The 72,089-nt window shown below is 35.7% G+C and overlaps 2 protein-coding genes across 11 annotated transcripts; one reads left to right on the forward strand and one right to left on the reverse strand.

Annotated features, from left to right (window-relative positions):
- Window positions 1–1,283: 1,283 nt before the first annotated feature.
- Window positions 1,284–42,025, forward strand: LOC127812692 (uncharacterized). Of its 10 annotated transcripts, none has more exons than XM_052353204.1 (13): window positions 1,284–1,428; window positions 1,626–1,749; window positions 2,857–2,928; window positions 25,471–26,094; window positions 26,192–26,449; window positions 27,477–27,562; window positions 27,749–28,275; window positions 28,416–28,892; window positions 29,000–29,486; window positions 29,592–29,822; window positions 29,910–30,034; window positions 30,164–30,585; window positions 41,369–42,025. In XM_052353204.1, the coding sequence occupies exons 4-13, from the start codon at window positions 25,621–25,623 to the stop codon at window positions 41,792–41,794; spliced, it is 3,513 nt and encodes a 1,170-aa protein (XP_052209164.1). In that variant the 5' UTR covers window positions 1,284–1,428; window positions 1,626–1,749; window positions 2,857–2,928; window positions 25,471–25,620; the 3' UTR covers window positions 41,795–42,025. The 10 variants fall into 10 exon arrangements, with proteins under 10 accessions (XP_052209164.1, XP_052209168.1, XP_052209166.1 ...); XM_052353210.1 differs by lacking the exon at window positions 1,284–1,428 and having other exon boundaries at window positions 1,467–1,749; window positions 25,471–25,648; window positions 25,745–26,094; XM_052353211.1 differs by lacking the exon at window positions 1,284–1,428 and having other exon boundaries at window positions 1,467–1,749; window positions 25,471–25,648; window positions 25,757–26,094.
- An 8,191-nt stretch (window positions 42,026–50,216) lies between these two features.
- Window positions 50,217–51,438, reverse strand: LOC127812485 (abscisic acid receptor PYR1). The gene has a single exon (XM_052352883.1). The coding sequence runs from the start codon at window positions 51,348–51,350 to the stop codon at window positions 50,700–50,702; it is 651 nt and encodes a 216-aa protein (XP_052208843.1). The 5' UTR covers window positions 51,351–51,438; the 3' UTR covers window positions 50,217–50,699.
- Window positions 51,439–72,089: the final 20,651 nt, after the last annotated feature.

The following is a 72,089-nucleotide window of genomic DNA, read 5'->3' on the forward strand; positions in this document are numbered from 1 at the left end:
TCGCTGGTTGCATGGAAGGATATTTGCCTACTTAAATTAGAGGGTGGCCTTGGTTTGAAAGATTTAAAGAGTTGGAATTCGGTCATTCTTATCAAAGTCTTATGGAACATCCACCAAAAAAAGGATTCGCTTTGGATCAGGTGGGTTAATCATGTTTATCTCAAAGAAGGCTCGATTTGGGGAAGGTCACCAAGGAATGAGGACTCTCTGGTATTTAAACGAATTTTCTTTCTACGAGATTTTCTTTACCTTAATGAAAGGGTTTGTGTTGATAGTAATCCAACTACTATCAAGTTGGGATCAATGAGATACTCTTTACATTTCTAAAGTTTTTGACTATTTTCATTCAAAAGGAGGGAAGAAAGTATGGACTAATGTTGTGTGAAACTTATCAATTATTTCCAAGCATACGTTTATTTTGTGGCTAGCAGTGAAGGTAAAGCTTCTCATCAGAGATAAACTACACTTTCTAGACACAAATAAAAAATGTGGTCTTATAGGGCTTTTGATTGATCGATCTAGCATATATTCTTTAATTGTTCGGTCAATTCAAAGATATGGGGGAGTATCAAATCTTGGATTGACACCCGAAAATTCATGTCTTATCTGGCTAGTGGATTGAAATGGTTTAAAAAGGATTCTCTGGCTAGTGGATTGAAATGATTTAAAAAGATAGCATTTGCTTGTATTGTTTATCTCATATAGACAGCGAGAAAAAGATATATTTTTGAAGGTCAGCCGTCAATCGTGGATTCTATTATTTATAGGGTCAAAACACACATATATATATAAAGTTAATTTTTCTTTGTATCCTTATGTTTTATCTCATTTTCAGGGCTTAGCTGTAGATTATTAGTTTGTTTCATCTTTTATTTTGCCTGGATATGCCCAATATTCTTGTACAATTCATTTGATTAATTATACACATTTACGTGTTGATAAAAAAGAAAAGAAAATGTGGCGTTATTTTGATGGTCGTATACTTCATCCATGAGGTGTTCCGCGCAGCATCGTATTATTTGACCTCCTTGTTTGGTATAGCCATGATTTTCAAAGCACGTTCCACGTGCCACTCTCGCAATGCACCGCATTAAGAAAGAATCTTCTGTGTCCACATCACCTGTATCATTTCCCTAATCCCCGCCGTTGATACGCTTGTTAGAGACTGTCGATGGTTGAAAACCGCGTTAAGATTGCGCGACGCAGAACCGGCTAAGGTATGCCTGTCTTTACATCTCGACTTCGACCGCACCAGATTGACGCTGTATAGTTTTTATCGAAAGATCTTTGGGCCACTCTGCTTCTGCTGGCAGAAGTCGAAATACACCGTTTTGGTGCTGGATATGTAGTACCCTAATCTGGAAAAGGCCACTATTCCCCTGCTAATAGGAAAATCTACAAATAAATTAGAGATTTCTATTTATTAAGGTAGAGAGACTGCACAGAGAGAGAGTAAACAAACGAAGAATACGTTTTCTTTCTCTTTCTGTTCTCTCCTTATTTTATTTATTTATAAAGACCCCCCCCCCCCCCCCCCCCCCTCTCTCTCTCTCTCTCTCTCTCGGTGCGGCAGAGGCAGACTGGTTGTTCTGGCTTTTCATTTTCTTCTTGGCTTTCTTCGGCAGGACGCGAAATCTTGAAAATTGGATTATTTGATTGACAGATGACAAAGCTCAGTTCTGGAAGAGTGATATCTTGAAGAAGTTTGACAGAAGCGAAGGCATGTTATTTGGTTTGGGTTTAAATAGTGTAAGTACTATCCGTATGGTCACAAAATTGGTGGTTTTGATTTCGGGTTTATCAACGTTTATGTTTCGAGATTCCGATTTTCATCCTTCTTCGATTCTCTCCATTTGATGAAGTTCTGATTCTGTTGGCAAAGAACTTTGAGTGGTCTCTCAATTTTCTATTGTTCTTGTTTTTGTTGGGTTTTCGTCTTGGCCTCCGATTTACTTAATTTGGTTGTAGTCAGGTGAAATAATTCCCACACTGATAAATTTCTTTTTCCAGGTTTCATGTTTCTTTTGACTATTTGAATCTCATGCGTGATATCAGAATACTTGTATGCAATTTGGTTATTCTGTTACTACTACTGCAAATTCATATTTTGTCTGTGGAATAAGTTGCTTGATCTCAGGTTAAAATAGGGACATTAAATCTCATCTGGGTATATTTGTATTTGTTGGGTTTCTTGACAGTGCATTGTTGCATAATTATTTGTGTCTTTGTATTTTGAAGGTTGTCTGTGCATGGTATGATGTTTTCTCCTGATTGTGGTTTGTGTGCTTAAATTTTATTGTCAAGTATATGTACTTTAGCAAATTAGTGCTGTTGCTCTATTGCCAATTATATTGGGGACATGTAATCTTCGAAAGGTACTTAACACTACTTAAGGTATGTATTCAGATCCAACCAGGGTCGAAAGCCATTGCAGCGTTTGACTTAAAGTAATTTATGGTATTATGTGTCTCAGAATGGTGAAGGATTCTTTTTATAATAACTCAGATACTTCTTCTATGTCTTAGTCTTTTATTTGTTATTCTGGGATTTCAATTTTGGCAAGTTCTGATGTGTGGCTATTTTAATTTCTGTAAAATAATTGATTTTTTGTTTAGTACCCCTAATTGTTCAGTATTTATTTATTTTCTTGCAATTGCCATAATTTCATTTCATGGGTTGGTATCAGATTAAAGAAGGATGCTAACGTTGTGTGGTTTTATGCTTACCATAGAGATTGATTTGCTACAGTGTGCTTGTTTGCCTTTATGGATTTTTATGCGGTTTTAATATTTACAGCCTGTTTGGAACCGATTCAAATGGAACCAGAATTCTAATTCTATAGTTTTATGCTTCTAGATATGTCATCGGCAGTCGGTCAGTCAGTTGGAAAGCAGAGAAGAAGAGAGTCAGGTGGAGAGAGAAAGAGAGGTGAGAGAGGAAAATAAAATACTTAACTTTGGTCTTTTTGAAATATTTAACTTGTGTTAATTTACAGCAGGGGCAAAATGCAGCATAGTATTAGAAGGGTACTTGTCTGGGGTATTATCTGCAATTATTCTAAACCTTGGGGGTACCGATTGTGTATTTCCTATTTATTTTTTATACTGCGACGTACTGCGTTTTCCTTTTTGCAATGTAATATTGTGTATGTTATGGGAAAATTAATGAGTAGAGCTAGTAAATGCAGATTAAGGCAAGATTTTTGCTTGCTTTGGTACTTGTACACATGTATAATGGAATCCTTGGTGCTCCCATATAATTTTTTGTAATATATTTAATTAATTTTTAAGGAAAATGCAAAGAATAGAGCATACAAATATAAAATCAAATTGAGGAAATATGGTATATAGCTTGATGGGGTTTGGAGAATTACCCAAGGACATGAATTTTGGGGTATGAGGGTGTTAGGATTAGCTTATTTTTTTGTCAAAGGGAGCTTATTAGCTGTGTACCAACTTTTAAAAATTCCATACTCATTTGGGTAATATGGAAGGACTTATAAGCTACCTAACTTATAAGCTCTTTCAATAGCTTTAGGGCCAATTTGGCTAGGCTTTAGTTTTTAAGCTTTTAAGTTAGGTAGTGTTTAAGCTGGTTATAGCGTTTAAGTTGGGTAGCGTTTAAGCTAATAATATGTTTGGATAAATGTGGTTTTAAGCTATCAATTAATAGTTATGTGTTTGGTTTGAAAAAGCTGATAAGTTATCAAAACTTGATAAAAAGACGAAAATAGACATGTTATTTAATTTAATAATATAAATAAAAAATATAAAAATAATAATTTTTAATAAAATTAAATTATAAAGTAATGTGTAATGATAAAATCTTATCAAAATTATATATAATTCTTAAAAAAATACTAATACAATATATATATATGCTAAATATATATTACACATATATGTTACATATATATTCTTAAATTATATATGTTACATATATATATATATACACATATACATATATACACCCGGGGAGGTGGTCGCGGGCGATGGAAGCAGCAGCTGACGGGTGATGGAGGCTAGAGGCGGCAGACGACGACCGATGGAGGAGGAAGCGGTGGATGCGGGCGATGGAGGCTAGAGGCAGTAGCCAATGGCGACAGTGGATCTAGAGGCGGCGACCGATTGGGGTGGGGACAGCGATGGGGAGGAGATGGCTGGACAGTGGGGGCGACGGCGATGGCTGACGGTGGGGGCGATGGCGATGGCTGACGGTGGGGCGACTGGCAACTGGAGGCAGAGAGGCAAAGGTTGAAGAAGATGAAGAAGGGCATGACTGGAAATTAGCAAAATGTATGAGGGTAATATGGTAAAATCTTTGGTCAACATAGCTTATTTTGTAGCAGCTTTTTGCAAAGGCTATCCCCAAGTAGCTTTTGCAAAACGCTGATGTGAGAGCGTTTAAGCTAAATAGCTTAAACGTTCTTATGGCAAACAAAACACTTTAATCAAATAAGTTAGATAGCTTAAAAGCTATATACCAACTTATAAGCGGTCAAACCGCCCAGCCAAACGAGCCCTTACTTAAACGTTGGTTTCCCCTAGCTTTTTTGGAGAGCTTATAAGCTATTTCAAAAAAAGCTCTTGTTGACCAAGTAAAAGACCAAATTGGCCTACCAAATAATCTTTTTATAGAACTTATAAGGTTTAGGCTTTGTAGAACTTACAAGCTTCAGAGCTTAAAATTGCTATAATTTAAGCTAAAGCAAACACCCTCTAGTATCATGGAGTTGCATTGCTTTGAAATGAAAAAATTATCTTCAAGGATTTAAGTGGTTATCCAATAATAGAAAATTGGGATATGGTAGAATGAGTACTAACATATATATATATATATATATACATATGTACGTATATAATTCATCATTCATTAATTGCTAGCCAAGTTAGGGTTGGTAGCATAACATGCATAATGTCAATTAATTTCTAAAAAGTCACATTGACAATACAGATCTATGCAAAAGAATAATGTGGCAAAATTTTAAATGTCTTTCTTGATGAAAAAGAACATGCATAATGTCAAGTTAGGGTTGGTAGCAAGGGAATGATGAGATAGAGTTCCAACACCATCTTCATATGAAAAAGTTCATGGGATGGCAGTAAATGAGGATAATTGATATTGTCGTGCTCCTTGTACAACATGGAAACACGACCATGATATGAATTTATATAATTAGGTTAGGAAAATAAAGAAATAAACCAAGTTGGTGGAATTTTCCCTTGAGTATGCATGGGATATATACTAAGATAAGTATATATATGTGTGTGTGTGTGTGGCGATGGCAATGTGAGGTTAGTGGCAATAGGCCCTATATATTAGATCTTTCAATTTGTTTTAGTAAAAGGTGTAAACAAAGGATATAGATCTAGTATACACACACACGTGCATATATATCTAGTGAATATGTGGGAGTGAAATATGCAACCACTATCCTAACCAAGATATAAATAGGTCCTAGTTAACCCCATTTAAAATTAAAACAAGTATAAAAATAAGGATATAGGCATAGGGCTTACTTGAAAATTTGTTAAAACAAGTTTGTAAATGGGGTTAATTGGGGCCCTATTTATATCCTTAAGCCTAAGGTGGCCACAAAAGAATGCGTGAGATGATATAAGTATTAAATTTATTGAGAGGGAACTATATTGGAAATATAGTTTGTGTTAATCAAGGAGGATGAGTTATCTTCTCAAGGCATGAGGTGTTGCATGCCTTGAATGAGCATCAATCTATGTGTTGTGTGGGCTTTGCAAAGATGAAAAGGGAGGGGAGGGAAGGACATGTGAGGCATTTTGGACAAAAAAAAGATTTATGAAGAGAAAGAGATAGGATCATGTTTATAATTGAGTTTATTGGATATATGTTCAATAAAAATGGTTTCAATGCTTGTAAAAATGATTTTAAATGTTTTAAGGATGCTTCCAAGCATCACAAGAAGTTACAAGGTTCAATCCAAATGTTTTCACAATTTTAAACAAATTTTCACCCTTAAATATAGAGAGATGAGGTGGGGCGTTACAGTAATTAACAATGAACCCTTACCTTGAAGGTCAGTTTCTCTTCTCTTTCTTCTCGTATTTCTTTATATTCATTCAAGGCATGCAACATTTTATACCTTGAGAAGATGACTCATCCTCCTTAATTGACATCTTCAGCTTTATTTGCAACGTGGCTATTTCTCAATTAATTGAATACTTATATCATCTCATGCATTGCTCTTCTGTGGTGGCCTCATGCTGCTCAAGTTAGTGGCTGCGTATGCATTCAATGCTTACCATATTGCACTCCCATAAATTCACACTCACACATACACATTTATATTACTAAATCTATTTTTCGTTCTTTACCCCTTAGTGAGAGATCTAATATATAGGCGAGCCCATTGCCACTTTCCTCATGTTAATGCCACACACACACTCATTTAGACACTAATCTTAGTGTGTATATGTCAAAAAGGGTGAAAAATAATCCTTCAATCTTATTCAAATCAATGGGATACATGTTGTTAAATAAAGTTTCTAAATCTAAGTTTGGAAACTATACAATTTAGGATACAAATCAAAAGATGGAAAGATACAACAATATTCATAAGATACATTCCTAATCTAGAGAAAGGAATCAATCAATAGAATAGGAAATTGCATCAATCAATAGAATAGGAAACTTGGGATTGACGTTGACAGTCAATCCCAATCTTGCACGGATTGTTTTGCACTCCCCCTCAAGATTGGGTGTGGATATCTTCCATTCCAATCTTGCATACAAACCTTTGGAACACTGTTGAAGGTAATCCCTTAGTTAGCATATCTGCCAGTTGATCATTTGAGGCGACATATGGAGTACAAATCAGTCCTTTATCCAATTTTTCCTTAATGAAATGTCTGTCCTCTTCAACATGCTTGGTTCTGTCATGTTGAACTGGATTGTGAGCAATACTTATTGCTGACTTATTATCACAATAAAGCCTTATAGGACTTTGCCATTGAACCTTTAGATCATCCAACAAGATTTTCAACCATAATAATTCACACACTCCTAAGGCCATAGACTCCACATTTTGTTTTTTGCTCCTCTATGTGACAAGATTACCCCCTAGAACAGTGCAATAGCCTAAGGTAGACCTCCTATCCACAACAGAACCTGCATAATCAGCATTAGTGTAGGCTTCAAGGGTCATAGTTCCTCCTCTCTTAAACAAAAGTCCCTTCTCAAGTGTCCCATTTAAGTAGTAAAGTATCCGATAGACTGCCTTTAAGTGAGTTTCTCTAGGGTTGTGCATGAATTGACTGACTATTCCCACTGCATAAGCTTTGTTTGGCTGAGTATGAGCTAGGTAGATAAGCTTCCCAACCAACCTTTGATAGGATCCCTTGTTAATCACATCATCTCCTAGAACTTCTCCCAACTTATGATTTGGGTCAATGGGGGTGTCTATTGCCTTACACCCTAGCATTCCTGTCTCACTTAGAAGGTCAATGATATATTTTTGTTGGGAAATAAAAATACCTTATGTTGATTGTGCCACTTCTATGCTCAAGAAATACTTCAAACACCCCAAATCTTTTATTTCAAACTCACTAATTAAGCATTCCTTTAGTCTATGCATGCTCTCCTCATCATTGCTTGTAATTATAATATCATCAACGTAGACAGTAAGTATGGTTACTCTAGAGATGTCAAAAGGGTTGGGCAGTTTGTGGGCCACCCGACCCAGCTCGGGACAAGCCGGGCTATGGCCCGGCATGTCATTGTTCAAACGGGTTGGGCCGAGCCAGAGCCCCATGGGGGGGGGGTAAGTCGGGCCAAAGAATTTGGGCCCACAACCCGGCCCATCTAAGGCCCCGGCCCGTGGCCAACTGGGCTCGGCCCGTTGGGACCTTATGGGCTCGACCGGTTAGGCCCTATGGTTAACGAAAAATCATTTATTAAAATATTTCTATATTTTTCTGTAAATGGACTATCATTACTTGGAATGTTGAATTGTGAAAAACAATTTCATAAAACTAGTAAACCCACTAAAGTAATCCAATAAAGATCCAGGGCTGATGTCAATTTCAACACATAATTATGTGTGGCATTTCTTTAAACTTTATGTAACAAGTAATCGTTACTCTCCCTGTGGCTAAATGTTTAACAAAGAGAGTATGATCTCTTTGGCTTTATCAATATCCTTGTCCAAGCATTACCCTTGTAAACCTACCAAACCATGCTCGTGGGGACTATTTGAAGCCATATAGGGTTTTATTAAGCTTACACACCACCTTTTCCTGATTTTGGAAGTCATAACCGGGTGGTAGATCCATGTAAGCCTCTTCTTCAAGATCCCCATGCAAAAATGCATTCTTAACATCATATTGATGCAATTGCCAGCCTAGGTTAGCAACTAAGGATAGGAGGACACAGATTGTGTTCAACTTAGCAACATGGGCAAAAGTGTCCAAATAATCGACTCCATATACTTGAGTATACCCTTTACCTACTAATCGGGCCTTGTAACGATCCAAAGATCCATTAGATTTATATTTGATTGCATACACCCAACAACAGCCTATTGGATGTTTCCTTTTCGGCAATGAAACAAGGTCCCATGTCCAATTCTTCTCTAGGGCTGCTATCTCAGTTTCCATAGCATCTCTCCAATGCTTATCCCCTATAGCTTCAGAAAAATTTTGTGGAATAGGAATGGTATGAAGGTTGGTAAGAAAGGCTTTGTGAGGGGATGGCAATCTGGAATAAGAGAGGAACAAATGTAAAAGGTGTTTAGTGCAAGCCCTAATACCTTTCCTAAGGGCAATAGGCCAATCAAGATCATCACTGTTGGAGGTTGCTAGTTCGGGTGTAGGGTTAACATGGGATATAGAGTTAATATCATCAAGAATGAGAGGCTCAGTAATGGGGTTACCTAATGATGTGAAAGGTGAACTGATGGTGTTGTTGGTGCTGTTAGATTTAGGAGTATGGTTTGAGTCAAATTTTGTGACTTGCATAGGAGTAGTAGCTGGCCATTTTTTCCTTGAGTATACTTGTAATGCCCGAGGAGTACTTGGGACAGGCTCTTCCAATGTCATGCTCAATGAGTCCTTTGGATTAGTGGTTGGTAGAGGAAATAATGACAGATCTTGATCATTAAGAATAAAAGGTGGACTTTGATTTGAGGATTGGGACTTACTAAAAAGGGATTTGCCTTCTACAAAGGTGACATCAGCTGACACACAGTATTTCTTTGTAAGGGGATGATAACACCAATAACCCTTTTGAGTAGATGAATACCCAGGAAACATGCATTTTAAAGCTTGAGGATCTAACTTACCCCTATTAACAGTTGGAATATGGACAAATGAGACACACCCGAATACTTTAGGTTTCAACCCTTGACTAGACACATGGCAGTCAGGAAAGAACTTGGTTAGCAGTTGAATTGGGCCGCAAGATCCAAGGATTTGAGAGGGCAGCCTGTTGATAAGAAATGTGGTTGTTAGGGTTACTTCTCCCCATTAATGTTTGGGAACATTATGATGGAATATAAGCGCTCAAATAACATTAAGAAGATGCCTAATTTTCCTCTTGGCCACTCCATTCTATTGAGGAGTGTAAGGGAAAAATGACCCATGGATGATACCCTTCTGTTGGAAAAAATTAAAGAGGGATTGATTGAAAAAATCCTTGGCATTGTCTGATCTAACCCTTTTGAAACTTATCCTAAACTGCTTTTTAATCATATTGTAGAATGTAGGAAAAATATTACTAACTTCAGCCTTAGTTTTCAAAAGATATAGCCATATTACTCTGGTACAATCATCAACAAAGACAACAAACCAGCTTGCTCCAGAAATATTAGGAACTGATGAGGGCCCCCAAATATCAATGTGAATTAAGGTAAATGGAGAACTAGTCCTTTTATTAGATGAAGCAAAAGAAACTCTCTTATATTTTGCAAACTCACACACAACACAATGGAAATTGTTGACACTTAGACCCCTAGACAATTCTAGAAACATCATTTTAAGAGTAAAAAAGGAAGGATGACCAAATCCGTAATGTTGTAGCCATATTAGATCCTTGTTGGACTGAACTAAACATGACACAGGAGGAATCTGCCCTTGTGTGTCCTGTCCATCTGATCCCTCAAGGTAGAACAGCCCAGCCCTAGCTTTAGCAAGCCCAATCCTCTTCCTCGTGCCCTGTTCTTGTATCTCACAATGGGTTGGATAAAACATAACATTGCAATTAGTGTTTAAGAGAAGCTTTTGGATGGAGATCAGGTTAGTAAATAGTTTGGGAACATGGAGCACATTTATGAGGGTGAGATGTTTATTAAGAATAACTTCTCCTTGGCTAGTAATAGTGGTTAAATAACCATCAGCTAGGGTGATTTTTTTGGAACTGGAACAAGGGTTATAGGTAGGAAAGTGATGAGAAAAAGGTGTCATATGATCCGTAGCCCCTGAGTTTAAAATCCAAGAGGTAGTGGGATTTTTTTCTGAAGCATATAGGGCAGGAGAATTAGAAGCGATACCTGTGAGAGCTAGAGAGCAAGCACCCCCTTTTTTAGTCCCTTTTTTGAGAGATTCTAATTTTTTTTTTCAATTTCTCAATCTCTATCCGATTAAACTCTAGAGTGTCTCTTTATTTGAATCCCTTCTGGTCTGATTGCTGGTGACCATTGGCCATGTACACTTTGCCTTGATTTTTTAGTGACCCACTCTTGGGAGGCTTTCCATGGAGCTTCCAACACCTTTCTATGGTGTGCCTAAGTTTTTTACAGAAGGTACACCATAAAGTATCTCGATCCATAACCTTCTTCTCCTCTCGTCCTTTACCTTGACCATGAGTATTCAAAGATACCAAGGCTGACGCCTCCACTAGAGCAGTTTCCAACATGACATGCCCTTCTTCTGCACAAACAATAGAAATAACCTCATTTAAACATTTCACATCTTCCTTACCAAGGATTTGCACCCTTACCACATTAAACTCCATGTTCAGGCCAGATAGGAGATCATTTGTTCGCTCTTTCTCCACGAACTTCTTGTGTAAGGCTGTATCTTTACCACACTTCATTTTAAGACACTGGTAATGATCCACCTCTTGCAACAAGATTTGTAATAAATTTGCTTACTCAGTTACAAATTTGGTCCCCTGTTTTGTGGCTGCCACCTTTGCCTGAATTTCATGGATCTGAGTTGCATCTCGAACCTTGGAGTATGTGAGCTTGATTTCCTCCCAAATTTCTTTGGCCGTTGTTAGAAACATTACCGTATCACTAATTTCAGGGATCATGGAATTCCATAACCATGACATCACTAGGGAATCCTCTTCATCCCATGTTGCAAACACCGAATCTCGTCTGGTCCCTTCCAAATGACTTAATTTCCTTTTTCCCTTGAGAAACGTTCGAATTAACTGGGACCACTTTAAGTAATTCTTACCGTTTAATCGGTAAGCCACTTGAAGACTTGGTAAGTCTCCTCCGGAGCCTCCATCATTGTTTCCAACAAACGGAATTTCCATTGTGCTGTTGCTGCTGAAATTAGCCCTATCAACTTGGGTATTTTGTGAAGTGGACATGATGTCCGAAAGATTGAAGATTGATAAAAAAAGATTAAAGGTGAAAGACGGCCACAATAGTTCCAAAGAAACGGTGACTGTTGTCCAGGCTTTGATACCATGTCAAAAAGGGTGAAAAATAATTCTTCAATTTTATTCAAATCAATGGGATACATGCTCTTAAATAATAGATCTTCTTGTTTAGTTAGGAAGTTCCAAGAAAGTTTCTAAATCTAAGTTTGGAAACTATACAATTTAGGATACAAATCAAAAGATGGAAAGATACAACAATATTCATAAGATATTCCTAATCTAGAGAAAGGCATCAATCAATAGAATAGGAAACTTGGGATTGACATTGACAGTCAATCCCAATCTTGCATGGATTGTTGACAGTATATATGTAGACATATCCCACATATTTAAGGAAAAATCTCACCAACTTGGTTTCTTTCTTTTTCTAACTTAATTGTTCATATGTGTATTGTTGTGTTTCCATATTGTACTTGTTGGTTTCACCATGTCAACTAAGTGATGGAACACAACTATATCAATTATCTTCATTCACCACCACCTCATGAAACTTCTCCATATGAAGATGGTGTTGAAACTTCATTTCATCATTATTCCGCCAGGAGATGTTATCCACTGCCGGTCCCATGCCCGGATAAAAGAGGAGGGTTGCGTTAGGTAGCCGACAGCCAGCGTAAAACTTAGTCAGATCCAAATATGAATTCTAGACAAACTATTTGTTGGGGCGTAACCCACATAAAAGTCTAAAATTCATGTAGCCGACCCCACATAGTGGGATAAAGGCTGGATATGTTGTTGTTGTTGTAATTGTTCATATGTGTCATGCTACATGCATAGTTGTCAAAGGCGCAAGGTGCACCAAGGCACAAATTAGTGCTTGGGACCAAGGTGCGAGGAGCAATGACAAACGCGAGCCCTAGGCATATGAGGTGCACATTTATTTCAAATGCTTATAAAATATTTATATATTATTCTTTTCAATATGTACCTATAAGGAGGTAGATGCAAATTCATAAAATTATAAATGACAAATAATCAACCCTACAATAACAACTAATATAACTGCCAAAAAACAATTAGTTTCTTTTGCAATTAATTTCTTTTAAGTGCAGAAGAGATTATAGGAAGGAAAAAATTATAGCAAAGGCACTACAAAAAACAACTATAGGAAAACAAGTAATTTCTTCTAATTTTTTTTTGCAATTAGAAGAAAGAAAAAAAATTGCAGCAGAACACATAGCAAAAACAGTTATATGAAAACAACTATCAACTAGTTTCTTTTGCAATTATTTAATTGAAAAAGAAATTATAAGAGAGAAAAAAAACAGTAGAGCACACAATGAAACATTTGTTTCTTAGCAGTTAGTTTCTTCTAAATTGCAACAACAATTAAAAGAAAGAAAACAAAATATTAGAGTAGAACACAGTGAAAAACAATTACAACAAAGAATTAGTTTCTTCTAAATTGCAAAAGAAATTAGAAGAAAGAAAAAAAAATGAAGTAGAATGCAAATGTGATTAGGTCTCAAGCAAGTGGGGCATTCGACAGACCACCGGCTTACACCGCTAGGTTTGTCTCTCATCAATATACAAGAATATGCAATCAAATCAACAAGAAATAGGATCAAAGATGATAAATGGACAAGAAAAGAAATAGGGTTTTAATACACTTGCATATACAAGGCATTCGCCTTGTGCCTTGCATGAGGCACATGCCTCAAGCACGACACTGTGCCTCAGTGGTGATGAATGCATTTTACAACTATGGCTACATGTTCATAGATATATATATATATACACATACCTCAGTACTTGCCCTACTGTATCCCAAGATTTCTTTATTGGATAATCTCTTTAATCCTCAATGATAAATTTTTCATCTCACACATCATGTAGCTTCATGATACATACTTGAAATTAGAGTCCCTAGGCACTTCTTTGGAACCTATCAAGCTATATACCAGTGGACTTGGTTTGACTTGAAGATTCTAAATACGTGGTCTGTTTTTCAAAATTACATAATTTTTGCAATTTAATTATTATTTTTTGCGTTTTCCTTAAATTTTAATGAGATAATAAGAGAGGACCTGGTATTACATATAATATGCACTTATTGCCTATCTACTATAGTTATAATATGATATCATTATGGTTGTTATATTTTCTAAATTTCAGCAACTTGATTTCTTGAAGACACTTGCTAAATTATTAATTGCCAATTCATTTAAAAGCTTATACTTATGGAGACAGGTAATTTTATCTTTTATGTTATTATTCCTATTCTCACAATACCGAACATTTATTTTCACCTACCTTTTAGATGACACCATTCTGGAAGGCAGCGGTTTTACTTAAGGTCCAGTGGGTAATGGGAAATTCTGGGTGATATGATTGAATAGGATATTTGCAAGAAAAGTTTTCAAACCCAAGAGAAAGCGATGTTAATTATAAGATATTGTCATGGATTAAAACGCTTCCTGCCTCTCTCTCTCTTGTTTGTAGCAGACTTAAAAGAGTCAGGAGGCATTCGGTAGTGCAATCCTGCATGTATGTGTGTGTCTTTGTAGTGTACAATTGATTTGGTGGGAGCCTTTAAATGAACCACTCCTTTCCTTTGCCCTCATCTGAGGCAAGCTGCAGCAGAGCTTCCTTGGCTGCAGAACTAATGTCTTTAACAACAACAATAACAATAACAATAACAAGCCTTAATCTCACTAGGTGGGGTTGGTTATATGAATTTTAGACCTCTGGTCATCTCTATCCATTTTCTTATCCTCTTTAAGGCTACCATACCCTATATCATGTTTAAGGATTTCCCAACAAGTTTTCTTTGGCCTTCCTCTTCCTCTTTAACTCTAAACTTCTTTCATTTCATTCACTCACCTCTAAAGTGCATTTATCAATCTCCTTTTGACATGTCCGAACCATTTTAATCGTCACTCCCACACCTTATCTGCAATAGAAGCCAGTCCAACCTTATTATATTTGATCTCATTTCTTGTTTTGTTTTTCTTGTATGACCTTAGATTTACTATAATGTTCTCATCTTAGCTAAGCTCGTGTGTTGAGCATGTTGGTGCTTAAATGCCAAATATTCTAAGCCATACAGAAAGGTGGTCTTAAAGCCTTTATTATTGTTATGTCTTTGTTCTTTAATGTTACACAATGTCGATGTAAGGTTATTATAATTTTTATATGATAGTCGTAGAATATGATTAAAGAAAATGGAAAAGATTTTCCTATTGCCCTTGTAATATGGAGATCTACAAATACATTAAATTTTAATAATAATTAGTGGGAGATTGTAGGGAGAAAAAGTAAACAAAATGAAGACCATGTTTTCTTACTCTCTCTATTCTTTCTCTTTATTTTTTTTTGGCCTTGTCCAATGTAAAAGCCCCCTCTCTTTTTCTGGGTGTAGTAGACTTGGTTGCTTTGCCATTCCATTTTCTTCTTTGGTATCTTCGGCAGGATGCAGATTCTTGAAAATTGAGTTATTTTATTGATAGATGATGCGGTCACCAATCAAGACCTGGCCCAAGGCTGACCCGATCAAACCAGAACAGTAGCGGAACAATAGCGAAATAGTATTTTAATACTTCATATGTTTTAGGATGTTAATCTGATTTCATGTTTGTTAGGGTTTTATTTCTATTAGGATTCTAGTTGGATTTTATTTACAAGTATTAGATGGATTAGCCAAACTCTGTAAATATACCTAGAAGGTAGGGGTTGTAATCAGTTTTATTATTCAATAAATTCTAGCAAACCAGTTCAATTTTTTCCAGCAAGCAGCTTCGGTTCTTGCGTCTAGTTGAGAGTCTAGCTTTGGTCATTGAAGTTTGTTCTCTCAAGGGTATTTGAAATTTATTGTTTCAAGGGTTTCTTTGTGTGTATTCTTTACACATGCGCTACACATTGCGTCAATAGATGACAAAGCATAGTTTTGAAACTGTGATATTTTGGAGAAGTTCATTAGAAGCAAAGGCATCTTATGTTGTTTGGCCACTTCCCTGTCTTATCTTTCTCTAGTTTCTGGGTTTAAAATAGTTTCCATGCTGTCAATATGGGCATGAAATTGGTTATTTTTATTTTGGGTCTATCAATGCTTATAACTAGAAGTTCTGATTTGTATCCTTAGATTCTCTCCATCTGTTGAAGTTCTGATTCGGTTAGCAAAGAACTTCGAGTGGTCTTTCATTTTCTATTGCCCTTGTTTTTATTGGGTTTTTATCTTGACCTCTGATTTACTTAATTTGGTCATAATGCGATAAAATCATTCCCATTTGAATCTCCTGCATGATATCCAAATAATTGTATACAATTTGGCAATTCTGTTACTACTGCTACAGATTCATATTTTAAATTGCTTGTTCTCTGGTTAAATTAGGGACTTGCTTCATTGCATATTTATTTATGTATCTTTGCATTCTGAAGAATGTCTCTGCATGGTATGATGTATGAATTCTTCATCCTGTGACTTAGTATTTTTTTTTCCTGATTGTGGTCTGATGATGTTACATGCTTATTTTATTGTGTGCTAAAATTTTAGGCATGCTTCCAGATTAAACCAGGGTTGAAGGCCATTGCTGCATTTGACTTCAGTATTTTTTCATATTGTGTCTCTCAGAATGGTGAAGGATTGCTTTCTATAATACTTATATGCTTCTTCTACATTGTAGTTTTTTCTTTGCTATTCTGAGGTTTTAATGCAGTAAGTTCTGTTGTGCAACTATTTTAGTTTGTATAAAATAATTGATTTTTGTTTGGTTGGTCTCCCAATTATTTTTAACTGTTTTATGATGAAATTATTGCAATATCATTGAATTTATCTAAATGCATATTTGTATTCCAGAAAGTTGTAAAATATATGCGTCTTTTGCTTGTAATATGTAATTGTTCTATGGTTATTTATTTTCACATGATTTCCATAATTTGATTTCATAGGGGGGTATGAGATTGAAAAATAACCTTGCGTGGCTTTATAGTTACTGTAGAGATTGATATGCAGTAGTGTGCTTGTTTACCTTTACGGATTTCTTGTGGTTTTAATATTTATTGTTATTGGTATGTTTTATACACAAACATGGTTAGCCTATTGGATGCTTAATTTATTTTTTATATTGCAACATACATTTTTTCAACTTTTGTGGAATATAATATTGTATATGTTACAGGAAAATTAGCAACTAGAGCTAATAAATTCAGATTCAAGGCTAGATTTTTTGTTTACTGTGGTACTTGTACACATGTATAATCTGCGTCTATTGGCTATCTACTATAATGGTAAAATGATATCATTATGATTTTTTTCTATTCTCCTGATACTTAATTCCTTGGAGCACAACTGTTAAATTATTAATCACCAACTCATTTAAAAACTTATGCTTATGGAGGCAGGGGTAATTTTTTCATTTATGTTACCATTTGTCCTCTCAACAACATCAAACATTTATTTTGACCTACCTTTTAGATGACAGCATTAGGGAAGGTGAAATTCTAGTGATATGATCGAATAGGATAGATGCAAGAAAACTTTTAGAACCTAAGAGAAAGCAATGTTAAATTATAAGATATTATCATGGATTAAAGCACTTCCTGCCTCTCCCTCTTGTTTGTTAGACTTAAAAAGAGACAGGAGGCATTAGGTAGTGTAGTCAGGATGTCTGTGTCTTTCTAGTGTGTAATTTATTTCGTGGGAGCCTTTAAATGAAATTCTCCTTTCTTTTGCCCTCATATGAGGCAGGCTCCAGCCAAAGCTTCCTTGGTTGTAGAACCATTGCCTTTAACAATAACAATAACAATCACAAGCCATAATCCATAATCTTACCAGGTGGAATAGGTTGTATAAATTGTAGACCTCTAGTTATCTCTATACATTGGATATCCTCTTTGAGGCCATTATATCCCATATCATATTTAAGGTTTCCCACCAAGTTTTCTTTGTTTTTTCTCTTCCTCTTTAACTATAAACTTCCTCTTTAACTATAAATTGTAGACCTCTAGTTATCTCTATACATTGGATATCCTCTTTGAGGCCATTATATCCCATATCATATTTAAGGTTTCCCACCATGTTTTCTTTGTTTTTTCTCTTCCTCTTTAACTATAAACTTCCTCCATTTCATTCACTTACCTCACCAAGTGCATCTATCGATATTCTTCTTGCATGTCCAACCATTTTAATTGATGCTCCCACACCTTATCTTCAATAGGAGCCAATATATTACTTATATTCTCATTTCTTATCTTGTTTTTTCTTGGATGGTTGTAGATCTACTGTAACATTCTCATCTCAGCTTGCTCATATGTTGTACATGTTTGTGCTTAACTGCCTAACATTCTAAGCCCATAAAACAAAGGTGGTCTTATAGGCTTTATTAGTGTTATTTCTTTGTTTTTAATGTTACACAATATCTATGTAAGGTTATTAGAACAGTTACATACTAGTCATACAAGTATGATTAAAGAGCATGAAAAAAATTATATAAATTATGAGAAGCATCTCTATTGTGATTTGTGAATTTATTCTTTTATAGATATGGGCCTATGGCCAATGTTTTAAGAACCAGACCAGGCATGAAACTGGAAAGTGGTAAATAAAAGAATTTATCATATAGTTATACGTTAAAATTTTAATATTTAGATGAACAGAAACAAATACAAAATTTAAAAGTAAATAAGAAAATGGTAAATATAAAATCTTGCTTATGATCTGAAGATATTTTCCCATCCAACATCTCTCTCTCTCTCTGTCATCATTAATTGCAGCTATTCACGCTATTCATCATTCCCCAATTACAGCCTGGCAAATGCACCACTCAACCACTTCTCTTCCTTCCATATATTACTAATGAATTCATTTTCTAGGATATCTGTTCATCTTCTGCTTTCTCTCACTTCTCTCTCCATATGCCTTTTCTGTTCATATTCCCCTTTCTGGTTTGTCTTCTCCACCACCCCTCCCTCTCTCTCTCTCCATAAACGCTGACTGTTCGTCTTCTCCCCCTCTCTGATGTCCTTACCGGCGCCAAGCGTGGATTCAGTTGCAGAATCAAAAAGTGGATCATCAAAGGGGGTCCTCACTCGTGAGTTCATCTTCCATGCTGATTGTGTTAAATCATTTTGATTTTGTTTAGATTGTTTTTTATGAAATCGATTCAACGAATTCACTTTGGTTTGCTAGCTTTGTGCGAAGGGTTGGGTCGTTGAACTGGTCCAGTTCTTCCAGTTTTAGGTTTGACTGCTAGTTCAAGGCAAAAATCACCGGTTTTTTCACTTAGAGAGTTTTAATTACTAAACCAAACTGGCTGATGTCCCGATCCCTAGTTGATCCAGTTGAATTGGACTGGCTGGTCCGATTCTTATAACATTGGTTATAGCATTCACAATCAACCTCCTAAACAAGAAATGACGGTTTTAATATTTTTTTGTTCAAGTTGTCATTCAAGTGAACATGGTATCAATATCTCTTTTGATAGGAGAAATAATCTAATTATATATTTTTTATGCATTTTATTATTTCCTATTAGTAAAGTAAGACAGATTCTTGGTGAGTAAAATGTTGAAAAAATGAGACAAGGAGTTATAGCTTAAAATTGAATAGTTTATTGTAATACTTGGTTTTATTTTTAGCTTTTTGCTTTCTAGTACAACTTCAATATGTTGATTGTAGGCAAAACTATTAGGCTTGAAAAGAAAGTAATACATGCTTTAAATAAAATATGTTGATTGTAGAGAAAGCTATTAGGTTTGTGATTTTTATTTGCTCAGAGTTTTTCTTATTTATCAAACTAGAAAACATTTTTCTCAAAAATAAAATGTATTCTTCCATGACTTGGAAATATAATACATAGTTCTCAAACACATGGAGATATATTTTTCCATCCATTTTAAATTGTTGCCTCATAGTGTTGGTTTGAAAATTTAGCCCTACATACCTCTATATGATCTAATTTTAGTTTATATGCATTTAACAACAATCTTGGATACATGGAGATATATTTTGCTATTCATTGTAGACTGGCGCTTCAGAGTTGTGGTTTGAAAATTTTTGGTCATGTGTACCACTATATGATCTAATTTGAGTTTACGTACTCTAAACAACAACAATCACAAGCCTTAAACCCCTATATGAATTTTAGACCTCTAGTCATCTCTATCCATTGTAGGAAATTATATCTATGTCGTGTTTAAGGGTTTTCTACCAAGTTGGTATTTTTCTTCTTCTTGTGATATAAACTTCATCCATTTCATTTGCTTGCATCATAGGTTCGTTTATCTTACCTTTTCTCACATTTCCAAATCATTATTGTTGTCTTTCCCACATCTTATCTTCAATAGGTGCCATTTGTCACAACCTACTAGTTAATTAGGGGTAGTTGTAGTATTCTTACAATTATGTTCTAGGAGTAATTGGGTATTATCTATAATTAATTTACAGTTATGGAACATTGGGGAGGTAGTGGAGTGATTTAGGAGTAGTTATTGGTAGTGGAGGAGTGGTAACTGTCACAAATAACTATTGGTTAACTTTTTATATAAACCTATAACCCTACATTGTAGAGCATGTTATGAGTTATCAATAATTTATTGAATTCTCTCATTTCCCCCTATTATTCTCTCTAATTTTCCCCTTGATTTTACCAGATTTCTCCCCCATGTCTCCTGGTTTTCCCCTTACTTTCTGTTAGTCTCCCTAATTTCAGGCTATTCCCCCCTCAATTCTTGCTATTTCTGCCTCAAATTCCAGTTCTACCTTCAAAGAAAACATTAGTTAGGACTAGGGTCCTAACATTCTAACTTTGCCATATATAATACTGTTCCTTACCCTTTTTTTTGTTTGGTTGCACATACTCATCTCAATTGTGCTCATCTTTTGCACAGTTAGTACTTAACTACCCAAAATTTTTAGTCATGCAACAAAGATGGTTTTATAGTTGTTTGATAAAACTTCCTTTTTTTTTGGGCACGATTTGTTGTGGTAGGATAAAACTTCCTTTTTAGCTTTAAATAGATTTTACTATTGTATAAAATGTTGTGTGCACTTCCTTACTTCAAATAGGTTCCCTCTTATTCAGCCAAAAGCATATTAAGTTGGTGTAAGTCATGTACCTCCCAATTACTCTGATATGGTGCATGATTGACCAGCTGTAGTTTCCCCTCTTGCTCCCTTCCTCCCTCTGTCTCTTCCACTGATTGGATGGAAAGTAGCTGGGCAACTTGAGTCCATGTGCTCTTGAATAGCCTCTGAAGTTTCCTCCCTGTAATCATCTTGCAAGAACCTATCTCCTTGTTTCTAGTGAGAGTTAATTTCCTCCCTTCCTTCTTGAAGGTCACTTCCATCTTGTTAAAATCAAAGCTGATAGGGCTCACGTGCTTCATCCAATCCACTCCTAGCACCATATCACAAGATTCACAACCCCCTAACTTAAGCAATCTTAAATCAGCCTCAAATAATTTTCCATGCATTTCTCAGCAAAGCCCTGTGCAAGCTGACTTGCTCAGCACCTTGTTGCCATTGGCAACAGTAATCGTCAAGGGTTGGGTTCTCGTGAGTCTATAGTGGAGCTTCTTAGCAATGTTCTCATCCAAGAAACTGTGGGTATTTCCACTATCAATTAGAATCATCAGACTACCTTCCTGCACCTTACCTTCCACCTTAATAATTTTATTGTTGGTTGGCCCTTTGAGGGTATGCAGTGAAATTTCTCCATTATCTTCCCTTTCTAACTCCACTACTTCTTGTGCTTCCTCTTCTTCTTCCCATACTCCATCCTCTCCTTCCAAAGCAGTTGCCTCTTGCATTAGTGTCCTGGAAAATACCAATCACTGCATTTAAAACATAACCCTGCTTGCCTCATTTTCTCTATCAATCCCCCCTGCTGACCTGTTAAAGAATGAATAGGTACAGGTTCCATCATCCCCTTCTGTCCAGGATTCACCCTCATTATTTCCTTGCCATAACCCTTACCCATGGGTAGTATAGATCCCATGCCAACTCCCTTACTCTATTGCCTCTGTTTCTTCATTATGGCTTCCACCATAATCTCCTGCAGCCTAGCACTCTTGGCTGCCTGCTCTACTGTTTTTGGGTGTAACATTTTGACCATAGGTCTGAGTTCTTCTCTTAATCCACTCACAAAGCTAGAAACAAAATATTCTTCAGAGAGATGGGGGTTTAGATTGATCATAATAGATCTTAACTCCTCAAATTGGGCCTGATAAACCTACCCCTTTCCTTGTTTGAGTTTATTGAACTCTTCTACAACATCCATTTTGTTTCTATCCCCAAATCTCTCACACAACTTGTCAGCAAATTCATCCCACGAACATTCCCCCCACCTTCGACCAACCTTGATACTAGGCATCCCCAGCATCATTGAGGTAAGCAACTACCAAAGCTACTCTATGTCCCTCCGGTACATTATACCAACAAAACATACGCTCACACCTTCTTACCCACCATCTGGGATTACTCCCATCAAACAAGGGTGTCTCCAATTTAGGCATAAGGATGGCCAATGAGAACCGGTTTTGTTCTTTCTCTAGGGGGGAAATCAAGTGATAGGCTTACTTGATTTTGGTGTATAAACATGACCATGAAATTCTGAAGCTGGTCTTGAATCTGAGTTCCAACTTCCTCCCTAATCCCATCTATCCTTAGCTCCAAACCTCCCATTGAGGTATCCATAGCCATGATCGCTTCATGATTTCGAATGGATCCAATTTCTAGTAATTCCACTCGAGCTTGCAAATCAGTAACCATCAAGTGGAATTGCTGCACTTGTGACTCAAGATTCTTCATTCGAGTCCCCTCCACCATCGTTAATCCTACTGAATTACTATGGCCCGAACCTTGCTCTGATACCAAATTATCAAATCCTTAGAGATTTGACAGTGATTCTTGAGAATTCGGTGGAGAATTCTAGAGAATAAGGGAAATCGATAGAAATGAGAGAGAGAGAGAGAGATGAGAGAATTGAGAGAGAGAGAGAGAGAGAAGACTGAAATGAGAGAAATTAAGAATAGTTTCAAATTCAATTTCTGGATGCCTCATCACATGGGGAGCGGGTCCTTATATACTGGATCTCGCAACCATACTCCTACCAAAAGCAAGCTTTATTTACATTGATACCCCTTCTAGAATTAGCTAACAAACTCCTAACTGTCTGCATGTGTAGACCTTGCCACTTGCACTATATACTCCCGCCTCTAAGTATTTATACCATGACAACAGGGTTCTTGACAATTGAGGGAATGTCATGACCTGGATCAGTTAATTAATTTATTTTTTGCAGTAGATTATTTTATTTTACAAAAGGAGTTAGTTATTCATTTTTTTTTTTCAGTTATGTAGTGGTAGGAGTCGTTATTTGTAATGGAGTTGCGGTAACCTCTTTGTAAAAATTGTTGGATAACTTTATATATAAAGTTATAACCTGCAAGTCGAGATCATCAGATCAGAATTATTAGAATTCCAATTTCTCTCTTTCTCTCCAATTCTCTCCCTACTTTCTATTTGTTTCTCCCTCCTTTCTTTGCTTCCCCCTATTATTCTTTTTTGTTTCCCTCTTATTTCTCTCTATTTCTCCCTATCTTTCAATTCTATCTTCGAAGAAAATCATAAGTTAGGAATGGGTTCCTGACGACCTAGATGAATTAGGAGTAGTTGTAGTTATTTTTTATTCAGTTGTTATTTACAATTATGAATTAGGAGTAGTTGGGTGTAGTGGAAGTGGAAGTGATAACTGCTAGTAAATTGTAACTGCTAGATAGCTTTATATATAAAATGCTATGCCACAGTTGGGGAGGATATCTTATGAGAATTATCAAATTTCAAGTTTCTCTCACTCTTCAATTCCTTCTCTATTATTCTTTCTGTTTCTCTCTCAATTCTTTCTATTTCTCCCTTTCTTTCAATTCTATCTTTGAAAAAAACCTTACTTAGGGGGCATTTGTTAAAATGAGCAAGATAAGAGGCACAAGATAAGGTTAGAATGCTTTTCGAATCAAGATATAGAATGGTTAAGATAAGGTTAAGAAGCATTCCGAGATTTCTATCAAAATGTTTGTTAAATTTTTTGAAAGGCTAAAGGCATACCCAACCCCCTCACCTTTCACCATTTAACCATTTTTCCCCCTTAACTTAAACAAGGACCTATTAGCCCCTCAACTTCCAATTTTGAATCTTACAGACACCTGGGTCAACGCGTGTATTACACACGCGATTGAGGTGTGTGCAGCACATCATCTCCTTCTTCCTTCTTGTCTCTGGCGACCTCCTCTCACTCGCTGCCTCTCTCTCACTCTCGCTCTCTGTCGGTGGTCGCCAGCAGCATCCGAGGCGTCGACTGAGGTTGGGGGGCCGTCGATAGCAGCAACCAAGCGTGGGCGGGTAGATCTGGGCAATGGCGTCGATTGGGGTCGGGGGGCGGCGATGGCGTCTTCCTCTTCTGTGGTCGTCTTCTTCCTCTCTCTCTCTCTCTCTCGCTCTCGCATCTCTCGCTCTCACTATCTCTCTGTCGTTTCAGATGGCTATCTGCCACCGGCCCTCTTCCTCTCTTGCAGATCGAGATGTGTGACACATTTCCATTGGCTTGATCAATGTGGGGCCCACATCAAACGGCATGTCAACTCACGCAGCAATGCTTGCTGCACTAAGGGACGTAGCTGTTACAAAATTACTTAGTTAAGGTACATAATAGGTTTAAAATTGGGAGTTGAGGGGGCTAATAGGTTCTTGTTTAAGTTTAAGGAGGAAAAATGGTTAAATGGTGAAAGGTGAGGGGGCTGGGTATGCCTTTAGCCTTTTTGGAAATCTACTGATAATTATACTTTTTTTTTATGTGTTTGTTAATGCATATGATAAACACTAAAATAAGAGTTTTTTTTACCAAAATATCCATATTACCAAATTCATTCAAAATTATTTGTTAACATCAACAATAAATTTATGATTAAAATAGTATTTTATGATTAATATGAATTGTCAAAAAAAAAATTAAAAATAATATTTTTTTTTTCTAAATCCATGTTCAAAAATAGATTTAAAAAGAGTTGAAAAGTAGAAATAATTATTGTTGGAATTACAATAATTTCACCTAGATAATTAAAAATAGCCAAAACGTATTTTCATAATAGATAATAAAATATAAAATTAAATAAAATAATTTAAAAATTGGTGAAAGGAATTGTATTAGTTAATAAAATATATAGAGAGAGAGAGAAATTTAAATTTTAAAAATCAATTAAAGGAATAATGTCATTTAAATTTTAAAAATTGTCAAAACATATAACAATTTAAAAATATATTAAATAATATTAATTATAAGACTTAAATAAATAAGTTCTTTTAATAAATTTAAATCTTTAAAATACATTAAATGACATTAACTATCCTACAAGGGGCATATAGGTAATTGAGGCTTATCTTGAAAGAGTCAGATAAATTAATCTAAGGGGGGATGTCAGATAAATTTATCTTGAAAGGGGGAGATAAGAGGTCATGTGAGGGATTTTTCAGAAATGGTCAAATAAGTTTAACAAACACGTTGGAAAGGCCAAACATCCGGAATGCTTCCCATATCTGATCTTTTCACCCTCTTATCTTGGTTAACAAACACCCTCTTAGAGTATAGGTTAAATTAGAAAGTTAAGAGTGGTAAGTATTTTGGTTAGATTTTATATCAAAAATTTTGTTTAGGGGAGTTTCAAATATTGAAAAAACTCATTGAATTTGGCACTATTGATCTTCCTTTCGTCCTTCATTCCATATTTCCATTCTACTATTCCTGTTTTGTTCTCAGTTGTCATTGTCTCTTATAGATTTTTAACTTTAGTTATGAATAAATAGTATTTTCCTACAGTTATTTCGATGATTTTCAGATTTTGTAACTCGGAATATCCTGGACTGGAAATATATCTAAACGGCATTTTAGAAGTGGAAACCTCATGGAAGTGCTGAATCTGGGACATACAGTGCTCTGTGCCACTTAAAGCTCATCTGGTATATATTTCATTCCAGCCGTTATACCAATGGCAATGAAGTCTGACAACATATCAGGTGAATTATGTCATGAAAGGGCAACTTACCCATGTTTATTTAAGGATGCTAGTTCGCCATCTCTTCTTAATGTTCATTTAAGTCAAGATTCATCAGTGGGAAGTGCAGAATATGGAGCTACTCCTAGGGTTTCTGGAGCTTCACAAGGAATATCAATGTTGAAGGTAGGTGACAGTCAAGCTGCTGCAGGACACCAGGGTTTTCTAGAATCAGAATTTGTTGGTGGTGATAAAACCTTTTCAAGCCAGCATGAGATACAGAAATTTTCAGAATGCAATGGTGATAATTTGTCATGCATCAGTGGAGCAGAAAGTCTGAGCATAAGTGGTGATAACAGGTGTATTGTAGACAGGAAGAATGTATCATGTAGCTCAGATTCTATTAGTAGTTTTCTTCCAGGAGGATTGGAGAAGACAGTTGATGTTCAATTAGGTGCTTGTTCCCAGGTCAGTAGCTAATATGATGTGGGTGGTGGAAGTAATGCTCTTGTGGGCCTGCTAAGTGTACTAATGAAACCTCACTACAACTCCTGTTGCTTTCCAGGGAAATCTTTCTCAGTGCATCAGGGAACAAGAGGAATCTTCTTCAAGAGTGGCATCCATTATTCCAGATGGAAGCAAACAAAATTCCCTTTACGATAACTCCAAAACTGAAGTAAAGGAGCGAGATCCTGCAATTGAAGTGGAGAAGCTCTTGGACCATCATCAAAATTTGCTGTCTCATCAATTGCACAATGTTCAGGGATCAGCGGAGCAAACTCAGACTGTCAACTGTAGTGATGAAGATGATCTTTTGGAAGATGTATGTATTACTCTCTTCTTGATTTATTCTTAAAGATGATGTCAACTGTAGTGATGAAGATGATCTTATGGAAGATGTGTGTATTACTCTCTTCTTGATTTATTCTTAAAGATTCTAAGTTGTGATACTACTTTTATAGCTTTGACAACATATCCATTAAGAGCGCCATTAATTTATCTGTGCACATGCATCATACAAATTAATAAGGGCTGGCATTCACAGCAATTGTAAGGTTTCTCATTTGTGATTGAAAGGTCATGCATTCAAGTTATGGAAATAGTCTCTTTGCATAACAAGGGTAGGTTGGGTACAATGGGGGAGCCTCAAGCACTTTTTACGCATGTTAACAACAATGTCAAGCCAATCTTCAAAAGAAAAAAATGTCAGTATTTCTGGAAACTTTTTAATGATTTCATGACTACACCTTGTATCATTCATCAGGCTGCTTGCTCCCACACTCCAGTACCAAATAGAGTAGTTAGGTGGGAAAATCAGCACGTTGTGAAATAGCACTTTGTTTATTATTTCATGGTGCATGTTGTTCGTGCATGTTCCTGAAATTTTGATTTCTTTCACTTGATTAAAAAGTATACAGTCTTTGGTTCTTAAAGAGCAGTCTCCCTGTTCTGTTTTGTGAGTTTACCTTACATTAACTCAATCTCACACACTTATGAAAAATCTTTAAATCCAGTTTTTGAGTCATCACATTCACCAAGTATTGAGTCTTGCATCACATTCTCCTAGCTTATGATGTCTGTCCAATCCTATTTATTTTGTCTTTGCACTTACTTAGTAACAACAATATAAAGAACATCTTAGATTTTTAATGATTTTCTGTCCACACTTAATTGTGTTGGTCAGTTTGTAACTTAAGGAATTATTATTTTATTGCATGTTCGTTTTTGGATGTGGCATGCCATCAGATGTTTCATCTATTCTCGCTTTTCCTAGACTTTACTTTCTCTTTGCAATTATACTTATGTTTCTTTGGGTAAAACATTGCTTACTGGTTCCGATGGTGGAACAGGTAAAAGTTTGTGATATCTGTGGCGATGCTGGTCGAGAAGAGTTACTTGCTACTTGTAGCAAATGCACTGATGGGGCAGAGCACATGTAAGTTGTATTTGGTTAGCACTTTACAACCCTTCCCCATATCACCTAAGGGCAAAAGAAAAAAGGCCCACAGATGCAATTCAGTACTTTTACTATTTTTTATTGCAATAATGCCTTTGATGTATTCTCTTATATTTCGAATAACAGGAATTGACATAATTTTATTTTATTTTATTTTTCAATCAGTTACTGCATGCGTGTGAAGCTGGAAAAAGTTCCTGAACGCTCTTGGATATGTGAAGATTGCATGCTTCAGGAAGACAGTGGGAAACAGAAGCAAAATGTATTTCCAAAAGTGATGAGGACTCCACAAGATTCGTCCTCAAATGAAATGCATCAAAATGCTGGAAATGCAAATACAAATGTTAGAGAATTGGATACTAAAGGTCCAGTACTTAAGAAAAGGGGACGAGAAGATAGTTCTAATCCCATATGTGCTAAGATACCCATGGGCAACTTGGAATCTGACACCATTGTGAAAAAAAGGGCTCTTGATTCTAGGTTTCAATCCCCAAGCAAGTCCAGCCTCTCCAGGGAAGTTCTTTTTTCTCAAACTCCACGTAAAATCTTGGATAATGCGAAAGTTAAACCAGACTGCAAGGCATCTATTTCAGGCAGTTACACTTTCAATGCTGGTCAGAGAAATGCATGCTCGTCAAAGTTTTCCAGGTTCCAATCACCCAAATCACGAACAGATTTTCAAATTTCACAGGGTAACTTTTCTTGCGTAACTTCTGCTCTGTAAAAGTTGTTCCATTTTATTGATCTTGGAAGTTCTGTGTTCATTAGGGTGCTTTTTTTCCTCCATGTTTGGTTTATAATTTTGTAACTACTTATTTGTTTCCTCAAACAGGTGTTCTCACCAAGTCCAACTCATTCAACATTTCAAGCTCAGTCCAATCACAAGCCAAACATATAATTGGAAAACGGAAATTTTCTCATGAAACAGCTTGCACTGACAAGAGAAAGCATCGCATTGTCAGACTGTTGAGTAAATCATCGTCATTTAGCAATGACAACGCTGGTCGCTCAAAGGCTTCTGATTCAAATATTACAATGCTTTCTTCAAATATTTTTCATAGTAATCATTTGAAGAGATCCGCCTATGCTGAAGAACATAATTTAACTCAAAGAAAGTGTGAAGCCAAATTAGATAACTCTAAAGTTAGTTCACCAATGTCTGCTTCTCGTATTTGTGCAACGAGAATTGATGAAAGAATTGCATCACATGACAGAACTATGTCTTCACATTCCTCTGGAACCAAATGTCATCTGAAGGCTGTGCATCATCTTGCTCATGAAGGCCCCAGATATCTCAATAATAATCAAGGTAACTCTTTATTCATATAATTTTTTTCAATCCTTTTCTGTTATAGCTCTATTTTGTATTCCTTTATATGTGTGTTTGCTCTGATTGTTCATCTTTTTGGTGGATAGCTGACACTGATGTGGGGAAGACTCGGCATTCATGTTCATCTGAAATGGTTGGAAACCCATCCTCTCCTACAAAATCTGTCAGCTCTCATGAAATGAAGTCAAATTTAGTTATTGATAAAGATTGCGTTGGATTGGCTGCTTCAGTAACTGCTGGTAGACATCGCAATAGTTCTATTTCAGTTCAGCAAAATTCAATACCTCATCCCATAGCATCTTGCAAGCAGGGCAGAACAGCCCAAAAGACTTCTTCTTTCATCTCTGTTAGGCAGCACACCTCAGCTGGTAATGCAACGGGACATGCTCATGAATTTCCAAATATTGGTGAAGCAACAGAAACTTGTCCAACGAATCCTCAAACTTCTGCTCTAGATGTAGGAAATCTGAAAGAAGAAAAGGAAAGTAATGATAAGTATTATAGACCAATATTTGACAATCAAACTGATCCATCTAGCACTTTGGCCATTCCAGAGTTTGATTACGTTTGGAAGTATGATGTCCTCCTTTCTTTTGTATTTTATTTACTATTTGTGGTGTAAGTATTCTTGTGCTTTAATAGAATTTCTAATAGGCAAGGCACTGGCATGTCATGCAGAGGTGTATTTAAAATCCATAGTAGTGGGAGATTCCCCAGTTTCTGTTATGGGGTTCAAGCCCACTTATCTACCTTTGCATCACCTAGAGTACCTGAACTAGTGAAAAAGTTTCCTGGTGAAATCCCTTTGAAGGAAGTTTCTCGTCTAACCGTGTGGCCTAACCAGTTCCTGGTGAATTATCCCAAAGAAGACAGCATTGGGGTTTATTTCTTTTCAGAAGATGTAGTGAGGTTTGTTTTCACATATACTTCTTCTTAATGCTCATTCGGTTTGTGAATGGGCCTTTGTTTGACCTTTTGACACACTTTTTCAAGCAGCTATGAGGGCAGCTATAGGAACTTGACAGAGTGCATGATCAATTATGATTTAGCTCTTAAAGGAGATGTTGATGGAGTTGATCTACTGATATTCTCATCCAACTTGCTTCCTGAAAATTCCCAGCGTAATAAATGTTCTTCCATTTTCTGTTTAACTTATCACAATTAGATTGGTCTATGCAACTGTATGTCAAAAACCAACGTTTTCAAGGATGCACTATCTTTGTTTTAATTGTATGTTATGTTTATTGTAGGTTGGAATAAGTTATTTTACTTGTGGGGTGTATTTAGGAGGAGGGTTGGCACTAATGAATGCATGCCTACTTCTTATGAGAAACCATTTATCCCTGGTATAAAAAGCAATGTTTGTTCAGAAGAAAACTGTTCGGTCTACAAAATTACTGGGATCTCAAGCATGACCTCTGGGCAATCAGGAGAATGTTTGTTTCCATCTAGGCTATTTTCTAATGCCCAGGAGTCATCTACTGTGATTCATCCCCAGGAGTTGCCATCTGCTTCTTCTAATAGAAAGAATTGGAATTATGGACATCAACCATCTTATGATGAGCAAAAGCATGGCCATTCTCAAAGAGAACTTCTTCGTCAACCAAATACAGATGATATTATCACTTCAAAGCAGCCATGCAGGGATGCTGAATATGCTCTCACCTCACTGGTAACTACATTTTTAAGTGTATATGTTTTCATGATGCATTTCTTGTTTTTCATACATAATGATTATTGTTTTAAAAATTGTACATTGTATTGATTGCAATGTTTTTATGTGTGAATTTATATGTTTTTGCCCCAAATAATTTGTTGACTATTTCATTTTACTTTTGTTAACATACATGTTCTAATGGTATGTGATTGATGAAATAATGTCAATATGTTAAATGATGATCAAATTTATGAATGGTGAAATCTTTCATGTTGGTTAATTTTTGTAGTTTTTTGTACTTTGCAGATTTTATTTTTATAGACATAGTTAACAATAAATATAAATGTTTTTGTTTCTCGGTTGTGTTTGTATTCTATTCTTTTTGTTTCCTTCTTCTTTTCTCTCTATAAATCACCATATCTCATACTTGTACTTGTTCCTGTGAAAGCCTAGAGTTCATTTTATAAACCAATACTCCTTACCCATACAATCCTAGAGTTTGATTTTGTTTTGGGTTTCCATTTTTATTTTATATATGTAAGTTTAATCAAGGTAAAAGTTAATTATATGTGTTGAGGGAAAGTTTGGCATGAATGGATTGCCTGATATATGATTTTTTTTTCCTGATTACTGTCATGACCCTAGGGTTTCAGTAGAGAATTAGGGCCAATTTTAGGAAGAATTAGGGCAGAATTTGAGAAAGGGGGGGAAACAGAAAGAGGTGGAAGAACATGGAGATTGAGAGAGAATAGAGGAAGAATCAGAAGGGAGAAAGAGAGGAAGAGAAGCTGAGGGGGAGAAGACACAGGTCTGAGAAGGAGAGAGTTTGGAGAGAGAAAAACAAATGTTTCAATTGATATTTTATGGATATCCAACTACAACAGCCTTAGTAGCTTTATATAGCTACTTCAATAGCTTAACAGAAGTAAAATAACTACCCTAACAACTCAACAGAATTAAGTACTCCTGAGGAATAATCTGCTACACTCGACCCTACCGTAATCTCTTATACATCCTAGGGTCTTGACATTTCCCCTGCCTTGAAATATTTCTTGTTCTCAATAAATGCAAGACCTGACAATACAACTCTTACGAAGATGGAGTAGCAGTGTTGTAACAGCTTCGGGACACTATAGCTTCCCAGTCCTGGCACTTTTCCTTTTCTTCCATAACTTGGTTGGAGCAATCTTGAAAACCTTATGTAAACCCAACAATTTGTCAATAGCTTCCATGTAAACCTGAACCAACCACTCTCTAGTTGTCATAGTTAGCAGCTGAAACCTACCAACCGCTGTTCACATAATTTTCCCCATCACCTCTCCTTCAATGTTGGTTGTTTGGAGTCTAGAGGAATGACTAATTGTGTCTGTGGCTTCCTTTAACAGTTCATCACCATCTAGTACAAATAAGGATGTTAAACAAGCATGCGTAGCTACAGTTAACGGCTTCTGGACAGGCCAACTGCCATCTTCTAGTGCAAAAATATCTGCAATAACCCTTATATGCAGCAATGGAGAAATGTGGGCTCGCCTTGGGTACTCAAACAAAAACTGTCTGTGAGCATCAGAACTAGGAGCTGCCACAACACTGATCCCAGTCATCGGTCCATCCTTCAATACAGTAGACAAAAATTCGAATTGGCCAATTGGAATAAGAACCAACAAAGCAACAGGAGCTTTGTTCTCCACCGCAAAACTTTTGGCTTCTTTAGCTATTTCCCTTAGTTAAAATCTTGTTAGAGATTTATTTGCTGAAGCATGCTCTTTTGCAGCTCCAAAACAGTATTTTGCTTTACTAACACAAAACACCAAAGCCCTCCTTGAGAAATTGAATTGTCCAACTTATGCAAAACCTCGTTTCCAATCGTAAAGCTTGCTTCAGTTCTTTTTTGTAGTTGTCCTCCAATTACATGTTGTCCCCATACTTCCTTATCAAATCCACACACCTTCACAATATTAGAAGATATCTCAGCTGGGGATGAACTTCTGCAGCTTAAAGAAGTGATTTTTACTTTGAAATTTGAATCTGCTCCTCAAGGAGAGATTTCTTGTATAGATCAAAACGAACAAGAGACCTCCTTGCAGCCTCCTCCTAGACTAAAAGCAAAGGAGCCATAGGCATAAGAACAATATTTTGAGGACCTTCTTTACCATAACCATTCCTTCCAAGGTCTCAATCTAGGATATTAACCAGTCCCTCAGATAATGGACTCGACACTAGGGATGATGTAATAAACTTTGTTTTCTCTGCCACTTCGCCTAACAACTTCTTATTTCCCTCTTGGAACCACTCGCTAGGCACATTATTAGGCTTGGCAATTGCAACCGATTCCTTCGCATCACTGCCTGTCAATTGTTCATTGCAAAAGACCGAATCAATTTCAACTTCAGAAGATCCAATTGTTTTTATCTCCGTCTTTGAAAGTTCTCCATTATTTGTTTTCAATTTTGGGAATTGATTGGCTGAATTAGTCACCTCTTGATCCAAACCTTCGATAATATCATCTCGAATACCCTTTTCATGAACTTCTTTTTCAAATGAATTAGATTGTTCCTTTGTACTTGCTATCCAAACACCCTGATCGTTATAGTTTCCCTCTAGATAATGTTTTTCATTGCCAATATCATTTCTGATATTACAGTCATCCTTCTTGTCAATACTGCCAAAATCAAAATACTTCTTCTTTTGCCCAAAATCTAAAGTTGCCCAAAATCTAAAGTAAGCAGTGAATCATTTCCCCATAATCTTGACTTCTCCTTAGACTACTTCATTTTAAGGAACTCTTGAGATTGTAATGCTTCATTAACAACATCCTTCTTATTACTGTTTTCTTCCTTAGACGTTCCAAAGTCCTTTTTCATTAATATAGTTTCACATCTCTAAGTTGAACTCTGAGATTTGACAATGGAGTTTTGATTCCATGGATTGTTCTTGGAATAAGCCCCAACCAAAATAGGATCTGATCCATTTCTTCAGGGAGAGTAAGGATTTCCACCAATCACCGGATTTGGTCACTTATACTAATTGGATCAACATATTCTTTAGAAAGCAAGCAAGCAGGTAGTCTAACTTAATTTTATCTAGCCAAAATTATCAAGAAATTCTACATTTGATTGCAGATCTCTCGAATCTGGCTGATCATTGTCACGGTTCTAGGCAACAGTGACAATGAGCTAACCTGGGCTCGGTGGTTTAGGAAGAAAATGACAATAGGGAGTTGAGTAAGAAGGTAGAAAGAACAGAGGGTTAGAGAGAATTGAGAGATGCGAGGGAGAGATAGAGAGAAACAGAATGATTTTGTATTCAATCTTTTCATATCCTTCTCCCGTGGAATGGGAGTAGTACATATAGGCGCACAAGGTGGGAGTAGATGCAGCGGATCCTTCCCTCCCCAACGGTTATAACAGAATGTTTTGTCTTTTCCTAAGGCCTTTACACGTGGCCTCCTATAGCTAACAGAATCTGTTAGCTAGAATATAACTATTAGCTGGAATATAAATGCAATAATGAAAATACAGCAGAACATAATTAAACAAACAGAAATGAGACTGAAGTTCAATGTAAAATTGGCCATAGCCGTGACAATCATCTCCTCACGCATGTGGGAGAACGTGTGATTCAACTTTTGATCTATCACCTTGTCAATGGCTCCTACTTATCTGCACGTCTGACATGACTGCAGTCACCTACTGAAGCTGCTCCTCCATCTACTTCATTTTTGTTCCATCTGCCATAATTTCTTATGTCCGATTAATCGTCGAAGGCCAAGATTCGAAGCTCTGACAATTCAATCTCAATCGCTGGTGATCGCGATCACCGGAATTTCACCACTAATTTCCTTTCTCATAGCCTACTGCAATCGCCTAGTGCTAGAAAATCTCCTAAATCTATTTCGCCTTCCTAGATCGACTGTAAAAATGTCTTTAATCTCCGTCAAAACCACCTGCAATTTTCGAGCTGAGAATTGCTTCTTTCAATTAGGATCAATCTTTGATTTCAACAGTCGAGACCAATCAAACTTGCTGGAATGCTTGAATTCACTGGCTCACCGGAATTTGTTGCTCAACCAATTCTGCTGAGAGTCATCGGAATTTCACCTGACGCTACTTGTTGTCGAGTTTGCCTTACTAACGGTACACTACAACAGCCTCGTAAAACAGCCCAAAATCCATCTGTTGTTCCGCTTCTACGAGTCTATAGGACTTCCAATCGAAGTTGCCTTGCCTGCTTGTCTGCAAATTATGATTAGCTGAAATTGCTTTAGGAGTCGTCGGAACGGCCTGGCCAAGTCGTTTTCACATGCCTTCACAATCTAGACCTTAATCACTGCAAAACAAACTTCCAGATTCTTAGTCGAGAATTCCTCTATCGGAATCACTGAAATTGATTTAACTTGCAAAATTTGAACACAAACTGCCGAAATTCACAACTTGAACGGTCGTCTCTCTTCAAATTGAATCAAACCACAGCCGAGGATTGCCTGCTCTGATACCAAATTGTCATGACCCTAGGGTTTCAACAGAGAATTAGGGCCAATTTTAGGAAGAATTAGGATAGCATTTGAGAAATAGAGTGAGAAACAGACAGAGGCAGAAGTACAGGGAGGTCGAGAGAGAGAATGGAGGAAGAATCAGAAGGGAGAAAGAGAGGGAGAGAAGCTGAGGGGGAGAAGAGACAGGTCTGAGAACGAGAGAGAGTTTGGAGAGAGAAAAAAAATAGATTTTTGAATTGATATTTCTGGATATCCAACTACAACAGCCCTAGTGGCTTTATATAGCTACTTCAACAGCTTAACAGAAGTAAAATAATTACCCTAATAACTCAACAGAATTAACTACTCCTGAGGAATAATTTGCTACACTCAATCCTACCGTAATCTCTTATACATTCTAGGGTCCTACATTTACTTATTTCTTCTTTATCCTATGTGTATATACTATATTCTTCAATTGATTATTCCCACCTGGAAGTAAGATGCATTACAATGACCATATCAAAGATATGTTGTAGATAAAGATGATTGGCAAGCTAGAATCCATGTAACAGACCAAGGCTTGATATATTGTTGTTAGCAAAGTTAAACATAAATGTGGAGCTTTATTTTGTCTGAATATGAAGAGTGGTGGTGGGAAGGAACCAAGAAAAAAAAAGGGGGGGGGGGGGGGGGGGGAAATGGTAGTACAGCTGCAAATTTTATATTCAGACAAGTAGTAGATTGTGCCAGTGTATAATCATCTAGGAACAGGCGGTAACAACACGAAGAAAGATTCAAGTATATGAAATAAGGATCATAACTGGGCAACTTTGACCTGATTGAGGTATGGCAAGCAGGACAATAATTAATATGGGAATAGCTCAATATGAGACAAGTAGGTACACAGTCCTGATTGGCTTGCAGCAATAGCCATGCAGGTGGTCTATGCTAAGTATTGGCTTTCATTTCCTTGCTTGTTAGATAATATAACTACAACAATCACAAACTGTAAGCCACTAGTTCGGGTTGGCTACATGAGTTTGGATTACCAACATCTCAATCCATGGTTTCCTTCTATACGGTCATTACACCCCATGTACTGTTTAAGGGTTGGATAATCAAAATGAAATAGTTGGAATTATTTGGGGAATGGTTCCACATGCATTCTGTCAAGCCCTTGAATTAAGGCTGACCAATTACAGTAATTACACAGAAATGTAAGAACGAAAGGGAGAGATAGAAAGAGAGAGGGGGGGATAGAAAGTTAGAGAGAGAGACAAAGAAAAGGGACAGATTGTTTATTCCTTCCATAAACTCCCCCAATTTGCCGTAGGTCTCTTTTAAAGAGCCTCTAGGCACATCACAACCAACTAACTACTCTAACGACCCTGTTAACTGTTTATCAAGAGTTAGTTATTCTTGCCTAATCTTTAAACTTCTTAGGTTAGCCCTAACAGCCTATACACCATGGATTTCCCCCCAATTACAATCATATTCCTAGGGTCGTGACAATCCCCACCCCTTCAAACAATTCTTGTCCCCAAGAATTGAAACAAAAGCTATGGTTCAACCAATCCCTACCTTTAATACTCGCTGTCTCCTTCTCTCCTTCTTACTATTTTGCTTTTCCCCTTTGAGTAGTATAAGTGTAGTAGTGTTCACAGCCTCTAGCTGTTCCACCGCTGCCTCAGCCTTTCCTTCAAACACTTCAGTCTGTATAGACTGCAACTGTGATTCCTTCCCAACAATCACTTTGCACTCACCTATTTTCTCATGGGAAACATCCTCTTCTTCTTCTTCCTTTTCTCCATCCTTTCCTTCAAACACTTCAGTCTGTATAGACTGCAACTGTGATTCCTTCCCAACAATCACCTTGCACTCACCTATTTTCTCATGGGAAACATCCTCTTCTTCTTCTTCTTCCTTTTCCCCATCATAACCCTCCATATTCATCAACCGCCTCTTACATTGATGGTCGAGGCCATATTTGTCTCAACACCTAAAGCATAGCCCTAGTTGTCTCCTCAGCTCTATCATATTACCCTTACTGCCATTATTATAGGAAGGTGCTTTGGCTGCATCTTGATTAGGCCCTGTAAGCAAAAGCCTAGAGTTACCACCCCCGTACTGCCCGGCCAATAAACTCGACTCGTAGGGAACATTATGCTTATTAAAAATGGCTTCTAATGTCAGCTCTTGTGGTCTAGCTTTTTTTTGCCACTTGCCTCACTGATGTAGGCATCACCATCTTTACTGTGGGTCGTAATTCTTCCCTCAATCCGCTAATGAAGCTGAACACTAAATATTGTTCAATGAGTCCCAACTGCACTGTGTTCACCATGGACCTCAATTCCTCAAATCGGGCTTGGTACTCCACTATGATCCCTTCTTGCTTCAATTTTTTGAATTCGTTTACTACATCCACCATACTTTTCTCCCCAAAACACTCATATAACCCTTTAGCAAATTCTGTCCAACTTCCTTGCATTCCCTCTCTTGAACCCACCCTTGATACCAAGAGTCTGCTATATCATTCAAGAAAGCCGCAGTCAAATTGATCGCTCTTCTAAAATTCGATAAAACTGAAAAAATCTCTCACATCTCCTTACCCATCACCTTGGCTTCTTCCCCTCAAACATAGGAATCTCCAATCTTGGTGTAAGGGTATGGGTTTGATTAAAAGGTTGTGGATTCCTCACCTGATTTTCTTAAATTGTAGCCTAATCCACTTCTTCAAGAACCCCTTGCGTCCCTAAACAATTGCCCTGATACGATAAAATCGGATTAGATGGCTGTCTTGGTGGGAATTCTGGTGACAACTGAAATTAGGGCAGAGAGGACAATAGGTTTAGCATTTTGTTAATCCTTTGCCCCTGTTGCTCCACCATTTCTTGACACCTTTTAATAGCTTCTCGTTACTTCTCTTTTGTAGCCTGCATGGCTTCCTTCCATTTCACTAAATCCTCACGAGTTTGGCGCATGGTATCTTGGTGTGGGTCATACCGAATTCCATGGCCTCCAACCTAATCTCTAGTTGCTTCAATCTTGTACCTTCTGCCATTCCGCCTTGACCCTCAATCATGACGTCTCTCGAAATTGATTGTTCTACCTGGTTCGAGTCTGAACAGCCATTCCCAGCTCCAACCAAAGTCGTTTCTTGAACCTACTCCTACTTCGCGTTCGTCTTCTTGAACTTGCTCCTATTTTGCCTTCAAGATTTGACCCAATTTCAGCCTCATGAATCCCTCTCCAATTATGATCGCCCTGGTCTACCCACACTACCTTGATGTGAGTTCAGTCCACGTCTGTGGAAATTTTGTTCCAATTTCGCATTCAATTCTGACCCAAGCTTGTCAAAATTGACTTGGGTGTTAAACGTAGTTGACACCCACGACGTTTGCACCAAGAATAGATTGACCCATCAGCCCCGTCTATTCCTTCATGTCAACTGTTTCCCTAGTACGCTCCAATGACCCAAACTGATTGACTTCTTCGCCGACTACCTAAAACTTCAGCTCTGATACCACTTTGTCAAGCCCTTGAATCAAGGCTGATCAATTACAATAATTACACTAAAATGCAAGAATGAGAGGGAGAGATAGAAAGTTAGAAAGAGAGAGAGAGAGAAAAGGGACAGATCATTTATTCCTTCCATAATCTCCCCAATTTGCCGTAGGTATCTTTTAAAGAGCCTCTAGCCACATCACAACCAACTAACTACTCTAACAGTCCTGCTAACTATTTATACAAGAGTTAGTTATTCCCGCCTAACCTCTAAACTTCTTCAGTTAGCCCTAACAGCCTATACACCGTGGATTTCCCTTCAATTACAATCATTTTTCTCCAATTACAATCATATCCCTTGGTTCGTGACGCATTCATATGAAATTAGTTGTTTATCCCCCAGCCCTTGCCCCAATATTCCACCACCACGTTGGTGAAGTGTGAAAATAACCAAGATTAAAGTAATGGCAACTTATGCTGATAGTTGAACATAAACAAAAATCATGGGGGAAAGAAAACAATGTAGATGTATTTGCACATATATTACATTTTTAGAAGTTTCAGGGTTTTGTTTTGAATTAGTTTTGATAATTGCAATGTGAATATGAATGGAGGTGTAGAGATTTGTGTATCTTTTTGATGTCCTGGTGTTTGATCACAAGAAAATACTGAGGTGTAAAGTATAACTTGGCATTGTGTAGTATTATTCTGGGTGAGGCTAGATGCATAGGATGCTGCTTGCATATGTTGTAAGGCACAAGTCGGTGCTGTGAATGTTATCTTGTGATGAGCATAGTTCATCTGAATAATCAAAGTATCAAATGTGGAATTTCTCTAATGATTCCTTATTGCTGGCATAGCAGGGATCACAGAAACCTTACTTCAACAAGTTTTCTTGTTGGACAATTTTAGTGTTTAACCAAATATGATACTTGAGCTAAGGCTTAAATTGGTAATATTTTTTACATCTCCCTCCAGGAGCTCAGCTACCATAAATGCTCCCATTTAGATTGAATTGGCGGCAGCAGAAAATAACTTCTGAATTCACCTAACCGCCGATTGTGTTGCACTGTTTTTCAAGGAAAGTCAGAAGGCCAATGGGTTACTGGATGGGGAAAAGGGTATATCCTTATTAAAGGAGGCTTAATTGTGAACTGCTACCGTTATGTTTTTTTACTTATCATTTAGTGACTAAAATGGTAATATAGTCAGAAAGAATATGGAAAATTGAATATTGCAATATACTTTGGTCAATCTCATGAAGTAGTGGACACCATAAAACGTATGGTTAAGAGTGTATCCTAGAAAACTTTTTCTAGGAGGAAGTTGGGTAAGACTGATGATACAGAAGTTGTATGGAAAATACAATATTTTTGCTTGGGAAGCTTGAACTAACCACACAGTTGACAAGAAGAGGCAGAGAAGCCCCCACGGGCATGGTGTAGCAGTAAAGCACGAGGAAGATAACAGGAGAGCATCGGAGGTTTGAATCCTTGTGGCATCTTGGAAAGCAGAATTATTTCTGGAAGGCAAATCTCCCATGTAGAGGCAGAGTCATGGTGCGCCCTGTCGTCCTTCCGGGGGTCCCACCCGCACAACCTAAAGGTAGGGTCCACAGGGAGGATAACTGTTTTCTGAAAGTTCACTCCGAGTGTGTATAGGCTGTGACCGCATTCGGATTTACCTAGAGAACGAACCAAGGGGGAAGACCGCTCTCCCCAAGATTATTCGGGAGAAGCTCAGACACCTAGATTATCAAAAAAAAACAAGAAGAGGCAGAGAAGATGTAAGTACTCTGGTTGGTCTTATGCGTTGAAGCTGCAAGAAGGATTAGTCGAGTGGCAAAAGTTATTGGCAGAGGTTGAGAAAGGTCATGCTAACCCAAGATTTAAATTTTATGTGTTAGATTGGGCCTTGTATCAGTATAAAGGCAAAAGGTTATAGGAAAATTAAATACTAATCTGCGTTCTTGAAACACGTTGATATATTGAATCAGAATTCTAACATTTTGGTGCTCTTATACATTTAGCGTGCTTGTCCATTAAAGAAGTGTTTTGTGTCGCTAAAGCACTGTCAAAGGATAAAGAACAAGAGACCACAAACATAGGCGTCAATATTCTAAGTGATTTATTTTTATGTTTCATCATCTCAATTAATTTCCCAACTTTTGTAGTAAGAATGGAATAATGAGGGACTTGAAGAGTTCAATAATATATTATTCTGCTAATGCTTGTCTTCTTTTTAATTTTTCTCTTTTTTATGTGTTAGAATGTGTCCATTGGATTCTTGAAGTATAATTGCTTGATGTTCAAACTCCCAAGTTTACATTTTCATATTCTTTCGTTTTTAGAGAATAATGGCCCTCTTACCTGGGAAACTCATTGGGATGGCATTAGATATAATGGTCTTATAGCCAGACACGCCCATGAATAAAGATGATTTGAGAGTTAGAATCCATGTATCTGACTCCACCTAAGGGGGATCAAGGCTTGTGATGACAATGATGATAATGATTTTGTTTGTAGAGAGATGACTCGCAACAAGGGATACACTCAGTTTATGTTCAACATTGTTAAGATGGTCTCCTAGGTATGCTTTGGCCAGATGTTCAAAACTATTATTATCCTTAAATTATGAACATAAGAAATTTTTTTTTTAAAATAAAGTCGGAAGGTTCAATGAGTGGCATTAACAACACGGAATATACGGTTGGTTCTCTACAGCAGTCTGTGTGCTACATCCTCTCCATTTATAAGATATTTTCGTTGTGCTCGTGTTCTTATAAAATAAGTGGTAACTCGTACTTTGTTTCTGCTGCAGGAAGAACGTGGGCATCGTGAGAAAAGATGGAGAGACAACCAACCCAGTTCCCAAGTAAGCAATAATTCTCTAATTTTGGGCAGCGATGATAATAACTTGAGGGTCGCGAACAAGTATCCATTGTCAGTAAATGAGGATGAGGTCCATGACAAATTGGCTGTTCATTCAGAGAGGCAGGTGCTTTCATCCGATCATAAGGTTTCTAATGATGCCAGCTTTCTAGATCTTGGGCTTTCATTAGGAGTTAGTCAGCAATCCGGAAAAGAAAATCCAGAGTCCACCTTCAACAAGGCCATTGCTGAGAAAGTTAACCAAAGCAAGGATTGGGATTCAGTTGCAAGCAACAAAAACAACAATGGCAGCTATGGTAAACCCCCAGCTTTTCTTGAACTTTCGCTAGCTTTACCTTATTTCCATGGTCAGTGAAGATGCCTGGAATCATGATACAGTCATAAAGCAGCCCTTTACCAGTCCCTTCCAACAGTTTTACAGATAGTTGCGATATAAATTGATGTAAATGGTCCTTTACATAGATGATGCCGGTTTGGTTTCCCATTGAGAATAAAATTTTCATAGTCAAAGTTACTTTGAATCTTTTTCTCGGTATCTCTTAAGGTAGCCGCAGTAAAAAACTTGGAAGGTTTCCTTTCTTGTGGATGAGAAGCCGCAGTAGTGTATGTACTGGTTAAATTCACTCAACAGACGTAATAGCAGCCCACTAACTAGCTGCTGCACCAAGCAGACGTATATCAATCTGTGTTTAGGCTCCGTTTTGGGTAGATTTCTTGAGTTTTGGTGAGTGAAGAAGAATCTTGAGGCCGACATCATGTGGTCAATTAATGGATACGATCACGTTAAACAGAATGGGATCCATCTGAGTTAGCAGTAAGACCGTCTTTAAGGACAATGAAATAACGAACGGAGCACAGATATGTTGTCTCGTCAAATTAATGAATGAAACCAAACATATATATATATATATAGTCTTTGACTGCGCCAAAAGCAGCCAAAACGGTTTCAAGTCTGGCAAGGATATATATATATATATATATAGGATAGGACAAGATAGGCCTAGTAGTCTAGTACTAGGAGGAACAAACGACAAATCATGGACATGGCGGCTGGCTGGCCTTGTTGTTGAAACAGATAATATTTATTATTATAGGAAATTTTACGGAATCCAAAGCTATTGGTACTCTGTTGCAAAAGGTGTAATATATAAAGAGGAAGAAAAGCGTATTCGACACGCAAAGAATTTTTACTTTATAATTATGAGAAATTCCATTCAGAACCTAAAAATTTACTCTTCAAAATTCACGTTCCATCAAAATTTTCAATAATTTTAATATACCTCTTTTACTCCCACAACCCATAACAAACTCTCTTCTTCGATCACCTCTCATCCCCAATCATCACCTAAATATATAAATACACTCACGCATACTTATACATATATATATACACACAGCATGACCGCGGCCATGGCAACTGCGACCATGCAACCCAACGCGCACACACATATACACTCACACACTTATATAAATATATATAAACACACTCACACACACTTATATATATATACAAATTCAATGGCCGCGGCCATGGCAATCGTGGCCATGGAAACCCCCGCGCCTCGCAATGCGGTGATTTCTGCAATCCCCGCACCGCGAGGTGCGGGAGTTTTTGAAATCCCCGCACCTCGTGGTGCAAGGGTTTCAGCAACCCCCGCACCGCGAGGTGCGGAGATTTTAGAAATCTCCGCACCTCACGGTGCGGGGAATCAAGCCTTCCCCGACTGCTGGGAAGGCTTGATTAAATTTGTTTTATTTTATTTATTTTATTTTAATTAAATTTATTTTATTATAATAAAATAAAATAAAAAATAATATAAATAAATAAATTCTAAATATCTGTATTTTAAGTAATTATAAATTAATTAATTTTAAATTTTAAATCATTGTAATTAAGTGTTGAATTTTTAATACTTAAAAAAATTTAAAATTTATTTTATTGAATTACTTAAAAATATACATATCTAAAAATCCTATCATCATTTAAAATAATTTTTTTTAAATATATATATCTTTACCTAATTTAATAAGATAAATTTAAAAATCGTATCATCATTTAAAATATATTCTTTTTAAATATATGTAATTATAAAAAAAATATATTTTAAATGATTATAGAATTTTTAGATATGTATATCTTTAAGTAATTTAATAAGATAAATTAATTAATTTTAAATTCTTTTAAGTATTAAAAATTCAACACCATGATTTAAAATTTAAAATTAGTTAAATTATAATTACTTAAAATCCAGAAATTTAAAAATTATTTATTTGTATTATTTTATTATAATAAAAATTTTAATTAAAATAAAAATATAAAAAGTCTTCCCAACTGCTGGCAGTCGGGGAAACTTGGCTTTCCCAACTGCTGGCAGTCGGGGATTTCAACAATCCCCGCACCTCGCGGTACGGGGGTTGCTGAAACTCCCGCACCGCGAGATGCGGGAATTTCTGAAATCCCCGCACCTCGCGGTGCGGGAGTTGCTAAAAACCTCCGCACCGCGAGGTGCGAAGGTTTTCATGGCCGCGGCCATGCTTTTGTGTGTGTGAGTGTGTATATATATATGTGTGTGTGTATGAGTGTGTGTGTGTATATATATATATGTGTGTGTGTGTGGTGGGTTGCTGTGTGTATATATATATGTGTGTGTGTTTGTGTGTATATGATGTAGAAGGGAAAGAGAGATGCGAGATGATGGTCGGCAATGAGAGGTGATCGGAGAAGAGGGTTGGTTGTGGTCGTGGGGGGATAAAATAGGTATTTTAAAATTATTAGAAATTTTGATAGGACGTGGGTTATGAAGAGTAATTTTTCGGGTTCGCGATAGAATTTCCCTATAATTATATAACAACATATCTTTGATTTGTACAATACATTTCTTATTTTAACTGTATTAATTATTATTATTATTATTATACCTTTTAAAATTATATAAGGTACTTTTTTAGTAAGTGTCATATATATGTTATTCCGGCTATTTTTAACATCGGCGGATGCAATTAGTTGATCACGTCACAGTCTCTTACACACAAAAACAAGAGAGCTTTTCAATCCACATTTTTCTGCTGACTTTATGTGTATGGGATGGGTCCATGGATATGCATGCACCACAAGGAATGGTTTGCAGAGCTGGAATAACCTTTGAATGACGTGGATTATGCTATCTTTCACTAAGCAGGCCAATCCCCCCTTCCTGTGTCTCTCACAATCATGGGCCACATTCTATATTGTAAATAAATTAAAAGATACATATTTCAATCTGTTTTCATATCTCAGAGATCACTTGTGTTATGGAGGAGACATTGTTGGTACATGATTCTGTATAAAGATTTTGGGTAAGTATATAGTTTTTTATTATGCTTATTATTATGATTAAACAAGTCTCACTCACATGATTGTTTGAATTTTTTGTACAAAAATTCCGCTTGAGTAACTTTTCAACTTTATTTTCTTGATGGAATCAAAACTGGGAAAAGTGGCTCCCCATTAGCCTATGTGAGAGGGTTCCTTGTCACTGTCCCACAAAAGACTTGGGAATTTAATTTGCAAAATGGGAGAGAGAGAGAGAGAGTACTTGAAATTGAAGTTATGTTAATGACAAATGATATGACTAATTGCAAGCCATTAATTGACGAATAAATTATTTGTTTTTTTTTTATTGGAAAGTTATAAATTTAAAATTCTAAACTACAAAATGAAATTACACATAAATAGCATCCCACCCAATTAAATAGCAAATAGCAAAATAAGAGTAATGCTACTTACACATTCAAGTTGACACTCAGTTAATCAATTACCAATACACTCCATTAATTTATTATTTCAATAAATTATTAATACACCCTTTATTAAATTATTCAAGTAAATGATGTATTAGTAATTGATTAATGGAGTGTCAACTTGAAAAAAAGGTTTGTTATTGTTCCATTCTTTGTTTGTTTGTAGTTTCTAAGATGATAAAATTCATTTTAACATGATGTGGTAATCTCACTAAGGTAACGTTGAATTATTTTGATTTTAAATTTTAATTTTACAATATTACTTTTTTGGATGCATTAATTTTAATTATAGATATTCTAATTAAATGTTACAAGTTATTAATATTTTAGTATTACTTTGATTTTAATCACATGTTTAATTGAATAAGGTTTTGATAGCATAGTAAATTTAGGGTCAATGAATATGATTTAGGTAGATAATTTAGGAAATGAGTTCCTCGTGAGAATTCTCAAATCGTATGGGGGTTGATTTTCTTCAATCGAGTTTGGATTAGGGTTTAAGAAAAAGCTTGAGAATGACACTACCTAACCTTGACCTTGACCCACTCCATTATCATTTTTATGTTCCAAAAAAAGTTACTACACTTGTTACTTTATCCTATTTTCTCCTAAAATAATAATAATAAAAACCTACAACATTTTAAACCTTCCCCCATACTACCATTACAAATTAAAGTAAAATATAAGATGTTCGCATCTAGCATCGCAAGTAAAATAGTCAATCCCATGCCATTCTGGCAGAAACAGTCGAAATATCTAATTTGAAAGAGAAACGAAATGAAACACTTGTTATTTCTTTTCAAACAAGTTCTTGGGTCTTTCAATTGATATAAGTCAAAATGGTTCGAAATACTCATTTCAAGCTAGATACTGAAATGGCAACACAATTTTTAACTTTTACATTTTAAATTTGTTTTTTTTTTCCTATTTCTCAATCTTTTGTCGTTCTGAAGTCTCAACTTCTCATCTTTCCTTCTTCATTCGAGTTCTTCATCTGCGGATAAGAATGATGATTTTCACTTAACCTTTTTTTTTTTTTTTTCAACTTGTTTCTTGCTTTATTCTTCTTTTTCTCCTATCTTTTTCGTGCAACTGATATGGATACACATATAAGCCTCCAACACCTTAGGATGTAGACATGCAATTGATATGGATATACATATAAGCCTTTAGCACTTCAAGTTGCAAGTACACCTTACTTTCTTGTCGATGATCATAGAAAAAATATTATATTTTCACAAATAAAACATATTAGTACTTGTAATCTCCAAGAAATCAAATGTATATTAAAATGAAATGCATCAAAGATTTGATTTGACAGCATTAAATGTTGTTTCAGACTTTATTAAATATAACCCAATAATTATAATTTTTAAAATTTAAGTTTCACAAGTTATATTACTTTATGTATTGTGAAAGGGTTACTCGAGTAATGTTCTAAACAAATTTAAATTTCACATTTGAAGACAAAGTTACTCGAGTAATATATATGAGTTATTCAAGTAAAATTTTAAGCATATTTTGAATGTTTTCAATCTACTCGAGTAATACATATCTATTATCTAACTAATTCTTTGAGACTTTCTATTTCTTTGTGTGGATTACTCGAGTAATAAATATTTGTTATTCAACTAATTCTTTAAGTTTTTTTGCTTCTTTGCAGGTTACTCGAATAATGTAAAATATTATTTGACTAATATTCTAAAACTCTCGTTACTTTACATGCTAGTTGAGTAATGTAAAGCATTACTCGACTAATTTTTTCTTAATACTTTGTAAAATTAATTTCTTAATGTAATTACTAAGTAATAGATTTTGATACTTGAGTAATATGTTCAAATGAAGGCAATATTCGATTACATATGATCTATTATTTGATGCTCGATTAAGTTTTCAACCTTCTTGATTTATTAGTAAAATATTCAAGTAATACGTCTCAGTACTTGAATAAAAACTTTGGTTGTATAATATTTGTCTTAGAATTTGTTGAGTGATATATTTTAGCTTGGGCAAGTATTTGAGCAATACTTTCTAAAGTCTTAATATTTGATTAATTTATTTGTTTAGTTTTTGATGCACCATCTCTTTGCTTTTAACACTTTGAATATCACTCAAGTTGTTATCGCGATCAAATTATGGACATCGAAAAAGTTCAACCGACTTTATTTCACAGCCTTTAAAATTATTTTGTTAAGCATTAAAACGTTGAGTTGTGAATCATACAACGGATTCAAGAGTTTCTAAACCTATCCTAGTTTATATGTCATATTTTAATTGGTCAAATAAATATGATATGTCAAAAATTAGCTAGTAAATATTAAAATTTAACTAAAATTTATTAAATTACTGAATTAGTCCAACGTTTCCCATAAATTATTACTTGGCCATTTATATTTCAATATTTTCTCGGAAAGAAAGCACCACAGAATCAGCCAATAAAATGGCTAAAATTGAGGCAGAGATGCGCCCCTTGACAACCCACCAACTTTTTAAACATATATTAATTATTTAATATAATAATGCTTTCTTTTTGTGAATTGAGATGGTTATTTTTAAATGGTCAAGTGGGCAAGTTGCAGCAACAAGAACGGCCCTTCGCCTACCAAAGAAAGGGGAGTCGCCATCGTGGACTTGTTTGTCCCTTTCAAATTAATTAACCCTTCCCTCCTCCTCCTCCTCCTCCTCCCATTCACGTGTTCTTCCCTTCCTACCCGCTACCCATCCATCAACTAGCCTCCTCATCATGGACCATACATACATACATACATACATACATAACAGATAACGTACGGTAACCCATGTATCCATCCATCCCCATCAAGCTCCCATATATGGGCAAGCAACTCATCTCATGTCATGTCAAATCCTTAAAAAAAAAAAAAAAAAAATCTCATTCCTACGGCCCAATCCATCCATACATCCAATCAAATCCATGCTCATGATCATGCTTGTGCATAGATATAGGATGTTAATCTGATATTTAATTGGGTTTTGCTTTGATACGTCGCATGCTCCGAATATACTGTGTTCGCTCGCTATCCATGAAAAGCCACACAATTGCTTTGCTTTTTTTTTTTTTCTCCTTATGATTTATTAATTATTATTTTATTTTATCCTATATATATATATATATATGCCTATCCTAATCCAACTGCCCAACATACGCATGTTATGTCATGTAGCCGTGCCATCCGTTACAAGTACGTCAACACCACCCCCCGCCCCGCCACCCCAAAACTTTGGCTTTATATCACTTAACCACTCTTGGTTTATAAAAATACAACTGTCTCCTTGACCTTTAATTCTATCTTTCTGGTGGCTCCTCTCTTAACAAAATTTTGAAAGTGATTATTTATATATATATATATATATAAATAGAGGGAATGGGTGTAACATTTTGTAGATTTTAAGGGGTAAATAATATATACACAATAGTTGAAGGGGGATTTATAAAATTTCTACTTGTTTGACGTTTTTAACACTTTATATTTATTATAGAAGGCATGTCAGTACAGCCTGTGCCCTACTCAATATTTCGTGCACAGACCACAGAGTATATGACCCCACATACATAATTCCTAAATCATACCTTAACAATAAAAAAAAAAATTATCAATTTGCATAATTACCAGAAAATTATCCTTTTTATTTTCATCTATTTCAATATAGTTTTGTTTATAAATATATTTTTGCAAGAATTGGGGCAGAGTAAGGGTGTGTTTGGATTTGAAATGGGTGAAAGCTGCATGTTCTGACATGGAGATGTGATAACCCAAATAAAAGATTCAGCCGGCAGCTCATTAACTAGTTGGAGATAATTTATTAATTATTATTTATTATTATTATTTAGCTCATCAAGATTTAAAAATAAAACCCTAAATTATCTAAACCCTCCATTTCCGCATATGATGCTGTGAGGGAGGCCCACCAAGCCTGGGTGGCCACCACCAAATGATTCCATTCATTGCCTGTACCTCTCTCAGCCGATCATCAAGTGTCCCCTGATTATCATCGCACGGTCCACAGCCTCCCTGATTGGTACTCATTCTTCCAACTGTGGGTCCAACCCCACAAGAAATCAGGGTTTTTTTTTTTTCCCTTTGATTTATAAATAAAAAATCATAAATATTATTTTTTAAATGTACATTAAATAAATACACCAAACATGTGTTATAATTTATAATTAACCACATAAGAATTTGTATATTTACTTATTCTAGAGATATTTGAATTCTAATCACTTGCAAGCAAGAGATAACGGGAGAGGATAAAATTTTGGAGAGAAGGGTTGGAACCTTAATGGGCACCACTTTTACTATTTTTTTTAGTATCAAACCAACTCTACAGATCTGTTCACGAAGAGCAATTAAGTATAAATAAAAAAGTTTACATGGCATCTTATGGAACATAAAATATAATACCAATACTGTACTAATTTAGTAGGGGCGGGGTAGAAAATGAAAAGCGAAAAGTGAGAGATGCAAATGTTCTTTTTAACCTTACACTGAGAATGGAATGGAATGGGATGGAAAAAGGAACGAAGTTGGCAGAAGAATGGGCAGGGTCAGAGGATCACCCACACACTGAAAGCTGCTGACTCTACTGTACCATTTCACGTTACATTGCCCTTGCACTGATAAGCTCTCTCTCTCTCTCTCTCTCTCTCTCTCCGTTTCTTTGTTTATATATGATAGTTCCATCTGAAGACAATCAGTCAACTGAGATACACAAGGCAAGTTATATTAGGCTTCTTAAGTAGTAGGGACCAAAGTGGCAGCCCCAATTGCCCCTGATTCCAATACCTTTTCCCTGTTTGTTTTTGGCAATCTTTTGTTTTTCTTTGACACCACCACTTTCCGGCTCTTAACCCACCTCAGCCAGCCTCCCACATGCCAATCCCAATCCCAAGCCATGACAGATATCATATCAGCTACAACTTTAGCTTTTTCTTTCTAATTCTGCAGATACATATGCAGTTTATTAATCTAAGCCCATCCTTACACCCAACAACCAAACAAAACCAAATTTGAAGAGTTCCACTCATTTGTTTTACATATACCATTACCCATAATTTGATTAGGAATCAGCAAAAACAAAAATTACAGTTTTTCACCACCAAAGAAAGATAAACTACACCATTGACCCGAATTTCAACATTTCTTTCTTGATTTTGTACACGTCATTCACAACCAAATGTGCCAGACTGCCAGTCCAGTCATTTCAGGTCGATTCCAAGAGCTGAAGAAGAAAGAGTACAACCCAGCGCCACGGAAAAGAAAGGAAATTGAGGAGGGAGGAGGGGGGAGAGAGAGAGAGAGAGAGGAGGGGGGGGGGGGGGGGGGGGGTTCTCAACCCTCAAATTATAAGCCACTGAAAATGGAAAAACAAAACTAAACTAAAAATCCCAGATTTTTCTCTTCTTGTTTCTTGCCGGTCGTCTTGTCTTGTGTAAACTCTTGTTGTATGAGATTGATCATTATTCACATCACCTGTGATTTGCCGCCGTCACCGTCACGGGCCAACCCTTCAGAGAACGTCGCCAGCTTCTGCAGGTTCAACTTCACCACCGTGTCGGCGAACAGACGCGTGTCCTCCTCCGTGTTTCCCTCCGGCACATCCACGACATACGATTCCAGAACGACGGTCCAGATCCTGCCGTCACGCTCGAACCCGTGCACCGTCGTGACGGACCGGTAATTCCGCAGCCGGTGCTCCCCCCCGATGATACTGAACCCGGTGACATGCCGGTCGTCGTCCAGTATGTCTAGCCGCTCGGTGCTGGTGGCCGCCGGCAACCCGGAGATGACGTTGACGTCCCGCGTGCATCCCACGATCATCTCGAATCCCTCCTTCACGACGCAGCTCTTGATGAAATGCTTGTAGGTCTGGGGCTTGTCGAAGCGCCGGACGACCGACCAGACGACGTCGGGCGGCGCGTGGATACGTTGCGAGAGGAGAGACGAGCATTGGCCGGAGACGAGTGGGTAGGCGTGGAACTCGGCGATGAGGGACTTCAACTCGTCGAACTCGTCCTGGGTCAGACCTGGCGGCGGGGTGAGGTGATGAGCGGTGGTAGTTCCCTCCGCCAGCCACGGGTCTTCCGCCGTTGACGAGGCCTCGCCTTTCTCCATTGCGGCATCCGTTGACGGAGAAAACAGAAGAATCCACAGAGAGAGAGAGAGAGAGGAGAGAGAGAGGAGGAGTGAGGCGAGTGCATTTGTTTACATAAAATGGGGAAAAAAAGTTGGGAATTTTTTATTTGGTTTGGGGGGTTAAATATAATAATACAATAATAGGGGGGTAATGAAGTAAATGATAAAAAAGGGGGGGTGTTGGAAAGGTGTCAACTTGGTGGTGTGACGACAGGTGGGTTTTGATGCCATGCCATGCCATGCCATGCCTTGGCAGGCTGAGCTGCAACAAAGCCAGCCGGCCGGCCTCATCTCATCTTGCACTCTACTCTCCACTCCATTATTATTTTCTCCACTTTCTGTAATTTTTTTTAATTATTATATATTCTATCATTAAAGAATGTAAATTTGTTGTATATCTTGAAATTTGGTTTGAGTAAAAAATATGGATGAATTTAGCTAAGCTTTGTAATGGTTAATGAATTCATAAAAGAAGTGGTTCGTTGGTCAATTGGAAATAATAGGCTTTGGCAACCCACCCACCCAGGGTTTCTCTTTCCCTCTCCCTTCTTCTATCTTCATTTATAATTAAATTAGATATTATAGATCTGGATTTACAGATCTGGACCAGATCCATGAAATTTATTTATATTTTTATATATTTTTACACATATATAAATAAATGTGTATATGCATAATATGTAGAATCAATTAATAATTGCCCAGAATACAGATGGGTTGGTGGTGGTGGAGATTGAGAACGTCGTCGTAGAGATCCAAAGCTGGGGAGCCATGGAAACAACCATTTTTTAATCAAATGGTGACTAAATAAAGTTAATAATTACATAAAATGGTGACAAAATTAAATATTACTGTTTTAATTATCTGAGGTAATAATTATTCCATGTTTGACGAAATAAGATATTACTTGATGTAAAATGCTAAATGACTAATTTACCCATTGATTATAAAAACATTTTTAAAAATTTTTAATTACAAAAGATATATTTTAATTTTAAAATGTTTTCTAATTTTTTGGGTTTTATAATTTATTCATAATCTATGGTACCAACCATCATAATTATAATTTATAGATAAAAATATAGATATATTATATTATACCAAAATTAATGAATTAAGCTGATCAAAAAATTAAAATTAAGAACAAAAAAGGGAAATGGCAAATCAGTGGGGTGCAATCGAAAATGGGCAGGAATCGAAAGATGGAGTTATTGGGACGGATGGAACCGAAAGGACACCGCTGGCAGTGCAAATCGGTGGCGGTGGGAATCAGACCGGGGGGAAGGATATAAACACCAGAATTAACCTCTAATTACTCACTTTTTAAGCTTTTGTTACTAAATTAGAAATTAGGGGAATTTTTTTCTTCCTCCTCAGTTCATCTAATGCTTATCCTTCCTTCTTTTGAAAAAATGCAATCATTTATTTTAAAATCACGATTAAAATTAATAATCGAGTTTTAATATATTTAGACCAAATCTTAATACTATTACCATTTTATACTCTTTTTAAATCGTCTAAAGTGCACCCTTAAGCTAAAAAGATTTTTAGAATTTTTTTATATAATTTTTATTCAATATCCAATCAAAATCAAATATTTAAAATACTCGAATCATCATCAAAATTCATGAAAAATTAAGAACAACAAGAAAAATCATAAAATAACCTTATGTAAAAATATCAATTTCATATAATGCTATTTGAAATAAAGTTAATCATTGCAACATCATTCTTATTATTCTTTATTTAGAATATTTAAATAACTCTCTACATTTTTATGAGAATCATATCTTATTGAAAAATTCACTCGATTCGATGAGACATGATAATCATATCTTGTTGAAAAATTCACTCGATTCGATTAGACACATTATATCCAAAATTTATTATTAAGATTTGAGTTTCTCAAATTTAACTCTAAGTTAGTTGGTCTAATCAAGTGGCTATACTACTCAATTGCATGAAACGAATCATATATTTTTTTTCAAAAAAAATTGAGTGGAACCAAGTTTTCTAGAGATTAGACTTGTTTAAGTTTTCTTGTGATTCAATACAATATCTACCATTCCCAATAAGCTGTCAAAACATATTGGTTTGTACTAGTGTTTTATTTTAAATAAATGGATTTTATAAGGAAATTTATAACTAAATGTAAAAAAAAAAAAAAAAAATCCTTTTCAACATTACAGTATAATTTTTGTAAATATATAGTTGATGACCTAAGAATATGTTAGAAACTTCGCTTTAAGCCAAACAATAAATACTATTAAATATAGACATTTGTCGATTTTTCATTTAAAACATTTATAAAAAAGTTACTTTACATCTCAACTTATCAATGATTTATATATTATTATATAAATTTTTTTTATACAAAATCTTATCAAAATGAAACGTATATAGTTTAAAAATTTACAAAAATATAAATTCCCTCCAACGTCTCTCTCTCTCTCTATATATATATATATGAAAATTTTGCTCATACCCCCTGCCTTAATTTACTGTAAAAAGATTTATAACCTCCTCCTCTTCTTCTTCTTCACTAAGCCTGTTCTTTCTTCTATTCTTCTCACCTTGATCTCATCCTCATGTTTAGTCACCAAGGACTTGAGATCACCCCTTTCTTTTTAAGGGTGAAAAATATCTTTCCACTCCTATTTATAAGCGAAAAATATTATTGGTACATCTTTGTGTATTCTTTAGGTTACATAAAGGTGTACCAATGACAAAAAAAACCCCATTAGACGCATAGAGGCGAGTGAGGCGCATGTGAGGCGCAGAGTATTTTAGTCATAATACCCTCTTATGTAGTCAAAATATACAAAATGATTGTACATCTAGTATGATTCTTTATAAATTATCCAAGTATGGTGCCTACTTTACCTCCTAAAACTAACTTGCTAATAAGATAAAAGATTTTTTTTCTTTTACCCATTATTTTTTCAATTTAAGTAGCACTTATTAATTAAGATATAGATTAAAAAAAGTGAGATATAAAAATTATTCTAAACAAAAATTCTTTTTCATTATATTTGTTAAATTTATATAGCGACCCTTGAAAAAAAATCATGTGACTTCTTATATGAACTTTTTTAGATAAATTTTTCTCTCTCCCTCCACATAAATTTATCTTGATCATTACAAATAAGAAAAAAAATAATATATATATCTTCTAATATATTCCAAAAAATTTAACAAACAGATTGATAAAAATCTCATACTATTTCTCAACCTTATTTTGATCATTTCATATATTAATTTAGAAAGTATTATAACTTATCTTACTTATTTTAACAAATACTAGTTTAGTAAAAAAAATTATTTATTTATTATTTTATTTTTTTTTGACAAAAACTCCTTTTGAAGTCGATGAAATATGGCTTCCAATCAATCTCCTTTTAAAAAAGGTTACTTAAAAGATAGTTATTCCTCGTTAGGAGCAACGTTGGTGAAAAGGGGTCACGAGGTACTTTCCACCATGTCTATATATATTTTAAATTTTATTTTTATTTTTCTTATTCTTTCTCTTTTATATATGTTTTCTGTTTTTTTCTCTCTCCCTATATTATTTTTATCTTTTTCTTTATATATATATTTTAGTTTTGTTTTTTCTTCATATATATATATATATATATGTCCACCTACCATTTTAACTAGCTTCTTTGATCAGGCGTTCCAGTTCTTAATTTCACACATTTTTTACATATTTACATATTCAACCATTATTTTAGTTAATTACTTTACCATATCCAATATCAATTTAATTTCTCACGTATTTACTAAATTAAATAAATATTCAAGTCCCACTATTTCATAAGGTTAAATAATATTAGATTATCAATTATCTTATTTTGAATCCAATTTTTACAACTTCTAGTTAGGAAATAATTCAAAAAATTATTTTCTCATAACCACTTAACTATCCAAAATTAATATTCTAAAATTTTATAAAATTTTGAAATATAACACAACCCCTCGCCATTGATGGAAACAATCATCTGATGATTTGCGATGTTCGAAATAATCAATGTAATAGCAAGTGAACATGTTTAGAGATGATGGTCATGTTCATAGTGGAAGATCGACAAAGGTGTTGAGTGTGAGTGTAAGTGTGTGTGTATTTTCTCTATCCTATATCGGTGGATTAAGGGAGATTTTAAGAGGATATATACCCCTCTTTTGTACATGAGTTTGGGTCTCAAAGGGCAGTCAGATTTTGCAAGCAGGCAAGCCCTTGCTTGTATGCTCAAGCAGTCGTTTTTCTGGTCAGTTCGATTCAATTCAAAATAATAATAATAATAATATATTTTTGCTACCCAATATTTATTTTAATATTATTTTTGTAATCCGATCAGCTTTTTCGGATTTTACTCCAACCAGTTTGCTGATTGGGATTCTCAACATATGTCATCCCTAATTGTATCAAGTCCTTCAGTCCCAATCCCATCCCACACCCGGAAAGCAAGTACCTATTAGAGTTCTACCTGCTCCGATTCTTCGAGGTTACTAATCCACCAGAGATGACCATTTAATCCTGCTGAGACAGTCACCAGAGTCTACGTGCCACTGGTGCAGGATGATTCTATCTTCAAGACAACACCTATGCGTGACTCAGTCGTTTTTGTCCCTCTGTCGTTCTAGTAAATCATTTCCGACAATAACAGTTGCAATGTTCATCAATTTATTGTTGTATTATCCTTGTTGTATACATAAAATATTGCGAATAATTCCAATAATTTGAAGACAGATACTAATTGCAATGGCCACCGACACTATTGTTGCTGATAATATACCCTCTGCCTCTGCTATTGCTCTGACCCCTGTTTTAGCCATTACTTCGACCACTGTTCCTGCTACCACCATTGCTATTGTTGTCGGACTGACTGTCGCCAAGGCGACTCCTCATGTTGAAAAATCACAGCAGTTCAACGGCGAGGACTTCAAGAGATGGTAACAAAAAATGATATTTTATCTCACCATGTTGATTCTAACTCACATACTTAAGGAGTGTTTGGTCATTCTTGAGGAAAACATCACTACGGAGACTAAAGCTGCCAAGGAGGCTTGGTTGTATTCTAACTTTCTTTGTCAAAACTATATATTGAGTGGACTGGCAAACTTACTGTATAATGTTTATTGCACTATCTATCAAATGTCTAAGCAACTGTGGGAAGCTTTAAACAAAAAATACAAGTTAGAGGATGCCGGCACCAAGAAGTTTCTTGTGAGGAAATTTTTAAACTTCAAGATGGTTGATACCAAGTTGGTAGTTAACCAAATGGAAAAGTTGCAAGTCATTATTAATGATTTGCACAGTGAGGGAATGGTCATTAATAAACCATTCCAAGTCGTTGTTATGATTGTGAAATTTCCACATTCGTGGAAAGACTTCAAGAACTATCTCAAGCACAAGCAAAAAGAGTCGTCCATGGAGGATCTAGCTCTTAGACTCTACATTGAAGAGGATAACATAAATAGAGATAAAATATCTCACAAGTTTGAAGCTAGGGCTAACATAGTTGAGGCTTCAAGGTCCCAACCCAAGAGGCAACAAGCTAAGAAGAAAAATGAGCACTTGGGTCCTAAGAATAATGCTATTAACAAATGCATCCAAGGCAGTTGTTGGGTGTGTGGAAAGACGGGTCATAGAGCTACTGATTGTACACACAAGAAGGGACAAAGCTTTGGCAACTACCAACGCAAAACCAAGCCTAGTCAGGCCAATGTGATGGAAGATGACAACTTTGTTAAGGTCGCCTCTGATGTCTGCATGGTTTCAGACAACAAGGGCTAGTGGATTGACATTGGGGTCACGAGGCATATTTGTGGGGATACGTCTCAGTTCAAAGGCAAGGTCTTATTGAAATGGATATCTGGTAAAAAACTTACCCTCACTGATGTTTGTATGAGACTGAAATTCAAAAGAATCTAGTTTCTAGAATCCTATTAAACAAAAATGGGTTCAAGCTTGTATTTGAGTAAGATAAATTTACTCTAACAAATAGGGGTATATATGTGGGAATGGGCTATATGCATGATGGAATGTTTAAACTTAATGTATTAGCCCAAGTTCCTAAAATTAATAATAAAAATACATTTTCTATTTATATTGTTGAGTTGTGTGATGTAAGGCATTCAAGGTTAAGGCATGTCAATTATCGATCTTTACAAAGGATGATATATTTAGGACTATTGCCTAGTTTTAGCATTGATACAAGACACAAATGTGAAGTTTGTGTTGAATCAAAGTTTGTAAGAAAGTTGTTTCCACCTGTGGAAAAGAAATGACGAATTACTTGATTTAATTCATAGTGATGTCTATGACATGAAAAATACTCCTACTATAGGTGAAAAAAAAATACTTTGTCACATTTATTGATGATTGTAATAAATATTGCTATGTATATTTATTACATAATAAAGATGAGACCTTAAATGCTTTCAAAATATATAAAGCAGAAGTTGAAAATTAACTTGGAAAAAAAGTAAAAGTGTTGAGATCTGATAGATATGGTGAATATGAATCATCATATCTTTCTAAGTTCTGTGAGGTTCATGGTATAATCCATCAAACAATAACACCTCATACACCACAAAAAATGGTGTAGCTGAAAGAAAGAATCGAACTTTAAAGGATATGGTTAACTGCATGCAAAATAGTTCGTGTTTGCCCCATAATTTGTGAGGGGAAGCATTGCTTATTGCAAATCTAATATTGAATAGAATTCCACATAAGAAGATTGACAAGTCTCCTTATAAAGTGTGAAATGGGAAACAACCCTCCTACAAAATCCTCAAAGTGTGGGGGTATCTAGCCAAGGTGCAATTTCCTTTACCAAAAAAGACTAAACTTGGACCTAAGACTATTGATTGTGTTTTTATTGGCTATGCTTTGTATAGTGCGACCTATAGTTTCTAGTAGTAAAATCAGAAATTCCTGATATTAATAACAATACCATTATGGAATCTATTGAAGTTGAGTTCTTTGAGAATATATTTCCTTTTAAGGAAGAAAGACATAATAATGGTGGTACCAAAATGAATTATAAAGCAAGTTCTTTGAAAGGTCAAGATGATCAAGAAAATGAAATTGAACCTAAAAGAAGCAAAATAGCCAAGAGTCGCCTCATTTGGACCAAATTTTATAACTTATATGTTAAAAGATGAGCCTCAAACCTTTAATGAAGCTATGTTGTCATCTGATGCTCCATATTGAAAAGAAACTATCAATAGTGAGATAGAATCCATTATGCAAAACAAGACATAGGTATTGGTGAACTTTACCTCCTAGAAGTAAACCAATTGGATGTAAATAGATCTTCAAAAGAAAATTAAAGGCTGATGACACTATTGATAAATATAAGACTCGCTTAGTAGCTAAGGTTATCGTTAGAAAATGACTAAGATTTCATCGATACCTATTCCCCAGTGACGAGAATCACGTCTATAAGGATGTTGATTATCGTTGCAACTTTACATAATTTGGAAATTCACAAAATGGACGCAAAGACTGCATTCTTGAATGGAAGAAATCTATTTGGAACAATTTGAAGGGTTTGTTGTAAAGGGATATGAAAAGAAAGTTTGTAAACTGATAAAGGCTCTTTATGGGCTAAAACAAACACCCAAGCAATGGCATGAGAAGTTTGATCATACTATGCTATCAAATGGGTTTAAGATAAATGAGTGTAATAAATGTGTTTATGTTAAAAACATAAATCTTGAATGTGTCATTATGTGCTTGTATGTAGATGATATGTTGATAGTAGGCACTAACAGAAGTGTTATAGAATCCACAAAGAAGATGCTGAATTCTAATTTTGACATGAAAGACCTTGGTCTCGCTGATATTATTCTTAGAATTTGAATAACAAGAAATTCTGAAGGATATATACTTTCTCAATCGCACTATATAGAGAAAGTGTTGAGAAAATATGGTCATTATGAGAGTAAGCCAACAGTTACTCCATTTGATCTAAATTCTAAGTTGAAAAAGAATAATGGTGAAGATGTATCTCCTCTAAAATACTCTAGGGTCATTGGGAGTTTGATGTACATAATAAATTGTACAAGACCTGATATTACCTACTCAGTAAGTAGGTTAGCAAGATACATGAATAATCATGGACATGATCATTGGGTTACACTAGTTATGGTACTTAGATACTTAAAGTACATACTTGACTATGGACTAAATTATACGAGGTATCCACTGGTACTGGAAGGATTTAGTGATTGTCGTTACGAAAAATACAACAATTAGATTTTATGACGTGGGACCAACTGTTGTAGGCATTTGAGTTTGGTGTCTAATGAAATAAGGTTGCCACAAGGAAAGTTATCGCAAGGACGTTCGCCACAAAAGATTTTGCCACAAGGAATTGTCCACAATGATGTTTTCCTTAAGGATCTTACCGCAAGGAAGTTCACCTCAAGGAATTTTACCACAAGGATGTTTGCCTTAAGGATCTTGCCGTAAGGATATTCACCTCAAAGATTTTTGCCACAAGGATCTTGCCGCAAGGAAGTTCGCCTCAAGGAATTTTGCCACAAAGATGTTTGTCTTAAGGATATTTGCCTTAAGGAATTTTTCCTCAAGGATCTTGAATAAGGATATTCGCCTTAAGGATTTTCGCCACAAGAATCTTGCTGCAAGGATGTTCGCCTCAAGGATCTCGCCACAAGGATGTTCGTAGCAACGATATCTGCCTCAAGGGTTTTCGCCGCAAGGATGTTCGCCTCAAGGAACTTGCGCAAGAATGTTACCCTGTTGATACTTGAAAATGGGTTAGAAGGCTTGCGGGAATCCTCGACCGTGATGACCCTTCGATGCCTAAGTCAGTACCGGATAAAGATAATTGTTAACAAAAAAACCCTAAAAACGTAGCTAATGTGTCAGAATTTTATCGAATTTGGAAGTCATTTTCAATGTCATGTACCTGCGTATTTATAGGGTGCAATTCCCAAGGCTGTTAGGTGTTGACACTTGTCAGTTGTTGAGTAGGGGTCTTGGTTTTGCTGAGAGGAGGCCCTTGTCGCGAGGATCACCATGCCACAAGGTCCTTGGCCATAAGGCCACATTACCACAAGCCTTCTTGTCGCTAACCTTCTTGCCCCGAGCCACCATCCAACGCCTCAACCCTTTGCTATAAGCCTCATTGTCGCAAGCCACTGTGCAACACCTTTGCTCATATCCCACAAGGCTCATTACTACTAGCTACTTTATCGAGAGCCATTTTGCCGCAAACCTCCTTTGCCATAAGCCACCATGAAACACCATTGCCCTTATGTCGCACGACTCTTTGCCGCAAGGCTCCCTGCCCCAAGCTCCCTTGCAACGCCCGCTCTTGCCACAAGGCTTCAGCCGCAATTCTCTATGCCATGAGGCCTTCTTTTTATGCGTCTTAGAGCACACTACTGCAAGGTTTGGCCTTGCCATGAGGCTTGGTTTGGTTGCGAGCCTTATCCTTGCCGCAAGGCCCGACCTTTCTGATTAGTGGTTAATTTTATAAAAAATTTGTTATAATTATACCCTTCTTTTGATCTTAAAAATGGTTTAAATTAGATATTAATATATATTTTATGGTTATATGCAAGTTTAAATTGAAAGATGAATGAAATGAAATTCTAAAGTAAATAATAATAATATATAAAATTATATATAATACATATACATCATTATATGCATGCATGTAATATATATATATAATATAATCTAATATATATATGTGCCATGTGTAATACATATATATAATATATAATTTATTAATAACATTAAATTATTTTTATTTTTTTTTAGGCATGAAGAATTCAAGCCCATGAAGAATTCAAATCCATGAAGAAATCAAACATATGAAGAAATCAAGCCCATGAAAAATTAAAGTCCATGAAGAATTCAAGCCCATGAAGAATTAAGGCCCAATTTGAGCAACCCATGGAAGATATTATTTGGAGAAGGCCCAAGGATTATTTTTAATCCTAATAAAGATTAAAAACTAATTTATAGAAATCTATTTTTATTTTTTATGTGAGAGCTTTATTAGGTGTGTTTTTTAGCTAAAATCCATTTAACTATTAGGTGGATATTATAGCTAAAATCCATTTAACTTTATGAGTGCTTTATTAGGTATGTATTTTAGTTAAAATTCATTTAATATTAGGTGTGTATTATAGCTAAAATCCATTTAACTTTAAGTGTGTGAGTGCCCATTAGATATAATTATGTCTAGTTGAATAATTGAAATTGTGTGGTTTGTATTGCATCTTGTGGCCTATAAATAGATCACTTGATTGCATTTGTAAGTGTGATTATTATTCTTGAATAAAAGTTTAGTTGTTTCCTTATAATTCTCTCTTTGAGAATTGTTCTTGTTCTTTCTCATTTTCTTTAGTACTTTCTCTTATAATCTTACTTTTTTTCTTTCTTCTTTTAAATTCTTATGTCATTTATTATTACTTTATTATTCACCGCCTAAATGACCGGTTAATTTGTGCCTTTAAATTTCTGTAATTTTAATTCTTGTCATTTAATTATTCACCGCCTAAATGGCCGGTTAATTTGTGCCTTTAAATTTCTGCAATTTTAATTCTTGTCATTTAATTATTCACCGCCTAAATGGCCGGTTAGTTTATGCCTTTAAATTTCTGCAATTTTAATTCTTGTCATTTAATTATCCACCGCCTAAATGGCCGGTTAGTTTATGCCTTTAAATTTCTTGTCATTTAAATTCTGTTATTTAAATTACGTCATTTAAATTTATGTCAATTAACTTTCAAATAAAAATGAGTAGTTAAATCTAATCTTGGGTTAAGGCAAGGACAGTGTCCAACGCCAATGATTCCCAAAGAAAGCTGCGCTTTAAATAAGTAACATTAATTTAAATTTCAGTATGAGTGTGTATTAATTATTAAAAAATCACTAGGTTTGGATTGGAGCGTAAGCCTAACTTAGAGCTTTCATGCCATGTATGAGAGTTACTAGAACTGGAAACGCTATCATACCTAAACCCAGATGATTAATTTAGTTGTTTTGTGTATTAATTGCAATTGGATTTATGGTGGTTGCTTAAATTAGAATCTCGCATATCATGTATGGGGATTGCTTAACCTAGAACTATCATCATCTCTAATTGCATTTAATAACAAACCCTCATATCTGAAATTAAATTAATGTTGCTAATTTTTTATGCTAAAATTTGGGAATCAACGGGTTGGTACTGAAATTGTCTTAACTCAAGCACTGTCCAAATTCATATTTTTACGTTTAATGTTTATTTCAATTTCTGCCTTACTTTATTTTCTAGTATCTGTTGTCTAAAAAAACTCATAAAAAAACCTTGTTGCCAATTTGTCCAAATGCGTGTGCGTGTGCGTGTGTGTGACATTCTTTTTCTTTTGCCATAAATAAATCTCTCAGTGGACGACCTGGATTCATCCAGAAAATATAAATTTAAATTTGGACTACAACTGCACTCGTACACTGGCGAGTATAAACCTCTCACTAAAATAAAAAAAAAATATAAAAGTTTTATTATGATTTGTTCTTATTATGTTTTAATTGCAGGGTGAGAGTGCAGTCACTTTCCATGTAGGAGCACATTGTCGCTAGGGTGCTTGGTGCAGTGTGCTTGGCTTTGTCGAGAGAAAACTTAGGCTTTGCCATAAGACCCATCTCCGCCACAAGGTTTACTCTGCTGCGATGATTCATCTTAAGGCACATTGTCGCGAGGTCCCTTTGCCACGAGGTTTTGTTATGTCGAGATGATTTCTCTTAAGGCGCATTGCCACAAGCCCTATTAGTGCCGAGATGATTCGTCTTAAGGCACACTACCACAAGGTCCTTTTTCCACAAAGCCTTGTTACACTGAGATGATTTGTCTTAAGGCATATTGCCACAAGGTCTTGTTCAGAGATTATTTTGTTTCAAAAAATTCCATTTTTCTGTAGGTGGTACAACAAATTATTTTGCTTCAAAAAATTCCATTTTTTCGTAGGTGGTACAACAATTGCCCTCTACTTTTTTTTTTTTTTTTTTTTTGCCTTTAGGTGAAATGGAAGAGTAAAAAAGTTTCCTAAACCATTGCCAATCACTCAAGATGGGAAGGTCCTTGTCGCGTTGTCGGGCTATTACTCGGAATAAAGGGCTAATCATGTTGATAAAGGGATTGTGCGAACTGCGTTGCAAAGCTATTAGGCGGGACAACGGGCCAATCATTTTTTAGGGATCAATTGTGTGAATTGCATTGCCGGATCGATAAGCAAGAAAGTGGGCCAATCATATTGACGAAGGGATTGTACAAACTACGTTGTCATGCTGTTAGGCGGGATAACAGGGCAGTCGTTTTTTAGGGAGTGATTGTGCAAATCTCGTTGCTAGGTCGATAGGCAAGACAACGGGTTAATCGTATTGATAAAGGGATTGTGCGAACTGCATTGCCAAGCCGATAGGCAGGACAATAGGCCAATCATATTAACGAAGGGATTGTGTGAACCACGTTGCCGGGCCGTTAAGTGGGACAATATGCCAAATTAATTCATTAACCCACTAAATTAACTATTAAATTAACTTATTACTAAACAAAGTATTTCTCCTAAATTGTTTAATGAGAGTTACCACACTGCCAAAATCTCTTCCTTAAGCTCACAGCCAACTCCTTCCAAAGTCTCTTTGCCTTTGTTTCCCTTGATATCAATTTCACAACAACTCTTCTATTTATACTCAAATTTGTAGCTTAGTTCACTGCGAATCTTTGCCATGATTTTGCTTAAATTACTCACCCCAAAGCTTATCATTTGGTATCCCATTTATTGTAATAACATCATTTCATTCCTCAATCTCACAGGGTGCAATTGCATCAAAATCTGGAAAAAAAATAGGCTTTGGTGGACAATAGCAAAGGTAGCCCCAACGACTGCCATGTGGCATGACAAGGGTCATGTGTGCGCATGGGCGCTACCAGGTGCCCTGAAATGGCGTCGTTTGGCGTTTGGCTAGGGTTTAATCTCGCGACCTCGCCCCAGCCTTCTCGCTCACGACTATCCGCGCTAGCCATCACTCTCAATTAATATTGCACTTGCTTTATATTTATAGTGTTGTTGCTCCAATTTTCATTATTTCACTTATGCCCCAAAACTTTTTCAAAAATTCCTCCAATTCCTAAATAAGAAATTATCTTAATCCCCAAAAATTTATTAATTATTTCTCAAGTTCGCCAATCATTAGTAAACCATAAATAGATTATTTCCCATAAACCACCCAAAATCACTTTTTATTATCATATTTTTCCTTCCACAATTCCACAAGTAAATTTTTATACCTCCATAAAGATCCTCGATCAGATAAAACCATCAACAATTTAATTCTAGGATTAATTACTATTATTCCAAAATACAAGGCATTATAGTGTTAGAGGTAATATTGATATCTTGGTACAAGAGGAGTAGTGATAAAATACTCTTAATCAATTTTTATCTATATGAGAGTAGAAGTGAGTCGTTTCTATGAGAACTATTTAAATGGCTTGGGTTCTCTAGAGCTCTCATGAATTTAGGATGTTGTTCAAGATCAAAATGGACATAACCGTATAGAACTCAAAGGTATAAAATGAGTTATGTGTGATGTTTGTTGTCTGTTGTCTCGATTTACCATATGAATGATAGTTCAAGAGCTGCCTTCACAATTTATCCGGTAAGTTCGATGGATACTAACTAAGAAAGGTTCAAGTTAAAAAAATACCTTATCTGATGCATAACTTGTCTATTTGCTCTCTGTGATATCATGTCGATTTGTTTGTTTTAGTTCACTTATACTCATGTAGGGGATTGTTGAGTGTGAGTGTAAGTGTGTGTGTGTGTGTGTGTGTGTGTTTTCTTTATCCCACATCGATGGGTTAAGGGAGATTCCAAGGGGATATGTATATAGCGTCGTCGATCCCACATTCGGGGTGTCATCGTAACCCACGGTTATAGCCACGACCACCAGTTAGATTTTTAAAGGTCAGCTATGCCCCTACAAGTTAGGGTGCCTTGAGTGGGATCTAGGTTCTACCGCATTCGCTTGCAGAGAACCAACCCCTAAAGAAAAATAGCAACGGAGGGCACTCAAATCCGATTGGGCTACTCGTTTGATATTCTCATAACTGTTACAAAGACATGATGAGATCATAAGAGCAAATTTACATAAAATCTATAATTTATTAGTAAATAGTAAAAATTCTAATTTCACTACAGGATCTATTTGTTCTACACACATAAAATAAAAAACATGATAATGCACTAAATAAACCCATAAATATCAAAATTCCTCTCATGACTCATCAACTGCATTTACCGACAATGCATCCACCATTATCAATTTTCCCTTTCTAGAACCCGAGCCATCTATATGGTTAGTGATAAGGGGTGAGTCCTACGACTCAGTAAAAGCAATATATAAAATAAAAAAATCATAAATTAATGAAAAACATAAAAAAAATATGGAATGAATCATGTATACAAGGCCCGTCCACTTCATCCATCTCAAACTCTTGGTGACCTCATATGATTTTCCCCAGGCCCCTAACACAAGCTTCGTTAGCCCCAAATCATAGCCTCAAGGTTAGGCATTCCCCTATCATCATATGCAAGTCATGACAGAATAATTAGCACATAAAACATATAAACCCTTACTGTAATAGTATTTACTACATTCCCTGAAAGATTTCTTTAATCTATTAAAAATCACGAATGCACGCCTCGAAATCCTCTAACAAAAATTAAACACAATAAGATAAAAGAATATATTACTAAAAATTAACTTTTATCCAATTTCATACTTAACTCACATTGATTATTTCTTTCTTCCAATCTCTCTCTTAAACAATTTCTCGAATCTCCAATCCCTCATATTTATAGGAAATTTATTTAAGATTAATATAAATATAATTAAATCCTCACCTAATTCCATCATTATGTCCATCTTTTTTTGAATTAATTATTCTGATTCTCTTATTATTTATTCAACGCACTAGCCTATTTCTTCAACCCAAACTCACATGGCAGACAAACCAGCCCACTAAATTGCCATGTGGCAGCGTGTGATTGGCTAACACGTTGCCCCCACCCCACATGGCCGCACATGGCCCTATGCCAGCCCGCGCCAGTGCTTCCTCGCGCACCCGCACATTGTCGCATGCACTTGTGGGCCCGCATGGCCCTGCGCCCTCTAAAAATATTTTGCAATTGCCTCTCAAATCTCGAACCCAAGACCTATTGTTCTTTTGCAAATGCGTGTGTGACCACTCCATCTACAAGCCTTCTTATTAATATATATGCACCAATTAATTATATACTAATACTAGCTCCATTTGCTAAAAAAATAAATTCTAACATTTCACTCCCCAAGGTTTGAACCCACAACCTACCTCCTTGTTTTAGGAGTAAGTAACCACCAAGCTACAAGGCTCCTTATTTACATATTTGTAAAGATTAATCTTTATACTAAACCAACTCCTATAAAATCACTAATAAATCATAAATAAATCATTTCAAATATATAAATTAATGATTATTTTTTTTAAATATCGGGATGTTGCAATCTTCCCTTCTTAATAAATTTCGAACTCGAAATTTTTGAACAATCATTTATATCACAAATAAACATTCAAAATTAACCACAATTCTCAAATAAATAAGGATATTTCTCCCGTATTTTCTCCTCCATTTCCCACGTCGCTTCCCGCTCTGAGTGTTAACTCCATTGCACTTTCACCATGGGAATGACCTTATCCCATAATTGATGATCTTGGCGATCCAATATTTTCACCAGTGACTGCACTCTCACCCTGCAATTAAAACACAATAAAAACAAATCATAATAAAATTTTTATATTTTTTTTATTTTAGTGAGAGGTTTATACTCGCCAGTGTACGAGTGCAGTTGTAGTCCAAATTTATATTTATATTTTCTGGATGAATCCAGGTCGTCCACTGAGAGATTTATTTATGGCAAAAGAAAAAGAATGTCACACACACGCACACGCATTTGGACAAATGGACAACAAGATTTTTTATGGTTTTGTTTTTAGACAACAGATACTAGAAAATAAAGTAAGGCAAAAATTGAAATAAACATTAAACGTAAAAATATGAATTTGGATAGTGCTTGAGTTAAGACAATTTCAGTACCAACCCGTTGATTCCCAAATTTTAGCATAAAAGATTAGCAACATTAATTTAATTTCAGATATGAGGATTTGTTATTAAATGCAATTAGAGATGATGATAGTTCTAGGTTAAGCAATCCCCATACATGATATGCGGGATTCTAATTTAAGCAACTACCATAAATTCAATTACAATTAATATACAAAACAACTAAATTAATCATCCGGATTTGGGTATGATAGCGTTTCCAGTTCTAGTAACTCTCATACATGGCATGAAAGCTCTAAGTTAGACTTACGCTCCAATCCAAACCTAGTGATTTTTTAATAATTAATACACACTCATACTGAAATTTAAATTAATGTTACTTATTTAAAGCGCAACTTTCTTTGGGAATCATTGGCGTTGGACACTGTCATTGCCTTAACCCAAGATTAGATTTAACTACTCATTTTTATTTGAAAGTTAATTGACATAAATTTAAATGACGTAATTTAAATAACAGAATTTAAATGACAAGAAATTTAAAGGCATAAACTAACCGGCCATTTAGGAGGTGGATAATTAAATGACAAGAATTAAAATTGCAGAAATTTAAAGGCATAAACTAACCGGCCATTTAGGCGGTGAATAATTAAATGACAAGAATTAAAATTGCAGAAATTTAAAGGCACAAATTAACTGGCCATTTAGGCGGTGAATAATAAAGTAATAATAAATGACATAAGAATTTAAAAGAAGAAAGAAAAAAGTAAGATTATAAGAGAAAGTACTAAAGAAAATGAGAAAGAACAAGAACAATTCTCAAAGAGAGAATTATAAGGAAACAACTAAACTTTTATTCAAGAATAATAATCACCTACAAATGCAATCAAGTGAGCTATTTATAGGCCACAAGATGCAATACAAACCACACAATTTCAATTATTCAATTAGACATAATTATATCTAATGGGCACTCACACACTTAAAGTTAAATGGATTTTAGCTATAATACACACCTAATATTAAATGGATTTTAGCTAAAATACATACCTAATAAAGCACTCATAAAGTTAAATGGATTTTAGCTATAATATCCACCTAATAGTTAAATGGATTTTAGCTAAAAAACACACCTAATAAAGCTCTCACATAAAAAATAAAAATAGATTTCTATAAATTGGTTTTTAATCTTCATTAGGATTAAAAATAATCCTTAGGCCTTCTCCAAATAATATTTTCCATGGGTTGCTCAAATTGGGCCTTAATTCTTCATGGGCTTGAATTCTTCATGGACTTTAATTTTTCATGGGTTTGATTTCTTCATGGATTTGAATTCTTCATAGATTTGATTTCTCCATGGGTTTGATTTCTTCATGGACTTGAATTCTTCATGGACTTTAAGTCTTCATGGGCTTGAATTCTTCATGCCTAAAAAAAATAAAAATAAAAATAATTTAATGTTATTAATAAATTATATATTATATATATGTATTACACATGGCACATATATATATTAGATTATATTATATATATATTACATGCATGCATATAATGATATATATGTATTATATATAATTTTATATATTATTATTATTTACTTTAGAACTTCATTTCATTCATCTTTCAATTTAAATTTACATATAACCATAAAATATATATTAATATCTAATTTAAACCATATTTAAGATCGAAAGAAGGGTATAATTATAACAAAATTTTTACAAAATTAACCACTAATCATACCCCCCAACTTAAACATTGCTAGTCCCTTAGCAATCAGACTATACACCTGCCAAACTTTATTCACAATAACTATATGAATGTAAAAATTTCAAATTTGAAACCAAAATGCATAAAATCGAATAAGTAATTTAGCATTCTAAATCAGATTTTTGGTTAAAGGTCATACAATCTCAGGAATAGAAATTAGGATAACCAACACACAGACTTACTCCCTCAAAGTTTTGACTTCAAATCTCACTATGAATTTTCTCTCCAATAAAAAGGATTCCTCAGGTGTACACACAAGGGGGTGCACCGTTATAAGAGTAAATGCAGAACAAGTTCAAAACTCGGTGCCATCCCAAATACAAGGAACGTATTTTCATGAAAGAACATGGAAATTGACATAGCTTCATGATTGGAATAATGCTCTAGATGAGTAACTTCTGAATTTAAACATGATTCCCTACTCCAAACTCGAATTCTGAGATCACATGATTTATAGCATCAACAAGGACCAGACTGGGTTGTAATGGGGCTATAAGGTTAATACGGGTTGTCAAAGAAAATGTAGAGTGTGCAAAGGGTGTGTCGGGATTTTTTTTTTAGCATTTATTTTGAAACAGTTATGCTGAATAGCTAAGAGAATTTGCCCCCTTTTTTTTTTTCTTTTTCTTCTTTTTTTTTTCTCTTTTTTTTTCTCTTTTTTTTTCTTTTTCTCTTTAAATATGAAAATAGAAAGACAGATTAATTCCCAAAATCACACCAGGTTGGATAAAATTCATATGGTTATGGGTTAACCGAGAGTAACGAAAGAAATTGTACTACAAATGGCTCAAATGGGATAGCAAGGGAGGTTAATTTAAAGAAAGAAAAAGGTTTAATAGGCTCAAACTGAAAGAAATTGATCCCCCTATCATGCTTCTCAGTCATCTAAGTCGAAGTTTGAAACCAGTCAAATTCATCCGCTATCATACTAGACATTCAAAGCGAATTGATATTTTGAAGCCATTGAAAAGATAAGATAAACAAGAGAGCATATTTAGAGTAAGTATTATTTCACTCAGAATTAATGGTTATTAGGCTCAAACACTTACTTGGGTAATAGTCTCCACTTCTGTTGAGGGATCATACAATGTACTAATCAGCTAATTACTGTTACCTTTGACTTTATGACCGATAACCAATTTTTAAATTTTGAATCCCCGATGAATGCAAATTACTTATTCTAATGCACATACGTTTTCAAATAAGAAATCAATGCATCCATGTTTCGTATTGCAAACTTAACCGGCTATCAGTGCATAACTTCAAAACTTTAGGAATAGCGTTATTTGAAACACAATTTTTTTTTTTTTTTAATAAGAGCAGATAAAGATAATCAATTCACACAAGACTACAAACTAGCAATAGCAAACTCACAGTTAAATATGAACCAGATAATTCATAACTAAACCTTACACCCCCCAACTTGAATTGCAGTAATAAATTAGGGTTGTTAGGTATACCTGTAACTCCACAAGTTCATTTTGCTGTGAACTGCTAAAACTTAAACAACAAATGAGCACACCATATATATATATATATTTATATTTTCACACCAAAATAAAAATTTCATGCAAGTCATAAGATAAGCAAAATGCGTCTCAAGAGTACAAAAAGTACTCCTTACTCAGCCATCTTATCAAAGACTTTGCTAACAACATTCCACAGTTTTGTTTTTTTTTTTTTTTTTTTTTTTTTTTTTTAAAGAACACAACCAAGAAAAATTCTGCAAGTTGTACAATAACTAGATGCGTCTCAAGAGTACAAAAAGTACTCCTTACTCAGCCATCTTAATAAAGAGCATTTCTCACAGTGATAAATCTAAATTAATCGGACCCCTTTGGCGCTTGTTACTAATTGCCTTAGACCAGTCTATCCGAGGCTCATGAGGATCGTACTGTGGAACATAAGTATGTAATTTCTCTAGCAGCTTATCAATGGTGGATGCAGAAATGAGAATCTTTCTTGCTGAACGAGAAATGAACTGTTGGTCCACAGCCTGATCAAGAAAAGAGAGTAACCCATCGAAAAAATGGTTAACATTTAAAAGTCCAATAGGTTTGGTATGGAGATTACTCTTGGCCCAGGAGATTATACAAAAGATTTCTTCAAGTGTTCCAAAACCTCCTGGTAAAGCAATGAAGGCATCTGACTGATAAATCTTACAAGCCATGCGCTCAGACATAGAAGTCGTTTCTATAAGTTGACCGCGTGTAATCCCGGAAATATGTGGTTCAGCTAAAGGGATTGGCATTATACCTACCACAGATGAATTTCCAAGATGTACAGCTTGTGAAACATAACTATTCAATCCACGACTTCCCCCTCTATATACCAAATTAATTTTTTTCTCTCCTAATTTTTTACCAAGTTCGCTCGCTGCAAGTGCGTAACAAATATCGCTCCCAAGTTGAGAGCCACAAAGTACACATATGGTATTGATTCGACGAACTAACTGGCCTTCCATGTTTGTTCCTTTTGTATGTCCTGAAAAGAAGTTTGGCGATCAAAAGTAGCTATACAACAATTCAACAAGAAATAAATACAAACAAAAATCATGCGTATGTATAAGTAGTTGTGATTGTGGCTCACATCTTCCTCTGGTTTTACGTCCAGAAACGGCTTAAGCACTTTCTATGAAGCGGGGATAAGCTTCCCATCCAATTTTCTTATAGATTGGCAAACAGGGTCGTTTTTAGTCAGATTCCCAAGACTATAGCGTTGATGGTCACTTCTGAACTGGGTCCATAAAGCAAGAAGTTCTCTTTGCACTATTCCACATGGATGCGTCTCAAGAGTCAATCGGATATCATCCAAAGACTC

This window comes from Diospyros lotus, chromosome 11 (genome assembly GCF_014633365.1).
Source record: "Diospyros lotus cultivar Yz01 chromosome 11, ASM1463336v1, whole genome shotgun sequence".
Lineage (NCBI taxonomy): Eukaryota > Viridiplantae > Streptophyta > Magnoliopsida > Ericales > Ebenaceae > Diospyros > Diospyros lotus.

Excerpts from the sequence above, each read along its gene's own strand:
- LOC127812485 (XM_052352883.1), bottom strand. The coding sequence starts at position 51,350 with ATGGAGAAAGGCGAGGCCTCGTCAACGGCGGAAGACCCGTGGCTGGCG.
- LOC127812692 (XM_052353204.1), top strand. The coding sequence starts at position 25,621 with ATGGCAATGAAGTCTGACAACATATCAGGTGAATTATGTCATGAAAGG. Across the intron at positions 29,487-29,591 it reads GAGTTTGATTACGTTTGGAA|AGGTGTATTTAAAATCCATA; the intron begins GTATGATGTCCT and ends CATGTCATGCAG. Across the intron at positions 29,823-29,909 it reads TTTTCAGAAGATGTAGTGAG|CTATGAGGGCAGCTATAGGA; the intron begins GTTTGTTTTCAC and ends TTTTTCAAGCAG.